Here is a 70,764-nt window from a genome sequence, read left to right as displayed (position 1 = left end):
TACCTTGCTTGTCCAAGACTTGGAGCAAAAGGACCAATAATGTCAGAGTGTACAATTTCCAAAGGTCTAGTTGTAACTCTGTCACTGTGCTTACTCACAGGAGCTTTTAGCGTTTTGCATTCTTTGCAAACTACACAATCTAAGTATTTGTTACAGGGTTTTATCTTTAGGTCAGCACACAGCTGTGGCATTTGTGCTATATACTTGAAATTAGCATGACCAAATCTCCTGTGCATCAGGTGTACACATTGGTCATGATATGGAGTGTTGCCAACTGCAGACTTGCAGCTTGGCTTCCTTGCATTTTGCACGATGTAGAAGGAGTCTTTTAATATACCAGTAGCACACAATTTTCCATTTTTACGTATCTCACAACCATTTTTCTTAAATGTTATGACATACCCTGTTGCAGCCAATTGTGCCACAGATAAAAGGTTTGATTGTAAATTTGGCACATACAACACACCTTTTACAGTTTCTCCCAAGCAGGATAAATACAAGTCACCTTGTCCCATAATTTTGGTCACAGACCCATCAGCCAAAGATACATTTTGTCTGTTTGTTTTAGACAGTGACACAAAAGAGCTTTTACAATTACATAAATGACAATTGGCCCCAGAATCTAACACCCATACATCAGAATTACCCTTCTCAGCAACCTGTGCAATTTGGGTTGTCTGAAGAGCCTTCTTCTGTGTTGCCCTTGTGTTCTTCTGCTCTGTCTTTCTACTCTTGGGTCTCAAGGCACAGTCTTTCTGCAAATGTCCAGCTGAACCACAAGTGAAGCATCGCTGGCTGGCTAGCGCTGTGGCCGCAGCCTCCTTTTCCTTCTTTTCCCTTGTTTTCTGGTATTGCAGCTTTCCAGAAGAGATGGGGGGGATCTTTCCTCTCTCTTCTCCCATTCAGTGAGTAAGCGCTGCGTAACATATGATGGGGTGAGGTCTGCTTTAGGCATAGCCTCTAGGGTACAAATCAGCGTGTCCCACGTTTCATTCAGTGAGGACAGGAGGATATAGGATTTTGTGAGAGGTGTAAATTCCATTCCTCTCTCCTGCAACTCAACAAACAGCTGCTGGATATAATGCAGGTGCTCAGGAAGGCTATCTCCTTCTGCAAGGTAGGCTTTGTACAGCTTTTTTGTCAGGGTAACTTTACTCCCTGCTGTTGCCTTTACATACAAGTCTCTCAAAGCGTCCCAAAGTTGCTTTGCAGACTGCATACCTCGCACGTGGACTAGCTGATTGTCCTCAACTCCTGAATGTCTCAGCCATTCAGCACTGGGATTTTGGGGGGTTTGCTCACCAATTGGCAGCCAAAAATTCTCTCTGCGAAGATACATCTCCATCTTCAGGGCCCAATTCAAATAGTTGGTCTCTGATAGGTGCTCCAGAGGCATCGCTGAGGGCTGGGAGGTAGCCATGGCTTCTTCCTTCTTTTGCAAGTCACCTCAGCTGGCTTCTTTGTCCTGTAGACTGGCAGTTGCTGGAAAATCTCCAGGTGGCTCCAAAGAAAATCTTCACAGGTCTTTACTACCTGCCTTTAAATTGTGCATGAGGTGTGGAGCTGATCTCTCTATTCTCTCTGGGTTTTACTGGGCTTACTGGGTTTAATGGGCTGCTTACTGGGCCCATAACCTTTTAGCAGATTGCTAGGAAAACATTTGGCCCAGGAGAGATCAGAAAAGTCACACACCAGGCATTTCTATAAAAATAATTTTATTTACAGAAAACAAACATATTTAAAGGCTGTTTGCTGAGAGGAGAGATTACTCTCAGCTGCATATTCTCTGCAGGCCTACACAGAAGGGAAACTGAAACTAAAACAAGTTCAGGCAAGTTCCTCCCTTAGTCAATGCAACCATTAACATGTGAAAAAGGGGACAATTAAATTCAACCTCTTAACCCAGCCAAAATGATTAGTTACCATAGTAACCTTAATCTGTAGTAGAGAACATATTAACAGTCTTCGTAGACCTGAATAGGTAGTTTCCTCTATTCCCATGTCTTCAAGCAGTCACTTGAGCCATGAAACCTCTTTGCATGCTTCTGCTGCTGACACATACTCCGCCTCTGTGGACGAATGTGCAACTGTGGCTTGCTTATGGCTTCCCCAGCTTACTGCTCCAACCCCATAGAAAAATACATACCCACTAGTGAATTTACTGTCAGTATGCCTTCTGCCCAATCTGCATCTGTAAACCCCACTAGTTTAGGATTGTCAGTGGCTGGTAGCTTTAGCTTTAGGTGTATAATGCCCTTTAGGTACCTTCCCACCCGCTTAACACGAGTCCAGTCTCTCTGTGTGAGTGTGCTAGTTTTTCTGCATAGAATGTTTACTGCAGCTTTGTAAGGACGGAATACCCAGTCACAATGGCTAATTGCGACTGGGTGCTCCAACCTTACACAGAGCTGAAAAAGAGAGTAAGGGGCAGAACAGAGCAGAAGGCAGGAGGCTTAAAAGAGAAGGCAGGAGGAAGTAGGCCCCATTTGTGGTTTTAACAGAGTTTGACACTGTCCCAATAAAGAACTATGCATATCTCTAGTGGCTTGTGCTGTGAGTTGCTGGATTTGGGGCATAAAGATCAAGAACCTCACAAGCTGCTATGTCTGGCCTAGTGGTAATGGCTAGATATAATAGCTTACCTATGGCACTTTTATAGCCATTGTTCTCAGGTAAAAGTTCACTAGGTTCCTGTTGCTTGTAGAAACCTGTTTCCATTGGCACTGGCATAGGATTGACATTTTGCAGTCCTAAGCTGTCCAACAGTTCTAGGATCTTTTGCTTCTGGCTTAGAAGAAAGCTTCCATCTTCTTCTTTTTCAGTCTGTACCCCCAAGTAGTAGCTGGCATTGCCCAGATGCTTGACTTCTACTTCTTTGTTCAGATTGGACATGATTTCATCAAAGTCTCTTTTGCTATTATGGCTAAACATCAAATCATCCACATAACAAAGAATGTACACCTCTCTGCCATTTCTGCACCTTGTGTAGAGACAGGGATCAGCTTTGTCTTGAACAAAACCTTGCTTAAGTAGTACTTGGTTCAACTTCTTATTCCACGTCTAGCTTTGTGTCTTTGTACTTCTCCATATTCATCTTTTTTGGCTTTGAAAACCCATCTGCATCCTATAGCTTTCTTGCAGTTAGGTAGCTTTGTCAAAGTCCATATTTTGTTCTTGTGTAGAGCCTCTAGCTCTTCTTGTGCTGCTCTCTTCCACTTGCTTGCTTCATCTGGTAGCATCTGCTGGACTTCGTTCCATGATGGAGGTTCCTTTGGTAATGATGACCTTGCAAGGTAGGTGAGTGTCTTGGCTGGAACTCCTTTGCTGGGTCCTGATGAGCATCTTAGAGCAGGTTCAGGAGTGGCGCTTGGTGGTTCAACCCCTTCTGCATCTTTGACCTCATCATCTGACTCTGGTGGAGTTTCTGCCTGGGCTTCTATCTCCTTCTGGGTTGGTGTGGTGGTTGTGTCTTCGAAAGTTGGGCTAAACATCTCAAGCTGGTAACCGCCGCTGTTGGTTTCTGCGCAGTCATCATCAGCATAACTATGGTAGCCTCTCTCTCATTCAGCGAAGTACACCACTCTGCATGTGCTTACTTTTTCTGTCTTCGTGTTCAGGATTCTGTATCCCTTGCTTCCTGGGCCATACCTGACCATGATGCCTTCTTCAACCCTGGGGTCTAGTTTGGATCTCTTCTCCTTTGGTATGTGTGCCTTGGATCTAAATACTTTCAGATGCTTTACGCTTGGTTTGCATTCATGCCGTAGCTCAAAAGGTGTTACCTTGTTGGCTTTGGTTGGCAGTCTAATCTGTAAGTGTGTAGCTGTTAAAACAGCATCTGCCCAGTATTTGTCAGGCAGATCTGCTTCTGAAAGCATACATCTTACCATGTCCATTAGTGAGCGATTTTTCCTTTCTGCAACTCCATTTTGTTCAGGTGTGTATGGCATGGTTAGTCTGTGTTCTATACCTAGTTGTGTTAGGTATGTTTGCATGGTTTGTGAAATAAATTCACCTCCACAGTTGCTTTGGAGGGCTTGAGGGGTTCTGTTGAACTTGTTGGTCACCATGGCTACATGCACTTTCAGCATGTCCGCTGTTTGGGATTTCTCCTTCATTAGGTAGGTCACACAGTAACTGGAAAAATTGTCTATAAAGCATAAAACAAATTTATTTCCGCCCGCTGATGCTTGAAGAGGTCCACACAAATCAGTGTGGATAAGTGAGTGGCTTGGTTGCCCACCTTTCCCTTTGTTTGGGTATGGCTGCTCTTGTTGCCTTTCCTTTGATGCATATCACACATCTTGATTGGCATTTATCATGGTTGCTTATTTCAAAGTCTCTTACCATGCTTTCAATTTTCATTCTAAAAATTGCGTTAAAATCACAGTGCACAAAACGTCTGTGCCAGGTGGTGGAGCTGTTGTCCTCCTTTTGCTGCTGACAGCAAGGCTGACATCTGGTGGCAGTTGTTCACAGTGCACCTGGTAGATGCCATCCTTTTGAAAACCTGTAAATTTTCTCCACTGGTGACTTTACATTGTCCATTAGCATTAAAAATCACATCAAAACCTTTGTTGTTCAATATTGAGACACTTAGGAAATTGACTTCTAAGTCTGGTACATAGAGAACATCTTCTGCTATGAGATCTTTGTATTCACTTCCACTGATGCATCTCAATGGCACCCTTCCTTTTCCTTGAATCAAAGTTGAATTGCCATCTGCTAGTGTTATGCTTCCTTCTGTGGTTTCATTTAGCTCAATAAAGTCACATTTATTCCCATGTAGATGCCTGCTGGCTCCCGAATCGATTACCCATTGTCTAGGACATTTATTGGTATCAGCTTTATAAACAGTGTATAAAGCCTTTTCACCTTTAAAAGACTTTTCCTTGGATTTATCCTTGAAAAAATCCTTCTTGTCCTTATTTCTGCAGAACCTTGCAATATCTCCTGGCTTTTCACATGAATCACACAGAATGGATCCTTTTTCTTTCCTTTTTTTTTCTGATGTGTCACTGATTGCTCTGGCTCACATTTACCCTTTGTTGCTAGGTAACTTATGTCTCTGCCAGGCTTTCTATTGTTATGCAGATTATTTTGCCTTCGGCATTCTGATCTGATCACTCCAAAAATTTGAGAAAGATTTTTCCCTTCTATATACAGACCAGCAACAAATGGAAAAAAATTATTTGGTAACATTCTCAGCACAAAAGACTTCTTAAGTTTTTCATTCATGAGATTCTGGACTGTGCTCAGCTGATCAAAGATTGCCTGTAGCCTGATCAGGTGGTCATTTACATTTCTATTGTCTTCCACATTGCATGCATGCAGTTCTTGTAACAAAGAGATCACTTTCTGATCATCAGCTTCTGAGTATAGAGTGCATAAATTCTCAATCTTTCCTTTGCAGTAGAAATATTTTTAATCTGTGCTAATCTGTGATCTGGAAGAGAGCTAGCAATAAGAATTTTAGCTCTCTTATCCTTTTTCTTCCACTGTCTTTTGGCTTCCTCCCCATCCTCTGGTTTAGGTTCCAGTAAATCCAAAGCATCTAAGCAATCTTCAAAATCTAGCTTCATCCTCAATCTGAATAGCCATGCTGAGTAATTATCTTCAGTCAATCTTGGTATGGGGGAAATTCCCTCCTCTTTCTCCATTGTTCAGAGAGAAGAAAAAAAACTTTTCTGAACTTTGCCTTTTAAATGTGCAAGTGGCTTTCTTTTTGGCTGTGAGGCCAAAGCTTTTTTCAAAAATCGGTTCTTGGTCAGTATACTGGACTCTGCTGGGCTGCACTGGTCTGTACTGGGCCCATAACCCTTGATGGAGTTTTAAAGGTTAATAAAAGAACTCCAAGCAGCTAACAGCAATCTTGCAGAGTAGAAGCATGAACCAAAAAAAGGAACTTGCACATTAAGCTTAATTGCATTCAGAAATAAATTCAGTCTTCACATAGTAGTTAGATGAAGAAAAATAGAGATAGCTTACTTTTATTCAGTAGATCTGGATACAGGTAGATTCTGTCCTGATTACCAGGAAACACACTGAGGCGAGGACTTGGTCTCTAATATTTATTAGTAGTACTTAACAAGAATCCTAACAAACTGAGAAAGCATGGGAAAACCCAGCCATATAAACCCCAAAGGTTAAGGCGGTCCCGATCTGTGTCTCTTTGAATGGCTGAACAGTTCCTCAGTGCTACGCATGCGCTTGACAGTCTGGGTGAGAGCCCCCTGCTCGCCATCCTTACTCATGACAGATTCATAGTACAAAGCATTTATTCATCACTGGTTCTTTGTAGACACTTTCTATAGAAATAGAAAGTCTGCGTGCAGGCAAGATGGGGGAGGGCTGCATTCCTACAGCACCTCCTGCTTGCATGTGTGCCAGCAAGGGTAATGGAGACTGTTAATCCCCCAGCCCAAGGAGGAGGAGGAAGTGGAAATCAGGTGACCCATGTGACATCCCACAAGCACAATAGAGATGCGTTTGCTAGAGAGACCCCTTTATGCTTATGAGATAATGCTGAGTTGACCCCTGATAATGCCAACAGGACAAGCATACTTCTCTTCCTCTTTTCCTCACCTTCTGCCCACCACATTTTGACAAGGTCCAGAAAGAAGGTGAAACCACAGACTTTACCACACAAGACAACCTCATGTCATGAGAGAGGAATGATGTCATATGCATCATGACTTCATCATGCAAATGCCACCAATTATGCAACATAATTGCCTCATGTGCATGATGACTTAATGACAGGTGCAATGCCACTGTGGCTTGTATGCGATTGTCATGAGTGCCGATGAGCTGAAGACATCAGCACATCGGCACACATGACAAAGACAAGGAAGCAGAAGGAAGGGACACAAAATAAGCATAGCACGCAAAGCCATCACGACACAAAGAGAAGGAAAAGAAGACAAAGACAAGGCGGATCACGAGGTACACCCAAGCTATTAGCAGGAGCGCCACGGAGATCGCCCAGCGGACAGCAATCATCGGCTGAAGGAGGAGACTGATGATGGGTGATCCTGGGGCACCCGCAGGGGCCCCGCAACCCTACACCTACCGGCACGAAAGGATGCAGGACAAAGGGCGGGTGACGTAACCTAAGGAGAGGGGGCGCTGACCGGCGCGGGGTATTTAAACCCCGCACCGACGCGCTCCCTTCACTCTCAGCTTTTTTCCACAACTGACACTACGTGATGAATAAAACAGAACCTGCTTCAACTGAACCAGTGTCTGTGCTTTACTCAGCGGTAGGCAGTGCATGACAGCGATGCTCCAGTGGTGTCTCAGAGCCCTGAATGAACTGGACTGCTGTTAACCGGCTGCTGACCCACCTAACAGTAGCAGGGTTCAGCCCATGCGGTTACCACTGTGACAAGAAGCAGCTGCTGATATGGATCTGCCACTTCTGAGGAACTGTCTTTGAGCTAAGAGAGGGCTGTCTTGGTGGCATTTTCATGGCTGTTGCCACTTCAGATGCAAAGAGTGGCCCCAGAGCTGTCTTGCTCACCATCTTCCGAGAAGCTGCTTGCGCAGCTTCTAAAATCAGCTCCTGCTAATGTAGTAACAAGACTCCCACTCACCAGAGTTAATGTGTTCTCTTGTTAGTGAAAAGAGGAATTAAGAAATTATCTACTGCAGCTCCATGGGGAAGGAAGGAAGGAAGGAAGGAAGGAAGGAAGGAAGGAAGGAAGGAAGGAAGGAAGGAAGGAAGGAAGGAAGGAAGGGACTGAGAGAGGGAGGGAGGGAGGAGAGGGAGGGAGGGAGACAGGGAAAGGGGGAGGGGAAGGGAAGGGAGCCATTCTTTCTAACTTTGGATCCATGTCAAATGTTTGGGACACATCAAATGCTTCTTTGCCTTTGAGGAGATGAGAAAGATCTCTCTCATAGAAACACATAACATCAAATACACGGCTCAGCTCCTTTGAAGCACAACAGTTAATGGGAGGAAATGATCAGAAGGAGGATGCAGAGTTCCCCCACAACACAGGCACGCTTCAGAGGCGCCACCTGCAGCTACTGCTGGTGAAACAGATTGCTGCTCTGCCTTGTGGGATCCATGGCTCCAGGACGAGCACCCTCTTGGCCCCTGACTGCAACAAGCAGGCACTTCATGGGCCACCAGGGAGAAAGAGGTAAAGTGGTGGTAGGAGGAGAGCCATGTAGGACTCTGGTATCCAAAAATCAGGAGGAGCCCGGTGGTGCCTTCTCCAACTAACAAGTATTACAAAAAGGCATCAGCTTTCAGGAGCTGCTGTGCATTTCATCCGATGCGTCGAGGGGCTAAATCATCAGTGCATCCGATGAAGTGAGCTGCAGCTCATGAAAATTTATGCCTTTTAATGAAATGTATTAGTCTGAAAAGGTACTACCAGATTCCTTCAGAGAGATGGGGACAATTCCTCCAGGGTGAAAAATGTACAGCTCTACATGCAAATCCAATTCTTGAAGTTCTTGAAAATTATATTAGGCTGGGACTTCAAGGGAGGACCTTTTCTAGCCCACATTCTTCTTGGGTTGGGAACTGCTTGCAAGGTATTTTGAGGCCCCAAGAAAATAGCCCCTTGGTAGGTAGGTAGGTAGGTGTTTCAATTTTGGCATTGTCCAACTCCGACTCTGGGCAGCTCACAATATAATGCCCTAAAAACCAAACACTATGGTATCCAGGCACAATATGTATACAAAACCAAAAATAACAGACACACCCAACGAGGGGCCCCATCCATCTCACCCCAAGGCCTGGGAAAACAACCAGGTCTTCAAAGCTTTTCGAAACACCAACAGGGTGGGGGCCACATGGGTTTCAGAAGGATCTCATTCCTCATTCCAAAGAGCAGGCACTTTGGAATGAGGAATGAGGTGTGCTTCCTGGATCCCAAATGATGACACTGATCAAAGGAACCTGGAGGATACCCACTTTGTTGGCACATACTGGCCAGGCAGAAACTATGGGAGATAGGTGGTCCCTTAAATAACCTGGCCATATGCCATGTAGGGTTATAGGTAATAACCAGCACCTTGAATCACACCTGGAAGCAGACTGGCAACCAGTGCAGCTCACGGAGCTGAGGTGTTACATGGGAATACCGAGACATGCCCATCACTGTCCCCACCACTGCATTCTGGACCAGCTGAAGCTTCCATGTGGTTCTCAAGGGCAGCCCCACATAAAGTGCATTGCAGTAGTTAAACCTTGAGTTGACTGAAGGGCCTTCCAATCCAGAAAAAGATGCAACTGGCACACAATTTGGAGCTGAGCAAAGGCCCCCTTATCCACAGCTGCCATCTGCTCTTAAAGGGGGAGTTGTGAGTCCAAGAGGACCCTCAGATTGTGTACTGTTCTTGAGTGGAGAAGTGCTACTACATCCAAGAGTATGGTTGGAAAGTCCTCAGATCCAAGGGGTCCTAAGATCCACAGCCACTCAGTCTCAGCAGGATTAAGTTGGTGTTGGTTCCCTCCCATCCAGACCCACACAAGCTCCAGAGACTGGACAGAATATCAACAGCCTCACTTGGACTTGGCCACCTTGGGGTCAAAAGATATAATTGTCTATCATCAGCATATTGGTGATACTGAACTCCAAACTGGTGGATGACCTCACTCAGCAGTTCTGTCTTAACAGGGAGAGGTTGAACCCTGCAGCACCCCAGATAAGAGAGGCCTAGGGAACTACCTCTCTCCCTGCAACACTGACGGGGAACCAGCCATGAAGGAAAGATGAGAACCACCATAAACAGTGCACCCAATTCTCAACTCCTGCAGCCAGCCCAGAAGGATACTGTGGTCAGCAGTATTGAAGGCTGCTGAGAGATCAAGAAGCTCTAGGATGGGTGCACCACCTCATCCCAGCTTAGCCATAGGTCATCAACAAATGCAACCAAGGTTGTCTCAGTACTGAATCCTGGTTGGAGTCATGATGGCAGTTACCTAAAATTATTGGGTCCAAGGCCAGGCTTTTGAGGTGGGGGTGCACCACTGCCTCCTTCAAGGCTGAAGGCACCACTGCTCTCCCAGTAACACCAACATGGCATGGACCCAACTACAGGTCACCTACATTGCCACCTTAACAACCCAAGTGGGACCTGGGTCCAATAAACAGGTTACCAAACTAACAGAACAGAGAACCCTGTCCACTTCCTCAAGGGTGAAATGGGCTGTGAGAATAACCTTGAGGAACAGGAGGAAGGGCCGCAGCCAAGAGAATGCTCAGATAAAAGAAATCTGAGTCCAAAGCAGAAACGTAATTTGAGAAAACACCTCAGACTCTCCCTACTTCTCTTTAAGATAAAGCCAGGAAGGGAGGAGGCACATTCAGACTTGCAAGATTGATGTCAACCCTTCAAGGTAGGCCAGATAAAGAAACCAAAATTATGAATGCTAATACTACTTTTATTGTAGGGTTACAGTAAAAGTGGGACACGGTGGCGCTGCAGGTTAAACTGCTGAGCTGTCGATCGGAAGGTCGGCGGTTCGAAACCGCGTGGCGGGGTGAGCTCCCGTTGCTAGTCCCAGCTCCTGCTCACCTAGCAGTTCGAAAACATGCAAATGTGAGTAGATCAATAGGTACCGCTTCGGCGGGAAGGTAACGGTGTTCCGTGTCGTCATGCTGGCCACATGACCACGGAGGAAGTGTCTCCGGACAACGCCGGCTCTAAGGCTTAGAAACGGAGATGAGCACCGCCCCCTAGAGTCGGACACGACTGGACTTTACGTCAAGGGAAACCTTTACCTTTACCTTACAGTCAAAGTAACAGTAACTGTAGGACAACCACATTCCCCACCCACCCAGTCCAAGGTACTTAACCCTAGCCCTACAGAAGGAACATCCCATTGACCTTGAGACAGTGCCAAAGGGGATAGCCAGCCTAGAGCAGGCCTTATAATCTCTGGGGACGAATTCAGTTGTTGAACCTAAGAGGCTTTGAGAGGAGGTGCTCCGGCCTCCGCTTTGCTCCCTGATTCTTGAATGGCCAACTCCAAGGGGAGCCCGTCCTTGCCAGGTTCAGGAGAGAAGCCCACCCACTCCAGAGCCAGCAACAGCCCTGGACAGCAGCCCCGAGTTTCAGTTAGCATTACCAGCCACCACCTGGTTGAGTCTCGCCCTGGTTTCTCCTCCAGGGCTTGGCTCCCGAATCGCTTGTCAGGGTTACTGGGGGCAGGGGGGGGCAGGTCGCTGAGAAGGGGCTGCCTTGAAAATTCAGATGCCGCTGGCCCCATTTTGCTGGCCAGCATTCCTCAGCAACTGCTCCGAGCTGGCTTGGCCAAAGGATTTGAAAGCACCATTGCACCACCTAGTGCTCAACCACATCAGTTTCCACTTGGGATGTGGGCAGAAGTGTAAGCAACCGGAGGAGGGGATGGTGGCACAAAGGTCAATTAAAGCCATTGCACTGACCGATCCTCTGCTCGGCTTCTTTTTCCTGCTTGAAAGACACTCTGGGGCACAGAGAGCACAGGCTCCTCTTGACTATAGGTGCATCCCCAGAGGGAGTCCTGTTTCTGATGGGCATACCGCTTGACTTCTTGGCCACCCCTGCCTCATCTCACCCCGTACCTGGGAAAGCCCAGGGGACTTTCAGCCCCAACCAGCTCAGCCCAAAGAAGCTATTTGCTCTGCTCCTCTGGCCCGGCTCTGGTGGCACTAGTTGATGTGTGATATCGTTGTCATTATGGGCAGGTGGCCCACAACTGTGAGATCCCAGGCTTCGCTTCAGCATCTGTGCTCTCCCCAAGTGTTTCTGGATGCTGCTGGCCCCAAGGTCAGGACCGGACCCTTTGGTCATTCGCTGCAGGACTGCTGTTCCCCTGGTTGGCGGCAGAGCCTGCCTGGCCTCCGCTGCTCCCTCCCACTCCATGCCACACCACATGGGTTACTGACCCCCCGTGCTAAGAATGCTGGGAGTTGAAGTCCACACAGCTCAAAGTTGCCCAGGTTGGAAACACAGAGCCAGGCTCATTTGGAACAGGCAGTTGGCCTTCCTTCAGCAGAGCACTATTCCCAGGGGACAGGCATGGGGGAGGGGGTGCGCCAGGCAGGCGCATCAGGAGTGGCCCCTGCATCCCCCCTTAGTGAGGCAACATGACAACAGAGGGCAGGACCACAGAGATGGGGGCTCTGCATATGCACTAGCAGCCCCTCTGGCTGGCTCACAGCCCAGAGATGAGAGGAAGAACCTTCCCTCTTCTTCAGCCCTCGAGTTTGCAGAACTCATCTGAAAGCCGTTCTGTTTTTCACCTTTCTTTTTATCTGAAACCTTGGCAAGAAGTAAGATTTCCTGTGATTTGGATGTTTCCTACTGAATGCAGGCTCTGGAGAATGGAGTCCTGGTTGTGTGGTTTGTGGGTGTGATGCTGCGGCTGTCTTCACAGAATGTGGTTATCCACAACAGTTCAAAAGTTGTGGCTGCATTTGCACACCCTGCTAAGCTTGTCAAGGGTCGCCTTAGGTACTTCTTTGGGGCTTAGCATAATGGGACTCATGACTGGTGTGCAGACCAGAAAATAGAAAATAGCTTAATTCAGTATCCAGATCAAGTGGAGCACATGAATGCAGTGCAGTGCGCATGCGCATGGTTGTGCCTTGGAGTTAGCCTTGATTCCAGGTGATTACATGAATTAGTCCCTGCAGTTTTTTGGGCAAGATTTCAGAAGCAGCTTGCCCTGGCCTTCTTCCTGAGAGGGGGACTGGCCTAAAGTCACCAGCTGGCTTCATGCCTCAGGCAGGGCGGGAGCTCAGTTCTCCCTGCGCCTGGTCCAGCACCTTCACCAGGAGACCAGGCTGGCTGGCTGGCAGCTGCTTGACAATCTGGGCTCTTCCCAGAAAAGTAAAGGGACACTAAGTTTGCATACTTCCTTTTCTAACATTGTTAACTGCTTTTCAGCTATTAGGAACCTTTGGATTGACACATTTTGGATTGACAAGTTTACAGCACCAGGTGAGTTTCCTTGAAGTTTCCTTCAATCCTTAGCGAAAGAATTCTCAACTACAAGTTTAAGGACTTAATATTTTTTTTCTGGAACAAACAGCAAAAGGGTGATTAAAACTTTGATTTTAGAAAATTACAGACTAAGGGTCCAGATAAACTTGAAATAGGATTTTGGAATTAATTTTAAAGAATCCTTCCCATGGGAAGATCCTTTTGATTTTGATTTTTTTTAAAAGGTAAGATTTTAAAAATTGGGCACTAGAGGAAACTAGAGGGAACTAAAGATTACAATTAAATAGGAACACTTAAACTCGATTTACAATGACAGAATGAAGCAAAATATTGGACATACTGAAGCAATGGACATATTGAAGGATATTTGTGAACAATAGGCCCAGAAGTTAATTTTAAGAGTGTCTGCCTCTATAGATAGACTGTGTTTAAAAGATGTTATGGAAAAGGAACAAGTTTTACCTGACAAGACTGAGACTGACCTGAAAGTGGATTTGAAAATGACAGGCTATAAGAATGACATGGAAAAAGATGTAACACTGGACATATGAAAGAAACTGACTGATGTCTTAATAATTAAAAGGGATGTACAAATAAACCAAGAGAGTGACCTGGATAATTTTCCTATATTGGATTTACAAAAGAGGCTTGTTAAAATTTTGAAGAATCCCTTAAGAAGGGACAAATTAAAAATGAAATCAAGTTCTACGACATTGTTTGAAGGGACTAAAGATCAAGACTGTTAAAAGTAAAAGGAAGGAATATAAGGTAGGTTTATTTGATCATGGTAAAAATAGTTTGTTGTCATCTCTGGTAACACTTAATGGACTTTTGCTGATCAGGGCTGAACAAGGAGGCTTTAAGAATCTGTTTGTAGATCAGAGACTGGATATGGGAGGAAGAAATCATTAGTTGTATTTTAAGAGGAGGTGGTAAGTTACTAAAATTGTTTATACTTGTTGTGATGAAGGTGGGAAGTCACTTCTTTATATATTTCTTTTTCTTTACTATATTATTTTTTCTTTCTTTTTTCTTTTTCTATTTTTTCTTTTTTATTTTCTGCACATTCTATTTTTTCTTTTTATTCTCTTCTTTTTTTAGTTTGTATTAGTTTTTATTGTTGCAATTGTAATTTTTAATAAAATTACTACAAAAAAGAAAAAAGTTAAGGAGGGGCAGACTAGTTTATATTTGGATGGGAGACCACCAGGAAAATCCAAGGCTACAGCCTAGACTGGGAAACATCTCAGTCTAGAGTTGTTGAGATGTTTTGAAAAACATCTCAGGAGGAGGCAGGACCCAGCCATTTGTATCCTGTAGCCAAGAAAATGGCATGAATGCACCTGTAAAGTCACTAGAAGCCAAGCTTGACTTCAAGGGGAATTCGTTTTATACATGCTGCCTTGAGTATTATGCCATAGAAAGACAGGGCATATATCTTCTAAATAAAGGTATATTTTTTGTAATTCCTTTTAAGGTCTGTTCTGACTTAAGAACATGGCATCCTATGCAGAAATGCAGAGTTGATTACAATAAAGAAACACAATGAATTTATTGTAAAAATATTTATGTATAACAAAGCTAAAATCCACACGCCATAAAATTTCTGGTATTACCTTTTGCAATCAGAGATTCATTTTAAAAAGTAGCTCCTTACAACATGTGCTGAAAGTACTTTCAAATAAGCAGCAGAGCAACAAAAGAATGACTGAGACAGGAGGAAATATTAAGAAACTTGACTGAATTTGAAAAAAAAGATTGTAACACACAATACTGAATACTGTATATGTTAGGCACAATTTATAATTTATTAGTAAAATATAATTCAGAACCTGAACAAGTCAAAGACTGTATGATTAAATGGATGCAGAAACTGAATATAGTTTTATAAATGAAATAGTGGGAATTGCAATGGAAAAAGAACATTAAATTTGCCTTGAACTACCCTGTGTTACCTTTACTTGGAGAAAATTGGTATAAGATGCTTTACCACTGATACATCTCTCCATTTTTGATTGCTAAAATGAGTAAACCCTTTTCCAAAAAATGCTGGACAGGTAATGAACAGATTGGATTTTTTTTCACATATGGTGGCAATGTTGTAAAGCTCAACAATACTGGAAAATAATCCATCACAGAATGAACAATTTTTGAAAATCATAATCCCATTTCATCCCAAGATACTTCATTACATTTCACTAAACTATACATTCCTTCAAAATATATTGAATTGGCACTATTAACGGCTGCAAATATTTTATACTTTTTATTCTAAAAGTTCTTCAGTCCTCAATCTGGCAAACCAAACTGTGGGAGTAAGCCTTGAAGTCATATTTAAATACTTCATATTTAAAAAGTAAATTTGAGGTAGAATTCAATTCTATTTGGAAACCATTTTTAGACTACAATTTTATACATACAGTTGTCCCACAAAGTTTGGGTTTCAGAGTTTATATTTTAACTTCCCATAATCTATATAAAACAGTACGGTCTTAATATATTGTTTATCACCCATAGACTCTCCTTCTTTCTCCTCTTTTTAATGACCAGTTGTGTTAACCAAGTACCTTTAAAGTTTAATAGAGGCCCATTTTGATTAGAAAATGGAGATGAAATATCTTAACAGTTTTACAAGCTTCTAATGCTGTATTAGAAGAAGGTATTAGTCCTATGATATTTTAGAAGTATTGACTATCCAATCTTACTTTACTGTTTATATTTGGTTTTCTGTATTATCTAGTTTTGTATTCTTTTAAACTTGTACTTATATATGTATTTTCCTTCTATTTCTTTAAAACGTGTCACAATATGTAGTTTGCAAAAAAAAGAAAAAAGAAAAAGAACACCTGCTGGAAAAAATGGGGGCGGGTGGGTTTGTCATCAAAAGATGGGCCGCAGCGGAACCATCCACCTTGGCTGAAACGGGGGCTCCCGCTGACCTGGTGCTTCTCCAGAAAGGCCTGTGGACGGGCTTGGCGGGGGGAGGGATAGTGGAGGACTGTATCACGATTCAGGAGGACCATCTGTGACAAATTAGAACCACAGGCACAAATTAACTAGGTGAGTATCAGCTGGGACAAAAAGCAGGCCCTTCGTTTGGGGGAAGTAAAATCAGGGGCTTTAGGATGGGATGCGGAGAGGCAAATGGCAGCAGTACGTGCAGAGGGGACCGGTGTCTTTGTGAATCACCGCCTGAACATGAACCAGCAGTGCGATTCAGCTACTAAAAAAAGGCAGATGCAACCCCGGGCTGCGTCAACAGCGTCAAGATTAGGGGAAGCCACAGCTCCTCTATTCTGCAGGGCTCTGATTGCGTCAAGAGGAACCAAGACGACCAGCGGCCCAGGAGGAGAAGCGGGGCAGGGTGTTGTGGGATGTTAGGCAGCCTGCGGAGGATGCGAGAGCTGCCTTCAGGTGCCTGAAGGGGCGTCACATAGAAGGTGGGACAGGCCTGTTCACGTGTGCCCCAAATGACAGAGAAAAGACCCAGTTTAAAGTACAAGGGAGAAGATTTCAGCTGGAAGCGTGTGAGAGAAGAAGTCCTAACAGTGAGAGCTGGGAGGGTCCCTCCCGGGGGGTGGTGGAGTCTTCTTCACTAGGGGCGGGGGCGGGGGGGAGGATACAGCACCAGATTCCTGCATGAGGCAGGGTTGGACTAGGTGACCTCTGAGGCCCCCTCCAACCTTCCCATTCTAGGTCCCAGAGACGGGATTTTTCTCCTTCTGTGTCTGTGTGCAAAAAAAATTAAGCCTTTGTTTCTAAACATTAAGCTCCGTTTTAAGGACTCCCCAAACCTGTTCATGGTTCCAGTCTCAAAATAACTGGCACGTGTGCACATGTGTGAGGATTGAGCTATTCTGCGTTCCTCTATTTTCCATTTCCTCCACTAGCTGAATTTCTTTGCAAGCATCCATAATTAAAAGAGCGATACTCTCCCTCCTCAGAGTTTCAGACAGTCACTGCATTCCTAATTCCCACCATCAGTACTCAAAATCCTGGAGATACTGTTGGGGGTTCCCTATTACCTCCCCTGAGCCTGGATTCTCTGATGGGTTGTGGGATTCGATGCACATTAAAAAAGAGAGATGTGATTTTGACTGTGTTACTGCTGATGCCTTTTCCCTTGCGAAGCCCCTATGAGCAACACTATTATTTCTCCCCAGTTTTTCAGCCATTTTTATGATTTGCTAACCACTTTAGTTGATTTCTTCTGCCCATCCCTGATTTTGCAGGCTTGTAATTGCTTTTAAAAAGAGAGATATTGACCAAAATTGGATATATTGTGTTTCAGGGAATCTTGTAATCTATTTTAGGAAAATTACAGTGCTAAAAAGCAGCAGCAGAAAAATACAAACGGTACACTCAGGGGGGAAAAATGTACAAAAGTAAGGAATCCTACATTGCACACAGCACACAGCTGTAAAATTACTAGGACAGACCCTAAGTACCCACCCCCGGCCCTCCAGAAGTATCTGAAGCAACTTGGTCAATGATCTTTGGCTCAAAAAGAAGTAAAGATCCGTTGCAGCTGCAGCGTCTTGCTTTGGCCTCCTCCATGTGATCAGAGCCCCGCAGGTCCTCCAGGCTCATTCCCCAGGAAGGAGCGGGTCATGCTCAGACAGTTGGTGCCTTACCTGGCGCCTTCTGTTTCCCAGCTCCTGGGCACCTCCTCCCAGCCTTGCCACCCATTCTGGCATCTCCAACCGGAGCCCTGCCTGGACATCCCTATTTCCCCATGGTGCCTGTTGGGAAGTGGAGGTGGCATAAAACTGGGCCATCTTGGTCTTCCTGCAGCACACACAAGGAAAGAAGAGCACCCGTGAAGGAGATGGGGCCTGAAGCGGGGTGGGGGCAGGGGGGAACATAGCTTCACCCTCAGCCTGGACAGGCAGCCTTTTTTCTAGGCTGCAGTAGCACCGTCTGGCTTGAATTGCTCTAGGACAGCCTTTCCTGTGGATGGGTTTCATTGCAGCTCCCATCATCCCCAGCCAGGATGGCCAGGGATGATGAGATTGAAGGCACCAAGTAGGGAGAGCCTAAGCTTGGCAAATGCTGCAAAGGAGGAAAAGGTTCCCAGGAAACCTGAAGCAATCTGCTGCCCGCCCCCGCCCCCGACCCCCACCACATTGTGGTTTAGCTGGCCCAGCAGCAGGACTCCTTGGGCCTGGACAGGTGAAGCTCTTGGCGGCCAAGGATAGAAGATGGTCTGGCATTACCGTGGCCATTTGGGGTGGGGTGGGTCGGAATAGTATGCCTACACAGCTACTAGAAACACGAGTCTGCCAAAGCAACAGCCCAACCTCCCCCGAGAGGAGCTGCGCGGGAACGTTACTCAGATGGGCACAAACGCCCGGCCGCCACCCAGAACTCCAGGAAGAGGAGCGGACCGCCCACACGTCCTCCAGCGAGATGGATACCCACGCGACTTTACTGAAAAGTGCCCGAGCGCTCAGCACCACCAGGGCAAGCTATGGAAAGGGTGACACTGCCACACATCAGAGACATCGCAGAAACCACCAACAGACTGCTGCAACCACGCGGCATCACCGTGGCACACAGACCAACTCAAGCCCTCTTAAGTACACCAGGCGGCCCCGGAGCCCGAGGGACAGACAGGAGCTGAGGAGCTGAGATATGGTTAGGCAAACCTATGAGCCAAGGGCTGAGGGTGAAATGGTGCCAGAAACAAGAGGCAACAGTGTCTGTCTGTCTGTCTGTGAGAATCTCAGTGTTCCCACCCTAAATGGGTTTTACAAGCCTTTGAAAATTTGGCTGTCCTTCCTGAGCTACGTGGCTGCGTCCCTGGCCGTGTTCTTGTAATGGAGTGGGTGATTTTGTCTGGCATGCAGGCCCTTTTCTCTTTTGTTTTTATTTATTTGGGAGTCTCAGGTGGCCTTCTAAATAACACCGTAGCAATAATGTAAAATTGTGAGAGTACAATCAGCGATGCCTACCGTGTCCCAGCTCAGGGCTTCGCAGAGGGCTCAACTCTGGGCAGGTGCCCCCCCCCCCCCATGCCACGCTCCCAGGCCTGGCCAGGCCCAGAGCCTCCCTTCACTTCCCTCTGGCTGCAACAAACCCAAATCCAAACAGTCCAGCAAAAGATGTTTTATTTCTAGGTCTTCCCTTTCCAGTTAACAATCTCTGTAAAGGAAAACGGTGTTCACTTGCTGTTCACTAAACCAAGCAGTAACTAATGAAATACAAGGCACTTCTACATTCTTGACAATCTCATAAATGTAAATTCCAGAAAAAATACATGTAATTTCCTTCTCTGTTTTACAGTAGAACAAATGCTATTTGTTTTCAAACATTTCAGTAGAAGGTATTCTCATTTGCAGTAGCATCTACACAAAAAGGTTTGGCATTGGAATATTCCTTTTCTTCCCTGATATAAAAATCGCTAAGCTTAACGCTTGTGCAACAGCAGATTTCAATCTGGCCATTTCTGTACGCATTGTTTGCAGCCATTGCAAGGCTGAAGCTTTTCTAAAACAGGCAATCGTTTTAAATGCTTAAAAGGAGAGGAAAAGCCATGTGGTTTTGAATAGAATCTGCACCTTACTTCTGGAGATGTTCTTGAATACTTCACTCACTCCAGGCAACATAAATATAAATACAAACACACACGGATAAAAAAATAGAAGAAATAATCTCTCTTCAAAACGACCAAAATTTACTGGATGCACCACAGGCAAAGATTAACTCATGTTAAACAGACACTCCCTTCTCCCATGAAAAAGGTCCTAGGTGGGCTGGCTGTCAAAGAATCCTCCATCTGCCCCTTTGCAGCTGTTTTCCGTGAGGAAAATAATGGTTTCCCTCTTCACACCAGCATCCAAATGGTTGCATTCGGAATTGGAAGCTGAACTCACCATCTGCCGGAGGGTCAAGAAAGCCAAGAGGGCAGCTGTGGCTCTGCCCTCACGACTGCCCACTCAACTTTTTGGACACCTCCCTGCAGGTGCCCCCAAAGCTGAGCCTAGCAGCTCCGTGCCCGAAGGGGTGTTTCTTAACTTTCACCCTCAAAACTTCTAAATGCATTTGAGTTTCTACAAGCAGCAGCTGGTGAACAGGCTTCCCTTTCCACCATGGATGGAGCCAGGGGGCTTTCTAGTCCCAAGCCTGGCAGAGGTGAAAGTTTGAGAAAGCAGCAAATGGAGAGGGAGGCTGCAAACTGATGGAGTTTGCTGAGAAAGCAGCATTCCGAGGAGTGCATCCAGGATCAATCCTGCTCCTCTGCAGCTGGGGGGGGAGCTTGTTAGCCATGGCTCACCCGCTCGCCCCAGTTGCCCCCAGAGCACACCTGCAAGGGCCAGAAGCAGCCAGGAAGCCAAGATCCCCGCTTGGCGTTCCCATTTTCAGATTTCATGGAGCAGCCCTGGGGCAGTCCCTTTCCTGGAGATTCCTCCCTGAAGCCCGTTCTCATCTTGCAGGGGGGTTATTTCCTGACCTCCTTTTCAGGTACGCACGTTAGCGAGCTTTTACAGACAGAAAGCCCGCTGGCCGCTTTTCCCCTACGTCCCTCTCTAGCGGCAGAATTAAGATGCTGGTTTGCGCGTTGTGAGGGAAAGCAAGGGTGGGGCTTCCCACACAAGAGACTTCCAGGGAGCGTCTCCCCCCACCGGATGTGGCCGCGACGGTCCTTTGCCAGCTTAAGGGTCCAAGGACCCCTTCGGGCCGACGGGGGCTCTGTTTACAGCAGGAAGCAGCAGCCGGGCCGTGGCAGTTCTGGAGCACAAGCTCCAGAAGGCAACACCGCATCTCAAAGGGATGGATTGGTTGGCAACCTCTCGGGGCCCAGGGCTGTCCAGGCACCTGCTCACCCAAATGCCCTGAACTCAACTTGAGAATCGCTACTGCCATTCCTGCAGAAAGTCCCCGCTGTCCGAATGCGGATACCGGCTGTCCTTCCTGCGAACATTTACACCGTACGAGGAGTGCGTTCGCTGCACTTAATGGAAATGGGTGCGTTTGTGCTATGCGGCAGCTGGACCCAGCCCAGGCCCAGGCGCTTCAGATGTCGAGTGACAAAGGAGCGCCTCCATACGGAAGAGACAGAAGAGAACAACACCCTGCAGCTGCTAGAAATCGGGTGGAAGGAGGTACTTGCACCCCGCAGGCAAGCTTCACATCTACGTGCAAAGGGCCTGGCACCACAGGGGCTCCAGCGGAGGCAATTTCGGAAGACATGAGGATTCAGCCCGGAGTGGTCTGGGGATTCGGGGGGGAGGGGGCAATGGGCAGCCATGCGTACGGAGTTCGGGGACCCCACTCTCAGTGCTGGCCGGCCTCCCGTATCCGGCACGCAACTGCAGTGATAAGTGCTGCCCCCTTGCCGCTGCCATCCTCAGACTGGAGGAAGGTCACCGCGCACTTGGGCGAAAGCTGTTTCACTGTTTCGTGCATCACCGTAGAGAAGCTGCAGAGAGAGGAACATGAGACGGTCAGCGGACCTCCTCCTTTCCTTCCTCATCCTGTTCCCCCTGCCTTTGGGCACTGAGCTTTGTCTGGCATTTGAGCTTCCATTTTTCGTCCTCAACCTTGCAACACAAATGCCAATGATCCTCAGTTTAACAGTTTATAGAAATATTTCTGGGTCTGCCTTGGAGATTTATTCCCAAATATCTGAGGAAACGGCAATTAAATAAGTGTACCCCTCGTAATGGCAAACCTTCTGCCATCATGCTACAGGATGGTGCCTGAGGCATAATGTCAGGCTCCACTGTGCAGGAAGATGCTTGCAAAAATGTAAAGGGTGCCTCCATGCAAATGGGGGAAAGCTCTGGGCCAGTCTGTGCAGCGGAAAGCCACATGGATCTATTCTACCCTCCCCCACTCTTTCTACCTCCAATCTCATGCAGGAGCTGCTTTAAGCCAGAGTTTCTCAACCTTGGCAACTTTAAGAAGCGTGGACTTCAACTCCCAGAATTCCCCAGCCAGCATTCTGGGCCCTGAAGTCCACATACAGTATGCTGGCTGGGGAATTCTGGGAGGGAGGTGGTCCACAAATCTTAAAGATGCCAAGGTTGAGAAACTCTGCTTTAGGCCATCAAACCCCACCTCCCCGCCCCAAGGGAAAGAAGCCCAAGCAATGGAACCTACTGAGGATGGAGTTTGTAGAGGGTCCCATCCACGCCGACAGTGACCTCAAGGAAGCCCAATCCCCGGTTCTCCCGGATCTTGTCCACCACTGCTGCCACTCCTGCCCCACACAGCTGAGCAGCGCGTCGCGCAATCACAGTGCACACCTCCTTCACAATGATGCTGTCATCGCACGTGCTCTCCAGGCCAAGGTGCTGGAGGATGGAGCGGACCTGCAGCAGTGCCAGGCGATCACTGGGGGCACAAAAAGGGGCACACAGGCTTAGGAACCGTGTGAGGAGAAGGTGGGGAAGGTCTTGTCCATTCTGCTGGAATGGACCTGGCCTGATATAGTAAGGAAGATGACCTTGATGGCGATATGCAGGAATTGTTACCTAGGTAAAAGGGGCTGAAACATTCTTTAAGTCCAGAAAAGCAAGATAACATTTGGAGGAGGCTCAGACAGACACCTCCCTACTTCACAGGAGTAGAAGGGGGAGGAGGGCTGGCACAATCAGACTTGCAAGATTCTGTTTTTATACCCCATCTCAATAAAAGTAGTCTCAGCTGTCTGGTGGAGTTGATTCCAGCAGGCTCTGACCTACCTGGTGGGGTCAGGGTCCTCCCATCATTATTCTGGGAGGGTGCGGTCCAAGGACACAAAACAGCTACTGAGTTTAGAAGAACCCTCTCTTGCCCTGGCTTCAATTAGGGTCGCAACGCAAACAAGTTCTGAGCTTCTGTCCAACATGGAGCTCAATGGAAATTCCAAGGGGGGGCTAAGCCAAGAGGAATCTAAGTTACTTCACATTTTCCCATTCATTTCTGGTGGTTCTGAAAGTTCTGAAAATCAGAAGCCAATAATATTTTATTGCCAATTCACCTGCCCCTTTTTTCAAAAAAATCCTCCTCTGAGTTTCTGCCTGATTAATGACTTCTTCTTTCTCCAGAAACTAAACTGATTAATGCTCCTGGGGAGGGGGAGGGAGAGGGGGAGGGAGGAGAGAGGGAGAGGGAGGAGAGAGGGGGGAGGGGGAGGGAGGAGAGAGAGGGAGAGGGGGAGGGGGAGGGAGGAGAGAGAGAGGGAGAGGGGGAGGGAGGAGAGAGGGAGAGGGGGAGGGGGAGGGGGAGGGAGGAGAGAGAGGGAGAGGGAGAGGGGGAGGGAGGAGAGAGAGGGAGAGGGGGAGGGAGGAGAGAGAGGGAGAGGGGGAGGGGGAGGGAGAGGGAGGAGAGAGGGGGGAGGGGGAGGGGAGGGAGAGGGAGGGAGGGAGGGAGAGAGAGAGAGAGAGGAAGAGTCAGTTATGTACCTGTAATCATCTTTCTGCATGTTTGTTTTGCCCAAAGAATATAAAGCTAGAGAGAAAGAAAATCACACTGTCTTTTTCCATCTCACACTGGAAGAAGAAAACAGCAAGAAGAATTGTGTGTGTCCATCGTGTGACTCAAATGCTACATAACACACAGAGAAGGGAAAGAAACTACACTCGGCTAGGGCTCTGCTACAATCCCACTGCAACGTTAGGACCAGAATGCAGCTGCTATCATGGAAATGCTGCACCAACCTTCTCCAGCCCAGCTGGATCAGATGTTATTGAATTTGTAGTCCTGGAGAGAACCTTGTGGTGGGAAAGGCTGCAGAAGGGGAAGTAAACCTGGCCATTAGGAGGCGGGAGTCATACTTGAGGAGGAAGCTGAACAATCCTTTTGCCCATCCCGTCCCATAATAAACAAGAGTAAGCAAGTCTTGGCACTCAGGAGAGTCCAAGCAAGGTCCAAGAAGGGACGAGGCCGGCCATTTCCACCTCCCTCTTCTCCTGCTTAGGGTCAATGTAGATTCTTGGCCCCAGAGATGGGGAGTCTCTGCTGTCCTCCTCCTTCTCCCTACCAGCAAGTCCTGTTCAGATCTGACCTGACCTCACCTCTCAATCTGAGACAGGAACTTAGTCTTAAAGATCCCCTTCGTCTTCAGCGGTTCAGAGATTCTCCCACGGAAGAGCAGTCCTCGCTTGGTGAAATCAATCAGGATATTGCGGACAATTTCGCCCAGGTACATCCCGCTGATCATCTTCTCAAATCTGAAATGTTGGGAGGGAGGATAAGGTTGTGAGCAAGGACCACTAAAAACTAACCCAGAGGAGGGTTCATACAACATGCTAAACTTGGGTTGATGAAACCTCAACAACACATAATGCCCAAATAAACCACATTATAGCCTAGCATAAGACCCAGTTTCTACAACATGCTTCAACAAGGGCTGGGTCCCCCCATACGTGGAACCAGACAATCTAATCCCATTTCAGCATAATCTAGGTGTGTTGTGGGAATCCTGCAGGACATGTCCAGGTAGATCAGGGGTTGTGGATCCCCTCACTCATACACACCTACGTCTTTGTGCCTGCTAAGCCTGAAGGCGCATGAAAGTGTCCCCCCAGGTTCACCCACCGTTGCTTCCCCGGGTTGAGGGAGTTCTCGTCCACAGCAGCATCAAACTCCGTCCAGAAATCATCCAAGCAGCCATTGTCGCCAAAGGCGCCCCACTCCATATTGACGCACATCCTGCCCTTGTCCCCAGCCACCACCTCCACATTTCTCAGCTCCTCCATGTAGCAGGCATTGGTGCCAGTTCCTGGAAATGCAACAGGGGGAAGATCTTAGAGACCCAAGAAACACCCTCTGCTTTTTGGAGAGGGAGAAGACAGAAAAGGTGACATGGACCACAGGACCAAGCATGCAAATGTGAGAGCGAGGCGGATATAAAACTTCGTTGCCAACCACCACCACCGCCACCGAAACCTCTACTCCTACAAATGAAAACTGCAGGCACACAGCAGCTCGGCAAGAAGCCAGGCCCCTTTGCCCTCAGAAGCTAGGCCAGATCAGGAAACAGACACCACAAGAAACGCAAGACCTCTAGTTTACTGGTATAGGATCTAATAACAACATCTTGAAAGCCTGGCCCACCTAGAGCGCAATGCCCGACCACATTTCCCCTTCACTCCCTCTTATGCCAAATGAGATACTCTTGAGTTTCTTTCCACACTTCCCTGTTTTCCTGGGCTAAGCTCATGCTAATGGTTGCCACATATTTTCTCCAAGGTCATCTCTGTACTCCACTGCATATGGCCACTAAGTAGTACTGGACTGATCCAGAAGGATGGACTCCTTACGGTATTTTCTATTTTATAAAATATAATTCCATTTTAAAACATGGACCTATTTTTGTTTCTTTAGATTGCCAAGGTTTCCTTTGTTGTATGAAGTTTACTATTCCACTCACACAACACATCCCAACAACATGGTTTAAGAGAGTCTACTGGTCCTTGGAGGAAGGAAGAAATTAGGGTGTTTTGGATAGAAGACACCTGTCACAGCATCTTCAGCCTAGCCTTCCGTCAGGCAAATGTACCACAAAGTTCAGAGTTCTTAGAGAGTTGGGTTTTATTGTTTTGTTTACTAATTTAATTATCAATAAGTTGCTAAACAAGATGACTATGAAGCCTACAGACCTCTGAACTCAGGAGCCAGAGCACCACCTCCAATAGCGACAGAGGGCCTTGGGACTCTACTCAGCTTCTCACCCTCCAGCCCTCTTCACCCAAACATTAGGACCAAACATATCTGCAGCTGCTTGGCTTCATTCATGAAGAGGGTGGCCACAGATGATGTTCTTGGCATGGAAGAGGACTCTTTTTCAAGGGCAGAATTCCCTAAACCACTTAAAATGCTGCTTTGAGAAGCAAGGTTTGGATCTTACCAACAATGAGCCCCACTTCACAAAGAGGGTCTTCATACCCACAAGTCATCATGGTGCCCACCGTATCATTCACCAAGGCTACCACATCCAGTTCAAACTCCTAAGAAAAAGAAAGAAAAAAAGACTTGATCTCCAACATTTGCTGCGAGGGAACAGGAAACCACCCCAATGTAAAAAGAAATTAGAGATCAGAATTAGCCCGCCTCAGTCCAACTTAAGAAAAATCCAAAACTTTTGGCTTTGTATCAAGTCAAGATGGATCAATTTTTTAATTAGTGACGCCTATCTCAGAGATATACCTCTCTTCTGTGGATGGCCTCCTTCAGCAGGCCCACAACATCTTCTCCTTCACAACCAGAAGCACTAAACCCCTTGGTCCACTGCAGGAGAATGCCCTGAGAGAGAGAGAGATGAAAACTAAGGACAAGAGGCAGGGAACTGGGGACCCAGGAATCAGCTCCCATCTCGGAGTCATCCAGTAACACTCTTCACCTGTGTGGGCTCATTTTAAGCAACTAGCTCAAATCTATCCAGTTTATTTTTAAAAACACGAATGCTCTAGACACCTACAAATTTAAGAAACAAACAAACAAAGCAAAGTTACTTGTTTCTAGATATTTTCAACCAATACTGCCAGAAGACAGAGCACGTGGCTTCCAAACTGCTAATTAAACGTGTGGGTGGAGTGTAAGGCTCTGCACTGGCCCCTTCCCACCACGATCAGCAAAATGACCCAGAATTCAATATGAAAGATAGCTGCTGCTTCTTTTGCTGCAGATGCGGCTTCTATGAATGCCTAGCCACAAGATTTCCAGCTCAGGATGTCAGAAACAAAGAGGGCCAGGAGAATCCTTTCTCTGTCGTAAAACAGTTTTAAAGGCAAACTTTCAGCAGCAATGCATTGGTGCTACCTGCAAAAAAAGGGGGGGGGAGGGGGAAAAAAGAAAAAAAAGGCTTTTGTCCTCAAAGGACCAGCCATTAGGAACAGAACCAGCCATCTCTGAGGAGCAGTAGAGGACCAAGCTAGGGACAACTGTCCCACAGACTTCACTGGTTGACCCAGCATAGCCCCTGCACCTCTCAAAGGATGGTCTTTCAGCTCATCCACACATGCCTTCACCCCCTTGGAAATTTACCCTCTTCTAACCCTAACCCTGAGGGGAGACGTGATAGCCATCTTCCAATACATGAAGGGTTGCCACAGGGAAGAGGGTGTCAATTTATTCTCCATAGCACCTGAGGGTAGGACAAGAATTCACCCTCTTGGAAATTCAAATGAACAAGATTTATTACTAGAAGCCAGCATGGGTTTGTTAAGAACAGGTCATGCCAAATAATCTTATTGTACTCTTTGATAAAGTGATTAAATTAGTGGACTAAGGAAATGCCATGGATTTAGATTTCAGCAAGGCATTTGATAAAGTAGACCCCAGCTTACTTCTTGATAGAATAACGTGGGATAGACAGCACCACCACCAGGTGGATTTGCAGTTGGCTGACCAACCACACTCAGTGTGTGGTCCTTAATGGAACTACATCTGTGGGGAAGGAAGTATGCAGTAGGGTACCTCAAGGTCCTGTCTTGGGCCCAGGGCTTTCCAACATCTCCATAAATGGCCTAGATGAGGGGACGGAAGGGGCACTCATCAAATCTGCGGATGACCCAAAGCTGCGGGGAATTGCTCACACTTCAGAAGATAGACCCAAGATTCAGAAGGATCTTGCCAGACTTGAGCACTGGGCCCTATCCAACAAGATGTAGTTCAATGGTGAGAAATGTAAGGTCCTGCACTTAGGCGGGAAAAACCAGATGCGCAAGTACAAGATAGGCAGTACCTGGCTCAACAGTAGTGCTTATGAGAGGGATCTGGGTGTCCTGGTGGACCACCGTCTAAGAATGAGCCAGCAGTGTGCTGCAGCTGCCAAAAAACTCAACGCAGTCCTGGGCTGCATCAACAGAAGGATAGTATCAAGATCACTGGAAGTGACAGTACCGCTCTATACCACACTGGTGAGGCTACACTTGGAATAGAGCATCCAGTTCTGGTCACCACAATACGAAAAAGATGCCGAGGCCCTAGAAAGAGTGCAGAGAAGAGCAGCAAAGATGATAAGGAGTCTGGAGGCTAAATCCTATGAAGAACAGCTAAAGAAACTAGGTATGTTTAGCTGAACGAAGAGAAGACCGAGGGGAGACATGATGGCAGTCTTCCCATACTTGAAGGGCTGCCACAGGGAAGAGGGCATCTACTTATTCTCCATGGCACCTGAGGGTAGGACAAGGAGCAATGGGTGGAAGCTCGTCAGAGGGAGATCCAACCTGGAAACAAGGAGGAATTTCCTGACAGTGAGAGCTATCAAGCAGTGGAACAGCTGGCCTCCCGGAGTTGTGGGTGCTCCATCGCTGGAGGTTTTCAAGAAAAGTTTGGACAACCACTTGTCTGAGATGGTATGAGGAGGACTCCTGCCTTGGGCAGGCGGTTGGACTAGAAGACCTCCAAGGTCCCTTCCAACCCTATGATTCTACGATTCATCCTGTGTGTCTCAGCACTGGGTTACTTAAGTTTTTGGAAACACGTAGTACACAAGGTAAATGAAAAATGTTCATTCTGAAAACCAGCACTCAGGGCCATATCTCCCTCCCTGCTCCCAACAGCCACTTTTTGACCTGTTATCCAATCACCCTCAGGAATCCAAGGTTTGCCTCACACTAATCAATGGCTAGTTGACCAAGCCATCTTGGCTGGGTTCAGATATTGTACTGAAATACAAACCAAACAGCAATCCCCCAGATGGCTCCTTCCCTGCTGGTTTTTAGGAAAGCTATGAAAAAAAATGGTTATTCCAGCAGACCTCGGGGGCGGGGACATTGTGGTCTTATTATTCCCCCTGGCAGTGGGGGAATGGTCAGTCCACTTCACTGATTAACATTCCCGGTGCTTTACTTGCCAGCTGCAATGTTGTGGATGCATTTTGCTTTAGCTGCATGACTGCTTTCTAACCCCACTCAGACGCCTTGGGCTGCCCAGCATAGTTCGCAGTTGGAGCAGCCTCTAAGCCCAGCAACAGAAGACGCCCAGTTTGGAAGCAGCAGGGAGGAGGCTTACCTCATCAAGGCTCTTTTGCTGACAAGGGAAGGAGAAGGTAAATCCCAGAGGAAGCGAAGCCCCCTTCATCCCCATGTATTCCAAGAAGTCCGAAATGCAGTGGACAATGTGATCAAAGAGCTGCAAGAAGAAACAAGGGGTGGAGCTGCTAACCTTAGTTAAAGCCAAGCTGCAGCTGGGATGGCGGTCCAGCATGCCCCATCCCATGTGGTGGAGGAGGACGACCACGCCTGAACAGAGGGGACAGAAGGACCTCTGGAAGGACCCCAACAGCTCCCATCTTGACATCTGAAACCACAGAGCCCACCTCCAAACCCAGCTCCCTCCAGCCCAGCATGCTCCGGGCATTCAAGGCTACAGATCCGATCATTCCCAGGCACCACTGCCCGTGCAGGCTGGGTCAATAGGAGCCTGGGAAGGACCCCATTAGGGATGGTGCCTGCACTGCCTGCTGTGTCAACGGAGCCTCCGGGCCATTCTGGCTGGAAGGAATGCTGGAATGCTTCCCTTCCTCAAGGAAGCACCATGAGTGCTTCCAGAGCCAGCCCCACAGAAAGACCCTCAGTGGCCCAGAGAGAGCCCTGGAAGTGGCCTGGATTAAACAATAAGGTGGCTTGATGTGGGGGGGTGGAGGAGCTGAACTCTATTCACAGTAAAATGCCACACGTGTCACTGCAGCTTCCCTTCCTTCGGGATGGAGATTCAGTGAAAAGGCAACCCAGGGGCCTCTCCATCCCTAGATTGCAGGAGATGAGGTTCCCGTTGTCCTGAGTTAGAACAGCTGCTATACTGAAAGGTAGGATATCTGCTGCTCCTCTCCTAAAATCTTTCCACCCCTGAGTAAGCAAATGGTGGTGAAAAAGGTTTGGCAACTTTAAGGTGTGTGGACTTCAACTTCCAGAATTCCCCCACCAGCCAGTGTTCTAGAGTAAAGCTTGCAAAGGAATGTGTCCCTGTCCAATACTTCTTCACAAGGGAAGGCAGGCAGCATTTTCCAGAAGAAAGCCACCATGGCAGGGGTAAAATAGCAGTGCAAGTCTTCTTCTCAAAACCATCAAAGTGCCTGACGTACAATTAAGCAACTCTATCGTGACTTCTATGACACCCCCCACGGCTGCCCCTGGCGGTGGGGCTCCTACCCCTCCGGTCTGCAAGCTGCCCCAGAGGCCTCTAAGCCACAACGCCAGGGGACCCTCCACCTGCAAGGAAGGCCTCTCCGCCCACTGAAGCCCCTCCCACTTTTCCAAGGGCCACTTACCTCCTCCCCTGTCCCTTGCATGATATCCTCTGTAATGGAGTAGATCTTGTTGTGCATCTCCACGCTGCGCCGCATCCCATTCCGTATGCGCACCAGAAGCACGCGGAAGTTGGTGCCCCCGAGGTCCAAGGCCAGGAAGTCTCCTTTTTCTAGAACCAAAGTCCAGCTGCCTTTACAACCACCGCTGCTCCACTCAGGAGAACTCCTATGCCTCCTTCTACAGAGCCCCAGAAGCTCTCACAAAGCTGGAGGAGGTCCCAATGGGATCTCCTTGGGCCTCCTCCTCCACAGTGATGCCTTCCAGATGCGTTGGCGGCAGCAGCGCCTTGCAGAACGCCGGAGGATGGCACCTGGTGATGTTGCTGGGAATGACGCATTTGGAAGGCACCAGGCTGGGGGAGATTTCAAAGAAAGAGCATTGGCCTGCCCTCCCACAAGGGTCTCCCTGAGCAGGTTGCTCCAGGCTGGGGGATCGTGAGCAAAACCATTAGGTGGCAAGTGAGGAAGCCCCCTCCCTCCCATGCAAAGGCCAGAGGGCAACCGAGGGCTAAGCACAAACACCCCAGAGGCAGGCTTCAACAGAGGTCAATGGAGGGGACTGCCCCAGGTGGTCCTTTGAGGGGATAAACAAATCCATTCCAAAGAAACAATCCACAAGAAAATCCCCAGCAAGAGCAGAAGAGCAGACATCCAGGAAGCCACGTTCAGAGAAAGGGAACGGCTTCGGCGCCTCCCAGAGGCACTCTGGGGCTGCCTTCTCACTTGTTCATCAGGGTAACCAACAATCCAGTAGCTGGGCACATGCACCAGGCTAAGCCTGGTTTGGGCGAGGGCCTTTGTGGTTTACTAGGTGGGCGCCTGGGCATGCAGGTGACATCAGTGCACCTTTGCCTCACTGTGGAAGTTATGTGTATTCTGTAACTTGCACCAGGTTGCCCAATCGTGGCTGTACCACCCACCAGCTCCAACCCAGCCATACCCTCTGGGGCTTCCTTACCTGTCCCATCAGGAGTGGCACACACATAGGTGGGCAACATCTTCACGGTGGCCTTGGCATGCGTCTTTTGGGCCAGGCCCAACTTCATCTCTTGCCGCATCCTCCTCTTCACCTCCAGCAGCTGCTGGGGGCTGAGCTGCAGAGGGCTGAGGATCTCCTGGCGGACCTTACTCTGGGCGGCCAGCCGCTTCACCACCGCAGTCACCATGGCGGCTCCCTTGCCGCTCCCATCTTCTGACCGAACGAATCGGATTTCGCAGTCCGGCAGGAGGCGACGCACCACCTTGTGAAGGCGGCGGGCAAAACTGAGCAGGGCAAAGATGGAGAATAGGGCTGTTATAGACAGAGTCCCCTGCAGAAATCTGTCTTTGCTACCAGCTGAATCAAGGGAGGAGGTTTTGATACCGTTAAGACAGCAGGTGCTCAGAGATACAGGGCCCCATTTCAGTCTTGCACACCCATTTAAAGGTAGATAGCCACCTCTTTGGAGAAGCACCCTTGGAGGCCCCTTTCATTCCACCTTCTGCAGCAGGTGAACAGGACCAGACACCTGAAGGGCTAAGCCCAGCCTACAGACTCAAGGCAAGTCGCCAAAGGAGGACCTAGAAATTCAGACATCTGACTTCTGGTCACCATTCTTCTTCCAGCAGCATCTTGGAAGGCAGCAGGATCAGGGTGATGCTGCTGACTCTTAACTGTGGACTGAGGCCTCTGAACCTTCTTCTCTTTAACAGTAAAAACAGCAAATCCTGTGGTCCCTAAGTTTACCTAAGATTGTGAGATATGGATGTGACATCCACACAAACTGTGCGTATTTGTGTGTGTATTTCTGCAGGTTAGCATACGGGTTACCCCCACATGGCCGGACTCCATAATGCTTGATGGGACAGCAGTTGGGCCCTGTCTCTTGGGGCCCCAACGAGATTTCCATGGGTGATCCTTTCCCTGCGGAGAAGCCCGTGTACCAGAAGCCCCTGGTACGCTGCGTGCACACAGGGTCTCTGAACTCAGTAGCTGAACTGAAGATCAACAGTGCCTACAGCGTGTCAGGGCAGAACCCGGGCCCTTCCCCAAGGCAGAGAATTTCCCAAGGGACCAGGGCATCATGCCATTAGCAGCAAAAGAAACCCTACTTCACCCCACTGGCAACTCTCACATTTCCAACACCGGCCAAAGACTTTCAGAAGGACCACAAACCAACAACTTCCTTGTTTGACAACACTTTTCCACCGCAAGAGTTGCCCCAAACAGCAGGATCACAGCAGGGAGGAAGCCCTACTAGAGATCCAGATAGTAAGCAGCAACAAGGGCCCACAACAGCACGTCAACGCTTTTAACATCAATGTCTCCGTCAACTGAACCTATTGGCAACTGACCTGCATTTACTCCTACCTTTTAAACCTAAGGCTGGTCTCATATGTGGTGCCCAGGGCTGTCAGTGATTCCCTTTTGGGCAGAGGGAGGGAGGGGGCTTGCTAGAAAGCAAAATGCCCACCTCCAACAGCATCCTCTTCCGTGTTTACGGAGGCTTCTGGACCTCAGAGAGACTCATGGGCACTGCCAGCAAACAAGGATGTTGACCAGCCACTACCCACTGCCTTCGCCCACCCGGAGCCTCTCCTGCTGGGCCTCCGAGCCCCACTTACTGAGGGTGATTTTTGTAGACGGTGCCATCTACCCCAATGGTGGTGCGCAGCCGGTCGACCCCCCTGTTCTCCTTCATGCGCCGAAGCACAGCGGCCAGAGTAGCCCCACAGAGGCTTGCCGAGCGGGTGGAGACAATCTCGCAGACTCGCTGGGTGGCCACACAGTCCTCGTCAGAGGGCTCCAGGCCCAGCCGTGCCAAGATCTCACGGGCTTTGGAGAGGCCTTCCTTCTCCCTGCAGGTTCGGAGGACAAGCGGGGCTGAGTCCCTGCCAGCCACAAGCAGCAGTTCCCCGGCGCTTTGATCACCTCTGCTCTCGCGGCTGGCTGAGGGCTATGCCCAACCCTCTCCAGAGTTGCCAATCCTGCAGCCCAGCCCCCTGAGGTCTCCCCTCCCTCGTGTCATTTCCAGCATCACTCGGCTGCCATGAAAAGACTGGAGAGCCGTTTGCCCGGGATGATCAGAGGATTCCTGCCCCGGGCAGGGGGTTGGACTAGAAGACCACCAAGGTTCCTTCCAGCCCTAGGATTCTTTGCAAAGGGTCGTTAGTCTTCACATCCTTTTCACAGCAAGCATGTCCTCAGCACAGGTTCCTATCAGTTTATTCACTTGTCTGGGTGAGGGTCTCTTTTCCACCTTTCCTTTAGGAGTTCCAGGGGCTTACACAGCACTCCTTCCTCCTTGTTTTCTCTACAACAACCATGTAAGGTAGGTTGCCCTGAGGGAGAGCAATTAGCTTAATCACCAGGGAGCTCCAGAGGAACCTGGGCCCTAGTCCATCACCTTAACTACTACTACACGTTGCCTCTCTGCATGCCTGCTTGTGTGTGAATGGGCTGAGGTCCAAACTTCTACCTCGTGCTGAACACACACAGTAGAATCGGCAGGCAGAATAAATCACGTTGTTGGTTTTGCAGTGGGCTTAACATTCTGCAGGAAGAAGATCAACGCAATACGAGAGAAGCAGACTAGCTTTCTTCGTACAAGAATTTCTTTGTTTAAATGGAGAGGTGGCTCATTCTGTTCTGGGTCCAGAGCCAGGAAGCATAACTGAGCCATGTCTCAGTATCATTTTATATGGAGCCCTTTCACACCTTCTTTGGGTCAAGGGACGTTTGTGCAAACCAGCCCCAGCTCCTCATGTGATGGATTCCTGAAAGGTCAAGATGCTCCCAGCCCTGACCCACAACTCACTTTTCGATGGCTGACACATATTTGGTCTCAAAGTACCCTTTCCTCATCAAGTCAGTAGTGACCCTCCCATTGAAGAGAAACTTCTCCCTGGCCATCTTCACCAGGATGAGCCTGACCAGCTCGCCCATATACAAGCCACTGATCATCTTCTCAAACCTGCAACATGGGGGAGAATAAGCAATATCAGTATCAAAAATGTCAAGAGATCTCAGATTATGGGTTACTCAACAAAACGTATTATTTCAGACTCAGTGGATTCCATTGCATTTAAAAGGAAAAGTAATGAGTAAATCATCATCTTATTGAAAATGCAATGAGAATTATCTTTCATAAAAACAAATCTTCCTGCACTATCCTAAAGCAGTTATGTTCTGGGAAGAAGCGGTCACATATCTGAATTTGATCTCCCATATTCCTTTGAACTCCTTTTCACACGGAATTCACATGGATGGCTGGAGGATGGAAATGGACCCTCCATGTCTGTCCTACTGCAAGGAGACTAGTCCTTAAGCCTTGGGAAGACCCATTTAGACCTGAAAAACCCCACTAGACCTGATCTTCCTTGCATCTTAGAGGAGCTGCTGACTCAGTGGAGCCCTGCATCTCTGAAAGCTCACTGGCATTGAGCAAGACCAAACGCCTCTTCCTGCCTCTGGGCAAAGGCCCGGCAGCCTTAAGTGAGACCTGCTGGGCAGCCACCTCAAGAGCCAAGGTGTCTGGAGGCCCCTCTGCTCTGCAGGAAGGGCAACATGAGACCCCTATAAGGGGAGACATTCCACTTACAGCTGCTTGCCAGGATTCAGTGACCCCCTGTCAACCTCTTGGTCAAACTCTGTTCTGGTATCTTTGAGGGATCCGTCATCTCCAAAGGCTCCCCACTCCATGTTGATGCACATGCGGCCCTCGTCGCCCTCCACAGTATCTATATGGCGCATCTCTTCCATGTAGCAAGCGTTTGACCCAGTACCTGAGAAGACGGGGTGGAAGAGGCCAAAAAGACTTCAGTAGCTGCCCAGATTGATTCTGTGCCTTTGGCCAGAACGATGGGAAGCAAAGAAAATATCACCACCCTTAATAAAGCAGATGCCTGTGAGCTGAAAAGATGAAGTCCAGTGGGAAGGGAGCAATCAGATGATCTGCCCAGGGCTAGAAACAGGCCAAAATCTGTTTCTGCTTTTCAATTTGCACAGACTTGGATTGCCTTTCGAAAGCCTCCAGAACAGAGGGGGAGGGGGATCTTCCTTGGCCTTCTTATTTCCAGAGAGACTCCCTTACCAACAATAAGCCCAACTTCACAGTTGTGGTCATAGCCACAGGTCATCATTGTCCCAACGGTGTCATTCACCACAGCCACAGCATCAATGTCAAAGTCCTGTAATACAGGAATTGGGAAGGGAAGCGCTGAGTAAGAGTCCCAGTGGGTTCAACACGATGTACACAATGCATATGACACCTGGACCTCCCCCTCCCAGGCCTTGGCTCCAAAGACAAGTGGAAGCAGCACAAGGTGGAGCAATCCGGTGGCTCCCGGTTTGGCTTGTGCCGGGACTTTACGGAAAACCAGCAACGTTTTGGAGAACAAGGAATCCTTGGCGTCAGCAATGTGTGCTGCCGCTGGAAGGACCCTGTTTTTCCCCCTCCGCCAGCCGTACTTCAGTGCCTGCACCACAGCTGGTCTGCCTTCCCTTCCCAAAGCGGAGGAATTTCCCTGCTCGGAGCGAAGGGCCAGGTGCTGCTGCTGCTCTGACGAAAACTCACCGCTTTCACGCCATTTCCAACTGCGTGCAGCCCACGCTGTGCCCACTTGCAGACTTCAAGCCACCTCCAGCATGTGGGTGCAAACCAGCGTTATAGCCAGAATACTCATTTTACAGATCACTTCCTTCTTTTCCAGGGTTTGACAGAGCTGGTTATGGGGTACTATGCTATTTTTTAAAGTTCTCCCCCGGTCCCACCTGCTTTGCATCATGGCCTCAATCGTTTCTTTCTCTCTTTCATACACACACACAAACACAACTGTAGGCATCCGGCAGAAAATAAAAAGCAAGTGCAGCTTCAGTAGGGCAAAGTCCTTTAGAACGGCTTAAAACTCTTCCTGCACCATCCACACAGCTTCTGCGCTCCCTGGCCTGGTGCCTTCCATCCCACCTTGCGTTCCTCAGAGGGACCGACCAGACCAATATTCCAGATGTGCATGGACTTGCACTTTGGCTTGAACTTGCCAAAGTGTCTGATTCCTCAATCCAAAGTTTCACAGAAACCCTGATCGGAGCATCTACCATCATTTCCTTCTCCAAGGAATGGACTCCGTGTTGCCAGATGGGAGGGGGTGTGGAGTGTGAAGTGGTTCATTATGGCTATGGAGGACATCAAGGACACGGAGTTGAGATATGCCAGGAATACCATCTGGATGGGGGGGGGGGTGACATGGCTTCATGGGAAAGGGGACTAACTAAGGGAATGTAGTTTTAAGTTAGGTTTGAGCAGGAAATCTTTATTCGCAGCTTGCCTTCTGTACTGTTCATTATGCTTCATTAAAACAGTTAAAGGAATTCCAGCCTCCTGACTGTGATTGTGTGAATGCTCAAATCATCAGGTGCTGACGCAAAGGCACAAAGGGCTCAGACAGCTGGATGTGTTGGAGTGAATGCACTGTTTCCCCATGGTGGGTACAGAAACGTTTTGTCTGGCTGTTATCGCTTCACGAACAGGTCTTGCAAACTTTTCCAAGCAATTTTAAAGAAAACATGCAACCCCACTGATCAGCTATAGGAGGAGGATCCACCGGCACCAGTGACCCTGTGATATACCCTCAGCACTTGGGGAAATCTAGCGCTTCCCTAGAACCTCAAACCAGGGGAAGATCACACTTTAGTTACCCCTCGGTTCTTTATAGCATTCCGTAACAGCGAAACCACATCCTTCCCTTCCACGCCGCTGCACTTGAATCCTTTGGTCCATGTATCCAGAATGCTCTGATTGAGAGAAAGGTAAAGCAATAAGGAATTAAATCTTAACAAGACTGTCTTACAAGGGTTCTGCTCTCCAAGTCCTCGAACAGCCTGCCCTGACCAAGGTACCGCCCCACCCCCCAAGAAGTGTGCACTTCAATTCCAGGAACTCCTCAGCCAGTACAAGCACTACTGAGAAATCCTCACTGAGGATTCTGGGAGTCTACATATCTCGAGTGGGAGGCTGTTCTGGAATATCCTCCCTGCTGGGATCTATGATCCACCGATTTGCGTATTGTCACAGCCCTATCCTATCAGTACCTATTAGATGCAACTGTTTGTCCAGGCTGAACATGCCCATCTGGTCAGAATAGTGTGAAAAAGTCTGCTTGGAGTCCCCACTATGTGAGGGCTAGGGGATGGGGGCAGGAAGCCTCCTGATGGGAGGAGATGGGTGGGGACAAATTGAATAATTAAATAAAAATAAATAAAAGCAGGGCTCCTCTGTTGTGCCCCCTGTACTGGAACCCCCTCCCTCCAAGCATTTTATAAGGCTGTTAAAATGGCACAATTCCACCATACTTTCAATCATGACTGAGTGTTTCTGGTGGGCATCCATTAAGCCTTTCTTTTTGTTTTTATTCTGCATGTTTATTCTGTTGAATACCACCCAGGCTCTGCAGATTGGAGCAGGGTAAAAAAAAAACATGGAAAAAAATTGTTCCCACATTTAAGTGCCAAAGACCCCATATCTGGCTGCAGGACTCACCATCTTGAGGCTCCTCCCTCCGTCCCTCCTCCTGTGCCCCTTTCTGCTACAGCCCAAGCCGAATAAAGCACAGAAAAGCAGCCTAGAGTCTCAAAGGGGCCAAGTCCCAGCAGTGGCTTCCCTCCCCTGCCCTTCCTCTCTCAGGTGGGCTACAAGCGCCATCTCCGGATGCCCTGCGTGCCTTTGGGGAGGGGGCTGTTTCCATCGCTCCTCTATTACGCTATTTCAGCCTTGCGCTCAGCCTGCGGGGCCACAATGCCCCGAGAGAGCGGCCATCCGATCAGCCTGGCGCTGTTGCGCAGCTCCATCAGACCACGGGCACAACCGTCACGCAGCGGTGGCAGACAAGGCTGATCAGGAGCACCGGGGAGGGGCCAGGCCGCATCGGTCCCCAACTGCCCACAAGGCCCGCTCGGACCCGCTTCTGGCCACAGACTTTGCCTCTGAGGTGAGAGGCGCTGAAGCGTTACAGACTTTGCCCACCTGGCAGCTGCCTCTGGAGGTTGCCGGCTTAAGGGGGAAAGCACAACTTTAGCGCTAGCCCAGCTGCGGATGACCGAAGCCTCCCTCGTTCCCAGGCTGGGCACGAGGGGAAGCGAACCTCACGAGGACCGGGCACAAAAAGACGCTGCCAGAGAATCTCTGTGCCAGAGCTGGATGCGTGTGGGGAAGACCTAGCCCGCCCCCCAGGAGCACAAGTCTCCTTTACCTCGTCCAGTTTGGTCTGGTGGCAGGGAAAGGAGAAGGTGAAGCCCAGTGGCAGCTTCCTGTCCTTTATCTGCAGCTGCTCCATGAAGTTGGCCAAACATTCAGCAATGTAGTCAAAGAGCTGAAGAGGCAGAAATGCACATTTAGGAAGGTTGCAGACCAGGATGGGAATTTGCACTTTCCTGCCATGTCCATAGGTGACCCTCCGATGCTTCTGTTCTTTTCAGGTCATCTTTCTATATTTACATACGAAATCTACCAAAAGCAGGATCAGTTCCCAGAATAACCATGGAATCATTCTCTCAATGGCAGACAGCATACATTTTGGAATAGAAAATCCAAAATCCAACTTTTTCAAAACAGCTTGGTTGTTCCATATCTTGTGGTATAAGAATTCAATACAAGCCAATCAATGTCTCAAAAAAAAATGATCACAAGTAATAGGAAATTTTAAAACCTCCCTGTAATTTTCTAGGAGTCAGAGAACTGCAGAAATGATTGAAACAAGATAGCATCCCAGAGTATGTGATGTTAAGTGAAGGAAGCCCAAGGTGGAAGGCTTTCCTATGCTGGATGCAGGGAACACGGGGGGGGGGGGTAGCGGTGGGGCTAAAGGTGGCCAGGCCACATGATGTACCAAGGGCACCACTTGGACTGTCTCAGATTCTCCAAATGGTTTGGGTTTGTCCAGATGTGCCAAAGCCTTTATTCTAATCTATGTAGAGCTAAGGTATCCCAACTACATAAAAATCTAAACACAAAAGACATTTGCGTACTACACCTCCAACACCAGAGACTTGAACTGCATCCTCAAAGGATCTACAGCCGTAGTGGGCCACCTGAAAACCCTAAGCCACGCTGACACAATGCGTTTTGCCCCTTAAAACTCTCCCTTGGTTTTAAGGCCAACCTCTGGATTCACCCTAGCCTTGCCACCACAAGCGCAACCAAAGGAAACACACCAGCCTCCTTTTCCATTAGGCAATTAAAGTGTACATTTGCAAACAGGCTTTCTCAGGTCTTGGTTTAGAAATCATTCCACTGGATATTGCTGGGTTTTCAGTTTTGATCTGTACTGCTCTGTAAGCATCACTGCATTGTTTTAATTTTCTGTGTCTTCAATACTCTGTAAAGAGCTATGACATAAAAGTAAAACAAACAAACAAACAAAGAGCAACTGGCTGCATGTTTCAGGGTAATACTGTACTTTGTGCATATGAGTGTCAGGGCCCTTTTGAGATGGGGGAACTCACAGATACTCAAAGAACACAAGAATCATCTTTTGCCAAGTTGCAGCACCACGGTGGCCAGAGAAACAACAAGCTAGAGACATACTTTGGGAGCGCTGCAAGTTACCATAACGAGCATATTAATTAGCCTTCCAGGGAATCCAGAGGTTCTCTGCCACAGAAGTAAAGCAGGTTATTCCCCAAGGAAGAAGGTGGGGTAGCCAAAACCAGAGAGTCAAAGAAAAGCTGCAGAACTCACCTGTGTTCCACTGCCTCTCATCAGTTCTTCTGGGATATCATAGATCTGATTCTCCATCTCAACTTTCTTGCTGCCGTTATTTGCAACTCTGACTCTTAGCACCCGGAAATTTGTGCCACCTAGATCCAACGCTAAGAAGTCACCTTCCTCTGTAGGAATCCGGGGTGGGGAAAGAACAAGAGAGAGAGAGAGAGATGGAGCCCATTTCATTCATGCATGCATGCAGGATACAAATACTAAACAAAAGAGCTCTGAGCTCTTCAAACACTGAAGAGCTCAGTGTTGGTTGGTTGACCATCCCTGAGGATGGTCAACCAACCAATCTTCATGCCAACTAGACCACCTCAGCCTGCAGCTCACCACAGTGAAGAGGAGACCTTGGCTAGATGAATATCCAGGAGGCTCAGCTTTTTCCAGGTTGCAGAATACATAGCCTGAGCTACGAGCACGTGTGTGCACTGTCAACAGAGAATTCAGAGCCTGCGTGGCTTCTTTCTCTGGTGCAAGGTCTTGCACAGGAGAGATGCCTAATGCATCACTCTTGGTACTTCTACCATGCTTAATTACCACAGCCCAACATCCCTTCAACAGCCTGCATTATTAGCAGCTCACTGGTATCAGAGCGACCCGGGTCAAACAACATACCCCAGACAGTCATCCTGGGTGTCAACGTTCCAGCTGTGGAAAGAAGCCAACTTAGCAGGAAGCAACTGATGAGGAATCAAGAAAGCAAGCTCCCCCTGGGCTGACTCCCTTGAACCTCTCTTGCTGCCTTGGTAAGAGCCAGTCCCAGAGACAGCCCTAAAGCCAGAGGGGGCTGGTGGGAAATTCCCCAGCAGAATATCTGGTATCTAAGGCAGACAATTTGTGATTTAGGCAAAAACACAGCTCTGTGCTTCTTAAAGAGGCTGATCAGCACCTGGAAAGAGCTGTCTTGGCCCACGGTTCAACCAATCAGGGTGCCTACTGGTAACTCTCTGGCCCTTCTGGGCTCCATTTACTGACAGCAGCATCAGGGGCTGAATCCAGGAGGCATTCCTGGCCCACCACCAGGCCTTTTCCCTGGAAGACAGGAAGCCAGTGCTAGGTCCACCCAGGGAGATCTCAATCAGAAGCTCAGAAATATTCCTCTCTGCCTCTGGACACTCTCTTCTCATACACAAACACTCTAGTGGTCCCTGAAGAGAGGACTTGGGAAGTTCCCCCCCAAAACACAATTCTGTGTCTTCACCAAAAGCTGCTGCAGCTGATAGACATCAAAAGGAGCTGCCAAGGGATCCAAGACCAGGGGAAGAAACCTGATAGAAAGTCCATTTTCACATCCCAAGGTCAGGGGGATGTGGCCTAAAAGAACAAGTGGTTGTTTTAAAGACACGTGGCATCTATTTGGAGGTTCTTCTTGAGCCTTAAGTTAGACTCAGTCTTGCCTACAGTCTTCAAAACGATTGTTCAGAGAAACAGCACCAGAGCTTAAGAATGTAGTTTGGCCCCTTCTGTGTTATAGACCACTCTAATGTGGCATTTATCAGCTATAGTGCGCTTTACTTATCTTGAGCAGATAAAAAACAATGCAGATAATTCCTTTCCTGACCCAAAGATCTCAGTGGTGGGGGACTGACTGTGGAAGGTTCTAGTGTTTCCTGGTGGGGCTGGTTTTTTTTTTTGCTAGGAATTGAGAAGAGAGCTGCCACTTAGTGCTGTGAACTTGGGAGATCCATGGCCTAACTCAGCATAAGGCAGATCCCAATGCAAATTTTACCGACACATACACGGCTCTGCATGAGTTCACAAAACTTGGCCTCTCTAAGCCAGGAAACAACAAGTAGGATGAACTGAGTTTACAGGAACTATCCTGCTAAAATGAGAACTGGAAGATTGAGACTCCAACTATGGTAACAACTTCCTGCATGTTGAGTTATCTGTTTGCTGGTAACAGCTGAATGCGCTAGACTTCTTCCAAGAAGTCTTGACTGGCCTCTCCTGATAGTTATGGAATGACATTTAAATTTCAGCAGAAGTTTAACCCAACTGAAGCAAAGGGGATTTCATCCTAGCGCAGAAGAAATCAAAACCTGTGTTGCTTTCCCACAACACTTCTAGAATGTGTGACTATCTTGTAATGCTTGGTATGACAGAAGGTGAATATTATCAATATATGGAGACCATTTTGTATCCACAACTATATTTAATTTTAACTAAATACAGGTGTTGAATCTATCAGATTTAATGTTTGCCCATCCCTGTACTTTCTGGCATGCGGTCAAGAATGGCCCTCAGTCCAGAAAAAATAATAAATCTCATCAATGTGCAGATAAGGGTACTCCCCCCACCCCATATTGTTAAAGGTGGTTTGAAAAAGGATACCTTGTAAGCAAGCAGGTTGTTCCTTATTTCTAACACTCATACAACATGTTGTAATGGGCAAAACAAAAATACATGCACAATAAACCATACATAAGTCAAGTCTCCCAAATGGCTTTCAACTTGATGAAAACTACTCCTGAAACAGATACCACCATACGCTACAGAATTTAGAAAAAACTATCTCCATCTTTGGAGGCCCTTTCGTACAGGAAAGATCCAAAGGCTTAAGAAAGGTTCCTTAGAAAGAGTCAAATCCTTGTTAGGCACTTAACATGCACCAGACATGCATTTGATATAAGGAAGGGTTGAGCTTCTGCAATCGAAAGAGCTCTGGAGCCTGGAGCTGACTCAAACCTTCCCTTTTTATTTTTGGGGATGGCACTTACCTGTTCCATCAGGAATGGACCTCACAAAGGTTGGCAGCATCTTCACAGAAGCTGTAGGGTTGGTGTCTGCCCTCAGGCCCTTCTCCATGTCCTTCCGGAACCGATCTGAAATGTCATGGAGCATCTCATCCGAAAGCCGCATGTGATAAAGGTACCTGTCAATCTGGCAACGGGAGAAAAATGAATGAGTCCGCTTTCAAAAGCAGCGGGAACCACAAGAGCTAACATGGACATCAACCCAAAGCCGACAGCATCTTGGAATCCAAACCACAGACCTCGCTGTGTGAAGGAGAAGGGGTGAGCTGAAATGCTTGATCCTGTATGGACCAATGAGGAGCCCACTGCACCAGTGTGGGAGAACAGATCAAGGAATTTTAAGACATGCAAATACTGGCGGCAAGGTGGTGGCTCACATGTGGCCTGTTGTCAGGAAGGAGTATTTACCAAAAGCAAAAAACGGCGGGCCTCTCTTTGCTCTCTTACAGGGACCTGAGAATTGGGTACTTCAGAGACACGAGAGGTACAGAAAGGTATGACAAACCGTATTGCTGTACGTTAGATTCAGCTACAGTTCCTCTTCTACCTCATGCCTTTCATTTCCTTAGTCTCCTATTGCTTAGCCCTCCTTTCTGTGCTTTGCATAATCTTGCTTACCCCGCAAAAGAGTAAGTGGGTGGATCTGCATGTATGAACCCCGATTAAAAAGTGAAGATGCCCAGTCAAGCAGGACGTGGTGCATCACAGAAATGGCATGCCACAGCCTTCGCCCATGAGGTTACTTTGACTCCTCAGGCTAGCCCTCAGATTTTGGGGCGGTCAAGTCCAGACTGGGTCCAACCCTGCCCAACTTCCAAGCTCAAGTGACGTCAGCCAGCTGATGCTGCCCATTTAAAACTGCCAGCTGTTCCCAAGCCAGGGTTAGGGATTACATGACGGCACCCTTATGGCCAAGGAGAGATTGCTGGCCCCCAACACTGCAGCAGATGGGGAGAACTGAGGGGCAAAGCAACGTTCCTGTCTTCCAATTAGCTGAACCCTTTAAAAAGCTGATTGTTGTGGCACCAGACCACTAGTTGAACAAGATCTGACTAAAGGTCAGTAAAAAGCTCAGGTGTTGAACGGAGGCTACCAGAAGAATATTATTATATTCTTGTATTATTTTGTATCTCATATTGTATTGTATTATTATATTGTGTGTTAGGACAACGAGAAGACCCATGATCTGCTTGCTGTGTGCAGATTTTGGCATATCCAGACAAGACGAGGAAAATTCTGGCTCAAAAACCCAGGAGAGCCGTGACTGGCTGGCAGGCAGCAGCCACTGCCCCGCCAGGATGGGCCAGTGCAGGGGAGGCGCTTCGGTGCTTTTCCTCCTGATGCTGACCACTTGCTGCCTGTTCCTCTGCCTGGGGAACCCACAGCGCACCCACTCCAACTCCCATCAACCTCACCAATGCTCAGGAGGGGTGGGAGATGGCCTCTCACGGCTGGGGAACCACACGTTCCCCCCCCACCCCCACGTGCATCAGGGAATGTCCGGAAAGAACACCAACCAGTGATCACTGCCTATTTCACACAGAGCCAGAACAGCTTACAAAGCAAAACACACAGAAATTACAAAACTTGGCAACTTCAACAACAACAAACTCGAGAGGAAATTGAGATAAAGAGATATTGACTTGCCCACAGCTGCGGCAGAAGTGAAATATTACTTCAGAGCACCAATCAGTCCTTGACGCCTGGACCAGCATTCTCTGCAGGTGGAGAACTGGCAGCACATCCGCCCTGCCCGGCCTGGTCCCACTGGCTGGGGAGGAGGCGCCAGGAGAGGAGTCCAGCACACAGGAGGACTGCCTTACCAGGCCACAGTTGACTTCACGGCAATCACCCAAAGGGCGGTTTCTCAAAGGCGGGGTGGGGCGGGGCACCCAGGCCAGGCAGCCGCAGGCACAGGGGGCCCTTCCTCTTGGCCATGGCGTGCCGCAGCCCAGATCGTCTCACCAAAACCCTCGGTCACAGAGCAGAGGGGCAGCCAGTGAGCACCATCTGGGAACGGCTCATTTAATTACCCAGGCCTTGCCAAATGAAAGTGCAACTGAACGGAAGGCAGATTTCCAAGGGGGGCCGGCAGGGCACGCTTGGCTCAACAACCGCCCGTCTCCTCGCTGCCACTGCCCTCCTCGTCTGTTGGTGGAGAAACTGCTTTGGCTTGCCAGGATTTGCCTTCGGTTCCAGAATTAAGTTTATCAACCACTTGGCAAATGTTTCTTAAATGTTATGCCATTCCATGGTGCAGAACCAGGATTTCGAAGAGGCCGAAACGAAACAGAACAGAACAGTGGCGCCAAATTATGCTCCTTGGAGTCTTGGGGCAAGAGGCCGGAAGAGGAGCCAGGTCAAAAGTTGGCAACAGAGAAATACAGAAATGCATTTTATTTCCCAGTTATAAAAGCAATGCCTGAAAAGGGCTGCATCTGAAAGTCTCTGGGGCAAAGTACAATGCACACCAATACACATGGCCACCACTCCTCTCTGGCAAGAGCGACTTTGATGAACAGGACACCTGTCCCACCCCGCTACCAGCAACCGGTGCACACAGGCACGCCCGGAGTCTGCCGGCTCGTGCAAACAGAGGCAGAGCTGAGGAACCGTGGAGGACGTGCAAGGAGCCCGCGAAGAAAGCGACGGCGCAGGGGGTCCAGCCCCACCTGCTCTGCAAGGAAAGGGGGCAGCCTTGAGCGGGGAGCAAGGGCAGCCCAGTTTTGCCCAGAGTAGGGTGCCCAAGGCCAGCTGTGCCAGTGCTAACAGTGGCAAGAAAATCCAGGGCTGCCTTTTGGGAAATGGGGTCTTCCGTCCATCCAGCTCAGAGAATCCAGCTCTGACTGGCAGCCACCTCCAGAGACTCTGCAGTCGCCCGGCCAGCTCTGCGGCGGGAACAGGGCAGCGGGCAGCCAAAGAGCCAGACTGCTGGGCGCTCCAGGCCACAGCCAAGGATCCCTCAGGCAGGGACACCAACTTCTCCAAAACTTCTGGGCTCCCTCTGATTAGCTTCCAGTTGCCACCAGGGTAGAATTAAAACACAAACATTAAAACAGGGTAGAATTAAAACACTAAAATAATTTAAGGGGGGGGGGGAGGTTGCAGAAAGCCAAGGGAGGATCTGCTTTCATAATCAGCTAAAAACAGGAAGTTGGCAATCTTTTGAAGTCATAGATATTCCCAAGGGGGAAAAAAACTTTTTTTTTAGTTCTTTGATTTTTCCAGCTATTGATTTAATTTAGTGCTGGACAGAGAAATTCTCAGGGATACTTTTTTTTTTACCAGTTATCTTTCACTTGGATGAAATCTAACTTGATTTTGACATTTATTTTGAAGGGAACTGTGGTGTTTTCACTTGGTTGCAAGCTGGCCAAAGGGGAGGGGGGTTTTGTTGCACTTATCCTCCCTCCAGGGATCTGTAGCCTCCTTGACTTCCACACTTCCATTAACCCCCATGAGACATTTTCAAGAGGAAGTCCCTCCCTCAAGGCTTTATTTTGCCTCTGCTTTTGTCAAATTGCTGGACAAGGATTCTTCTACAGAAACTGGGTGAAGCCATTCCAATTTCCCTGTTTCAAAGAATTCCAGAGAGCCATTTCTGGCAGTTCTAATTTAAACTTAATGATTTAACTTACAGCCTTTTTTCCATAACCATGTTGCCTGATGGAGATTCTAGGAACTTAAATGTTTGCAACAATTTTGTAAAGCTTCAGTTAGCCAAATAAAGTGATTGTCTTTATGGATTTACATTATGCCTTAAGTCACGATTTTAGTTCTCCGGTCCCTGTTTCCAGCACGTTTGAAACCTGCAATCCCTTTGCTTCCTCCCACATTGCAGCATGATTGCATCCTCCTCGCTTCCAATATCTGCAGTCAAGCAGGAAGCTCTGAGACTTTAAGTTGTTTCCTTTCACAAGAGAAAACAAGACGGAACCTTATTTGCTTTCACGACGATGTGGCCACCGGCCTGCGAAGAGGAGCAGGGTGTGTCTGACCCTGGAAACCCTCCACCCCTTGCGACCAGCCCAGCAAGAATGGGGAATCCACGTCTCTTTCAGAAAGGAGTGAGGCCTGCCAGACAGTGTGATCTTTTCCCATCTGGAAACGCAACAGCTTGTCGTAAGCAGCATTCCTGTTCATGCCGTCATTTGCTGGCACTGAAGGTTCAGGAAACCAAGCTCTCATAAAATGCACAGAACACACAAGGGACAACCAATATTCTGTTCTTGCCCCAGAACTGTACAGCTATTTAAAGTATTTCTAGGCCAAAGTTCGAGGGGAAAAAACCCTCCCCATCACCACATACAGGAGTTAGTCTTGACCCCTGGCAACTGCCTGGGAAGTCCCTACAGTTTTCTTGGCAGCATTTTCTGAGGTGGTTTCTCTTGCCACCTCCTTCCTGGGACTGAGAGAGAGGGACTGGCCCAAGGTCACCTTGTTGGCTTTGTGCCTGGGGCAGGACTAGAACTCAGTTTCCCGGCGTCTGGTCCAGCTCCTTCAACCACCACACCGAACGGGTCTAGAGGTCTACATAAAAGTAACAAAACATTAATAACACCCCCATTAAAGCCACGATGGTTATAATACTCCCATTAAAGCCAGGTTGGTTCAAAACATTAAGTTCCTACCACCAACTGGGCGCATTCGCAGGAAAATTTAGGAAAGAACTTTAGGACTTCCCTAAAAGCTGCAGAATTAGTCAGTTTGCCCCACTCTCTGGAATTATCTCCAAAATCCCACTCAAAAGAAAAGTCAACTTGAAGACCAGTGGAAATGTTCCTCCCAAACAAAATGTTTGTCCCTTGTCTGCAGCCAGCAGGGCCACAACTAGGGTCTGTCACACGGGGCAAACATGGATTCCACGCCCATTTTGGCACCCTCCCCCCCCAGTGTGGCACCTGGGGCACATGCCCCCCCCCACCAGTTCTGGCCCTGGCAGCCAGGGAACCTGGAAGTCAATGAGAAAGATCAGCTCCACGGGCTTCCATCAGCCAAAAGAAACTACAGCTGGGGAGCTCATGGACATTTGCATGGACTCCCCTCTCTCACACATGTGCCCACTGTAACCCTGTGGCAGTGTCCTGGCTAAGCAAGAACCATGCCAAGACGAGGAGAAAGTCTCTAGTGTTTTATTACTGCTACATTAGACAGAAAATCCTACCAAACTGAAGAAGCGTGGGAAAAACCCAGACAGGTGAACCCCAAAGTCAAGGTGGGTCTGATCTGTGTCTCTTTGAATGGCTGCTCCACTCCTCAGTACTGCGCATGCGTTTTCCCCCCTGGATAGGGGCCCCCTCCTGCTCACCATCAGTGCTCATGACAGGCAGAGCCCAATCTTTCCACCCAGAAGCTCCAAATCAAACCCTACATTTCCAGACAGCCTTAACCAACACCAAGCGCATCAGAGTCAGCAACCATGACCTGAGTGGCCTGGAATACATTCTGCTAAGCCATGAAGTATCTGAGTGGTTTTTGACATGGTGGGATGTGTGAACGAGGCTCACAAGGACTTGTTCAACAAACTAAAGTTGAGAAAAACCTGGCTTAGTGTCATGCACCACCAAGCCACCAACACTTCCTTGATTGCTTTCTTTCAACCTTCCTCTCTTGAAAAGGAGATTCATTCCCAGCACTGCTCAGATCTCATTAGATCAATGCTCAGCTAGAGGTCAAGTGTCCTTCACGCACACAACAGCAGAAATGCAGCCATTTATCAAGTTAGGGCATGCCAGTAACCACAACGTGCTAAGGCAGAGCAAAAAATATATGAAAACTGAATTATGGTTTATGGAAGTCCCAAAGTCCTTCATGCCATGTCACATCTTCCCAAAGTTGAGCTCCATCTGGTGTTACCCTGCTTGTATTAGCAAAGAATGTTAAAGTCTGAAGCGATACATCAAGGAAAATGAGCCATTTAGAGCCTCCTTTCATCAAATCTGATATCTTCCGAAGCCAGATTTACAAGAATAACCAACGGATAAAGATTTTCTCCCACTTCAACTATAGATTGCACAATCCAATGTACTGGAGCTGGCAGTTACAATTCACATGTTTTACTGACTCAACCTTGGGGGAAATGCTATGGCCATGCGGGCCGTGCTTTTTTCAAAGGGCAGCGTGCCCCTGGCCCTCCGCCAATGCTCTCAGACCCACTCAGGGGCAGCAGTCTCAGGTCCTGCTTCCCCATCATACAAAGGCTCCACAAAATGCATGTTGTCCTTCCCTGCCCAGGCATCTCAACGAACGAGTCAGGCAACTCTGCCACAAATCAAGCAGGGCACTGCCAGCACAGAAAGTAGGCGGCCTCCTCCCACAAGCTTTCCCACCCTCCTTCATTTTGGACCGAGACCAGCACTTCAGCATAGGCCGTGCAGATTCAGAGGGGGAAAGGGGCACACAGGGGGCACCTGCCAGGAACAGCTTAAGCCAAAGGCATCTCTCCCTGGCAAAGAGCAGCCACGAGAGGCAAGGGAAAGATGCAACTTCTTTAATAGGCTACTGATGGGTACTCTGCCCACGCCCCAAATCACCCCTTTGCCTTCAGATCTGGATCCCTGCGCAGCCCCCTGGCATCAGCTGCCCTTGAAGTCACAGCCCCACCTTAACTTCAAACCACCTCTGCAAGAGATCGGTTCAGGCACCTGGCGAAGGTGACCTGTTCTTCCCTTGCAGGGAGCTGCGGGGGGGGGGGGGGCGGGAGGCAGGGGAAGGAGACGGAAGTAGCAAGAGGGAGTGCCCCACCCGCCCCTTGAGTCATCCCGGCTTCTCAGGCAGATTAACCGGAGAATGCTAAAAAAAAAAAAAGTGGCTTTGCCCTGTTTAAAAATACAAATTACCCAAGTAAAGTTGCCAGTTGTAGGAGCGCTACATTTTAAGGCAGGAAAAAGGGTCCATCGACGTTTTGACCTTCCCCCCCTTGCAGGAGCGTGAGAAACTCCTGCTGATCATCTCACTGCTGCTGCCAAGGACCTGCCAGAAAGATCGCTTTCGAGGGCCCAGCTTCTCACAGCCGGCCTCCCAGAGTGACCCTCCCGAGGCCATCTCATCCGCAAGGGACTCAGCCACCCCCCGCACCTCCGTCCCCCATGGCTTGTTTTGGGGGGGGGGGGCAGGCACGGAAATATCGATGTCCCTTGACCGATGCCTGAATAACAGTCCCCTTGATACAAGCCTGGGAGCGATGAGGTCCTAGCCCAAAGCATCTGGAAGTGGCCAGGGTGTAAAGCACGTGCTGGCAAGAGAGACGAAATACTGGCAATGCCACCACTGCTCTCTCCTTGCACACACTCCCATCCCCACTGGAGCACTCCGGGGCCTCTTCCAGGACTCCACTCTGCAAGTACAAGCAGGAAGCCACCCGGCGGAGCACCGCCCGGCTCACTAGGCGGGCCAGGACTCCCTGGCATCCATCGGGATCTGCCTTCCACCACAGCAGAGCTGGCTCCTTTCATTCCAGAGAGTGATCACTGCCACAACCAAAACACCTGCCCTCTGCAGAGAACTGGCGTGAAAAGTAAGGCTTGGTTTTCTTTTTAACCCTTCCCTGATTCTTCCTCCCGTGGGGAACTTGCAAGGCCCTTCTACTTCCCCTGCATTTTCATAATGAGCTCGCCAAGCAGATCTGTTTGCCAGGGAATCTTTCTGCGCTACTGAGCTAGTTAAACACCTTCCAGCCATCCCCGGTTGGAGAAAGCTAGTCCCGCATGACATCTGCAGCCCCCGCCAAGCCTCACCCTGCCACCACAGCCTCTGGTCTGCCTCACCTCCAAAAGGTGTCATCCCAATTACCCACATGCGGCGCATAACAGGTGCATGATAAGCAAAGCGGCTGCCTGATTCCTCTGGCCTTGTTGCCCTCTCCACTTAGGTGGGGGGAAAACCTCCACCCATCACAGTGCTGCAACATCCTCTGGGCCGCCTCTGCTCCCACACCCTCTTCTGTCACCAGCCCAGCCCAATGAAGCCCGGGAAAAAGCACCACGAGAGGAGCCGAGGAGCTGCTCGCAGCGGGTCACTTAGGATTTCTTGCACCTCCCTGCCACTTTCTATGCAGCCCTCAGCCTGGCTGCCGAGTCCCCAGATAACCTTTGAATCCTGGAAACATTTCACACCAAGAAAGGAGGAGGGCCTTGCAAGATACTTGTTGGAGGAGGAACAGGAAAGGTGTTAAGAGGCTGCAACTGGTGCCTCCCTGATTGCTCCCGTTCCTGGCCCGCTGACCTCCTTCCAAGGAAATGGGGACCGAGGCCAGGAGATACTGCCCACCCCGAGGCCGCCCTGGGAGGGAGTCCAATCGGGGGAGAAATACGGAGATGAGAGCAAGGCGAGATTGTGGAAAACTGCGGCTGCCACAGAATGAATGCCCTGTGCTTTACGGCAAGCGGGGGTATGGCACAGATTTGCCCAGTGGTGCCCAGCATTTATTTATTTAAAACATTTGTATAGCTGCCCAGCTCCAAACTCTGGGTGGCTTATAACCCAAGAATAAAGCAATATATAAAACAACAAAACCAAAAACAGAAAAAGCCACAACCTATCTCCCTGATGCAACCCACAACAAGCTCCTCCCACTCTGGCCTGGGGGAAGAGCCAGCTCCTGCTTTCCTGAAGATTGGGGGCGGGGCTGTTGGATCTCAAAGGAGAGGGAGGCGGGGTCAAATGCAGGACCGCCCCCATGCACCTGACGCCCCCACGGATCTCTGGTAAGCGAACTGCCACCCAAGGTCAAGACAAACTTCATCCTATTTCCATTCCATGAAATGAGCTCCTCTTTGAAGAACAGCTGATCGTGCGTGGCTTTAGCGTGGGAACCGCTGAATTGCAGAACAAGGAATTGCCTTTGCCCGGGAGCCAGGCAGGTGGGCTGCAAAAATCTTCACCAGTTACAGGATCTCTGCAGCCAAAAGGAACCACTAATTTGGAGGCAGTCCACGTGGTTTGCCACAAGAAAACGCCTCTCCTAGCAACAGGCTGGGACTGCCTGACCTTGCTCTGTTATCAGTCATTTTTTTAACCCAAGGACAAAAACTGAGATCTGGCATAAAACGGATGGACAAGGAAGCCGCCTTTGTTGCTGAACTCCTGGCCGAGCCGAGCCCCAAACCGCCACCAGAAGCAGCTTCGTGGGGCTCTGCTGGACGGCAAGAAGAGCAGGAAAGCAAAATCTGTTCCTAAAGGGGAGAGACAAGATGAAACAGAAAACTCTCCTGCTGACCCTTTAAGGAGGAGTGATGGAACAGGAAAGGCAGATGGGTTATTAGCTTTGATCTCTCCTGCTCCCAAACCCAAAATAACAAAGCCACTGAATCTGTTGGATTCCCAGCAGGAATATCTGCAGGATGTGGTCAGAACAGTCAAGATGGCAGCCACAATGGTGCGATAAAAGTTCTGCCTGGTTTTTATTTTGAAAACCTCATTCTAGCATGGCCCAGCACACTTGCCTTGCTGCTAAGGGATCAACGGAACAGCAGCTCAGCCAGGAAGCCGCAGCAGCAAACCTGCGCTGTGACCCTGGTGCCCCCAAGCCCCTTGTGGCCCCCAGCATCTTCCAGATCCCCAACGCACCTCTTCGGGCTCACCACCCTCCAAAGGGACTTGGGTGCCTCTCTGCAACCCGGCCGCTGCTGCGGGAAAAGCCGCGGGCTGAAGGCAGGCTGAGCCCCCTCGAGGACCTCTGCGCTCAGGGCTCGCAGGCATCACACTCCAGGGGATCAAACTGACCGTGAGGGACTTGCGGGCGTGCGCCGGTGTGCGCTCAGGAGAAGCTCTCAACTAACGTCTCCCAGCCCCGGCCAGCAAAACCGACCACCGGGAAGTCCTCCGCTGTAAGGGACCTGGGATGGTCCTGCCTACTCCGAGCGACTTCCCCGGGAAAGCTGCTCAGCGCATCTCAGGCAAGGGGAAAATACGCCCCCCCCCCGCCCGCGGCGTCCGGCCCTCCCCGCCACCCACGTTTGGGACCAGAGCTCGCCTTCGCTGGGGCGCAAGGACTCTGATCGTCGGATCTCCCAGCACCGGCTCTAAACCGAGGGCGGTAAGTCCCGGCTGCGGAGCTGTAAAGCGGCTCCGTTTCGTCAGGGAGGGAAGTTTGTTCCCCGCCTCTTCAGGATGAGTAACAAGCGAGCAACCCAAGGCGGAAACCGCAGCTCGGCCGGGCGCCAAGCATCAGCACCGCGCGCTCTGGGGCCCCCTCCCCACGCCGGCCGCGGGGCCCGGGAGATGCCCGGGGAGCGCCGGGCAAGGCCTGCCCCGTCCGGCCAGAAGCGACCCGGACCGACTTCCGAAGGAGAAGCAGCGGCGCGCGGGAGATGCTGCCGTTCCGCGCGCGAGCCCGGGGAGCGGAACCCGCTTTCCAACCCGCTCGGCCTCGGAGAAAGTTACGCGCGGGAGCAGGAGGCAGCCGAGGAGCCCGCGCGAGGCTGCCCCGAGGCGGCGGCTCGGCCTTTTGTCCGCCCCCGCCCCGACAGGCCCGCCCGGCGCGCCCTGCACGGAGCTGGGAGCAGAAGGGCCGCTCCTCCGGCCGGACCTCAGAAGCGCAGCCCCGCGGGAAAGCGCTTCGCCGCCGCCGCCAGCCGCCTTCCCCCGGCAGCGAGGCGTCTCGCTCGGCATCCCGAGGCGAACGAGCCGCCCAGCGCGCCCCTTCCCGCTCTCCCCCGCCCCCGGCGACCCCGCGCCTCCCGGGGGTGAGCCGGGGCGCGTCGCAGGGCGGGAGAGCCTCTCCGCGAGGCTGGAGCCGAGCGGGACAGCCCCCTCCCGCCGCCGCCTGCGGGGAGAGGCGCACTCGCGCCCGGCCTGCCCCCACGTGCTGCCCGCTCGCCCGTCCGGCCGCGCCCGCCTCACCCGCTGCGCCTGGTTGTGGTGGAGCTCGGTGAACAGGTACGCCAGCCAGTGCACGGCGATCATGGCGCGCTGCTGCGGGAGGCCCGGGAGCCGCGCTCAGCCCGATGCGAAAGACCCGCGCTCGGACGAAGCCGGCCGAACAAAGTGACTCCGCAGCCGCGCCGGCGAGGGCAGCCGCGCCGGCTTCCGCGTGACGCGCCCGCGCGCCGTCTCCCATTGGCCGCGGGCGGCGGGTGTGTGCCGGGGAGGCGGAGGGAGCGGCCGATCCGGACGCGGCCGGCCCGCCCTCGCCCTGCAGCTTGCCGGGCGGCGTGGTTCTGGGCACGTGCCGAGGCCGCCGCCCCGCCCCGCCCCGCCGGCCGCGCGCGAGGAAGCCCGAGGCGTGGCCCGGGGCGGCTCCCTCTGCGGGCGGAGCGCCGGGCGAGCGTGTCGAGCCGCACGGCGCTCCCGGCCGCGGGGGGGGGGGGCGGCTGCTGCTGCCTCTGCGCGCGTGCCGAGCGCCCTCCCTCCTCTCGCCGGAGCGTCGGCTGCCGGGCCGGCCGTGGCCCCGAGCGGGTACTGCTCTGCCCGCGAGGGCTGCGCGCGGCCTGGGCAGCCCCGGAAGAGCCTGTCGTGCCACCCACCGCCGGGCGCCCTCGGGGAGGGTCGCTCGGCGGGCGGCAGGAGGAGCTGCCTTTCCCGGAGACCGGCGGGCGCGCGGAGCGGGCCGCCCAGCGCCCTCGGAAGCCTCTCCGCTGCGGGGAGGTGCGCTGCCTTCCGCCGCGGGAGCGCAGGACAGCCGAGGGGCGAAGCGAGCCTTCGGGGCCCGGCCGAGAGGCGCGATCGCGATCGCGGCGGCGGGGCGTTCCGCCGCTTGCTGCGAGGGGCCGGAAGAGCCGGGCTGCCCTGCGGGGCCCCGCTGCGTTCGACGGGGAGGCTGAGCGCGGGCGCCCCGAGCCCCGCCGCTGCCGCCGGCTCCCCGCCGGGTCTCCGCGTGCTTGTGCCGCTGCACGTGGGGCGCCCCTCCCCACCCGAGCCAAGCCGGCGGGGGCTGGCGGCGGATCCACTCCACGCGGAGTGAAACGCCTCTCTGGCGACTCGGGTCGCCCGTCCTGGCGGGGCCTCCGGTCCGCGTGGCTTCCCGACGAAGCTGGAGAAGAGGCAGCCACCGGCCGGGCAGACGCGAGGCTTCCGGGAACGCTGATTTCGCGAATGAGTCACGCGGAGCGCTCCTATCCCAGCCTGTCTGCTGAAGCCAGACCTCAGTTCCTGTGACCTACCTGGGAGAAACGAAGTCATCAGCTGCAGCACCCCGTAGGAGAATTCGCTCCTCTTCCACGAACCAACACAGCTGAATTAATTTAATTAAGGAACCTACTCTAAAAGTATAGTATTGGAAGTTGATACTGTGACTAAAATTGCAAACTTCCATAATATTTCCATTTGCTAGAGGTTACAGTATCAAGTGGTAAACCGATAATTATACTAATTTTAAGAATAATATGTGTTCATTAACTTTTAAAACTTACTAAAAAGATGACTGCCTCTAAAAGCTGTCTGTGGCAATACAACTTTCTGTGCCAATATTTGGTAATTAAAATCATAATCTCAGTTAATAACCACAGTGCCGTTATTCACACATCACCGTAACCCCATTATAGCTTAGCAGGCAGATGTGGGAACTCGGGAAAAAGCTTTGTGTCGTATCTGTAAATTCACTTTCAAATATTGCTAACATCTTGAACAAGGGTTTTATTGCCTGATTTATGCTCAAGAACTGAGCAGTTCTCTATATTTTGAGATTTGCAAAAATATATGCTGGTGTAAAGTAGTATTTTAACCAACGCTTCAGAAGACAGGCTCAAGACTGAAAAGAATCTTGACAGACTTGAACATGGGCCCTATCCAGTAAAGTGCTGCTAAATAGTGAGAAACGGAGGGTTCTGTGCTTAGGAAAATTCAGATGTACGAGTACCAGATAGAGGTTCGGCTCAGGCAGCTGTACTGGAGGGAAGGATCTGGGTGTCTTGGTGGACCACAGATTTGGCATGAGCCAGCAGTGTCCTGCAGCTGCCAGAAAAGCCAGGGCAATCTGGGGCTGCCTCAACAGAGGTGTAACGTCGAGACCACCGGAAGTGATTGTTCTGCGCTGCGCTGTACTTTGGACCGTGCCTGGAACTCTGGGTCCAGTTCTGGCCCCCCAGTACAAGCAGGATGCTGAGGAGCTGGAAAGCGGGCTGAGAATCCTACGACGAACGGTCACAGGAACTGGGCGTTTTCTTGGCCAAAGGGAAAGACGGCCGAGGGGGGACGTGGCAGCCGCCTTCTGATATGCAAAGGGCTGTTGCGGGGGGGGGGGTTGCTCCCCGTGGTTCCCGAGGGCAGGACCAGAGCCAGCGGGTGGGAGCTTTGCGGAGGGAGATCCGGACCTAACCCGAAATAAGGTTTCTTGCCTGCAAGAGCTGCTCAGCAGGGGAGCGCCCTGCCCCTGAAGTCAGGGGGCGCCATCACTGGAGGTTTTCAAGTGAAGGTTGGCAGCCGTTTGCCTGGGATGGTCGGGGGATTCCTGCCCTGGGCAGGGGCTGGACTAGAAGACCTCCAAGGTCCCTTCCAGCCCCAGGATTCTAGGATTTTGAACAAGTAACAGTAGTGCGTTTTATGTCAGCTACTCAGAATGACAAAGGTCAGAGATCGGTTCTGCTGGAAGCGTATAGAGGGATAACGTGGATGGGCTCTTCGCCCATTACTAGAAATGCAACCTACATGACGAAAAGACCAATGTCACCTTTTGCCGTTTTAAGTGGTTTTTGTGCAATACAGTTTGTTCTACCAGGGAGGGGAGAGAAAGCAAGCAAAGAAGTCAGGAAAAGATTACAAGCAAAAACGTGCTCAAACGTGGGCACAACAGAACAGCGACTCTTTGCAAAGTGGTCCCTCTCATTTCATCAGAATGGCCTTTGTAATATAAAACCCGTTCACTCAGGCCCATCCATGAAACAACTGAACTATTTGCTCAGGGGCAGGAATTTGGACGTCCTCCCATTCCTGAGTTGCATGAAGATGGAGAAGAACAATTGTTTTGCCTAATCAGAACAGCAAATGAGGATGTCGAAGGCAGACAAGGGAGCAAAGTTACAGCAGGAGAAGCTGGGTGCCAGCAGCTGCCATAATTAAGGTGATATCCTGGTTCACGCCACACAGTCACCCAGAAGGTGGTTTGTTGTTGATTCGCTCAGTTGCTTCCGACTCTTCGTGACTTCATGGACCAGCCCATGCCAGAGCTTCCTGTCAGTCGCCAACACCCCCAGCTCCCCCAGGGACGAGTCCATCACCTCTAGAATATCATCCATCCACCTTGCCCTTGGCCGGCCCCTCTTCCTTTTGCCCTCCACTCTCCCCAGCATCAGCATCTTCTCCAGGGTGTCCTGTCTCCTCATTATGTGGCCAAAGTATTTCAGTTTTGCCTTTAATATCATTCCCTCAGGTGAGCAGTCTGGCTTTATTTCCTGGAGGATGGACTGGTTGGATCTTCTTGCAGTCCAAGGCACTCTCAGGATTTTCCTCCAACACCACAGTTCCAAAGCATCGATCTTCCTTCGCTCAGCCTTCCTTATGGTCCAGCTCTCGCAGCCATATGTTACTACGGGGAACACCGTTGCTTTAACTATGCGGACCTTTGTTGTCAGTGTGATGTCTCTGCTCTTAACTATTTTATCGAGATTTGTCATTGCTCTTCTCCCAAAGATTAAGTGTCTTCTGATTTCCTGACTGCAGTCAGCATCTGCAGTAATCTTTGCACCTAGGAATACAAAGTCTTTCACTGCTTCTACATTGTCTCCCTCTATTTGCCAGTTATCAATCAAGCTGGTTGCCATAATCTTGGTTTTTTTGAGGTTTAGCTGCAAACCAGCTTTTGCACTTTCTTCTTTCACCTTCATCATAAGGCTCCTCAGTTCCTCTTCGCTTTCAGCCATCAAAGTGGTATCATCTGCATATCTGAGATTGTTAATGTTTCTTCCAGAGATTTTAACTCCAGCCTTGGATTCCTCAAGGCCAGCTTGTCACATGATGTGATCTGCATACAAGTTGAATAGGTAGGGTGAGAGTATACAGCCCTGCCGTACTCCTTTCCCAATCTTAAACCAGTCCATGGTTCTGTGGTCTGTTCTTACTGTTGCTACTTGGTCGTTATACAGATTCTTCAGGAGGCAGACAAGATGACTTGGTATCCCCATACCACTAAGAACTTGCCACAATTTGTTATGGTCCACACAGTCAAAGGCTTTAGAATAGTCAATAAAACAGAAATAGATGTTTTTCTGAAACTCCCTGGCTTTTTCCATTATCCAGCGGATATTGGCAATTTGGTCTCTAGTTCCTCTGCCTTTTCTAAACCCAGCTTGTACATCTGGCAATTCTCGCTCCATGAACTGCTGAAGTCTACCTTGCAGGATCTTGAGCATTACCTTACTGGCGTGTGAAATGAGTGCCACTGTTCGATAGTTTGAACATTCTTTAGTGTTTTCCTTTTTTGGTATGGGGATATAAGTTGATTTTTTCCAATCTGATGGCCATTCTTGTGTTTTCCAAATTTGCTGGCATATAGCATGCATTACCTTGACAGCATCATCTTGCAAGATTTTGAACAGTTCAGCTGGGATGCCGTCATCTCCTGCTGCCTTGTTATTAGCAATGCTTCTTAAGGCCCATTCAACCTCACTCTTCAGGATGTCTGGCTCTAGCTCACTGACCACACCGTCAAAGCTATCCCCGATATTGTTATCCTTCCTATACAGGTCTTCTGTATATTCTTGCCACCTTTTCTTGATCTCTTCTTCTTCTGTTAGGTCCTTGCCATCTTTGTTTTTGATCATGCCCATTTTTGCCTGGAATTTACCTCCAATGTTTCTAATTTTCTGGAAGAGGTCTCTTGTCCTTCCTATTCTATTGTCTTCTTCCACTTCCGCGCATTGCTTGTTTAAAAATAATTCCTTATCTCTTCTGGCTAACCTCTGGAATTTTGCATTTAATTGGGCATATCTCCCCCTATCACTGTTGCCTTTTGCTTTCCTTCTTTCTTGGGCTACTTCTAGTGTCTCAGCAGACAGCCATTTTGCCTTCTTGGTTTTCTCTTTCTTTGGGATGTATTTTGTTGCCGTCTCCTGAACAATGTTGCGAACTTCTCTCCAGAGTTCTTCCGGGACCCTGTCTACTAAGTCCAGTCCCTTAAATCTATTCTTCACCTCCACTGCATATTCCTTAGGAATATTAGTGAGCTCATATCTAGCTGATCTGTGGGTCTTCCCTAATCTCTTTAGTCTGATCCTAAATTGTGCAAGAAGAAGTTCGTGATCTGAACTACAGTCAGCTCCAGGCCTTGTTTTTACCGACTGTACAGATGTCCGCCACCTTTGGCTGCAAAGGATGTAATCAATCTGATTTCGGTGTTGTCCATCTGGTGAAGTCCATGTATAAAGCCGTCTCTTAGGTTGTTGGAAGAGAGTGTTTGTTATGCAGAGTGAGTTGTCTTGGCAAAATTCTATCAGCCTATGTCCTGCTTTGTTTTGTTCTCCCAGGCCATGCTTACCTGTAATTCGAGGTGTCATTTGACTGCCCACCTTAGCATTCCAGTCTCCCGTGATGAAAATAACATCTCTTTTAGGCGTGTTGTCCAGTAGGTGCTGCAGATCCTCATAGAACTGCTCTACTTCAGCTTCTTCAGCATTTGTGGTTGGGGCGTATATTTGGATCACTGTGATGTTAGATGGCTTGCCCTGGATTCAAATTGAGATCATTCTGCCTTTTTTTGGATTGTATCCAAGCACTGCTTTAGCCACTTTACTATTAATTATGAAGGCTACTCCATTTCTTCTGTGGTCCTCTTGTCCACAGTAGTAGATCTGGTGGTTGTTTGATGTGAAGTGGCCCACTCCAGTCCATTTCAGTTCACTGACACCCAAAATGTCTATCTTTAATCTTGACATCTCACCAATAACCACATCCAATTTGCCCTGGCTCATAGATCTTACAGTCCAGGTTCCAATGGTGTGTTGATCCTTAGAACATTGGATTCGCCGTTCACCACCAGCACCATCGGCCGCTAGCCGTACTTTCGGCTTTGAGCTAGCTGCGTCATCACGTCTGGGGCTAGTTGAGCTCATCCTCTGTTCCTCCCCAGTAGCATTTTGACCATCTTCCGACCTGGGGCTCTCATCTTCCGATGGTATACTGACATATCTCTGGTTGTACTGATCCATTTAGTTTTCATGGCAAGAATACTGGGGTGGGTTGCCATTACCTTCCCCAGGGATCGCATTTAGTCTGACCTCTCTGTCATGACCTTCCAGTCTTGGGTGGCCCTTCACGGTTTAGCTCATGGCATCATTGAGGTGCTCAAGCTCCAGCACCACGACAAGGTAACGATCCTTTGCTGAAGCATAAGGTGGTACCTCTCAAATATTGTGTAACTAGCCCCCCCCCCAAATGATAAAGGAATTCAGGTTACCCCCCCACCCCAGGAATCAAATAAAGTAACTCCTTGGGGGTTAAGGCTGGGCAGGAAATATGCATAGCAGTTTTCATAATGTTAATCTATATACCACAGGGGTTCCCAAACACTGCAGCAGAGCAAGGGCCCCCTTTGTGCAGGGAAAATGCAAAGCAAAGTTCAAAGGGAGCTTTGACAGCTCTCCCACTTTTTGCAAACTTGGTCAGATATGAAAGAAATTGCACTCCCTCCCTTGCCTGGAATTGCTCTGGGGGCCTCCACCCACAGTGTGAGAGATCTGCCATACTGTAAAGTGTGATGTTCAGTTTGGCGTACTGTGGGGTAAGCGATATTCCTGGGTTACCAGGATATGGATAATACCTGCTTTGTGACATTGTGTACCTGCTTTGTGACATTGTGTATCCTCCCTTTTCAGAAACCACAGGACCTCGGCCCAGTTGAAACAGAGCTTCACCTTGGTTTCAGTGAATGCCATCATTCCAGTAGAACAGGCGATGGGAAGGACGCGGTGCCGGAGTGTCTTACAATCCCACACAACAACTTTATGTGAACAATCATTTCACAAGAAAACCACAATTTTCTTTTTGCAGTCTGGAATTTAATTGGCAACTAAGGCCCACTTGGTTAAAAGTTCCACCCCCACCAGTGCTCCACATAAATGCCCAGAGTTAATTTTCTAGCCTAAAACCCTTTTTAGGTGTGGAAAATAGTTTTATAAGAAAAACTCCTTATATATCTGAGCTCCCTAGTAAATGGGACAGTGAAGGAAGTAAAATCCCCCAGCAAGGATAAGGGCTTGCTGCAAATTCCACATGGCTACTAGCAGGAACCTAACAGCTCAGTGGTTTGTGTGCCCTTCCAAAGAAAATCCTCAGCATCTCCTTGGCACAAGCAGCAACTCTAGATCAGGCTGAGGGAGGGGAGCCCAGCTCCTGCGCTCTTGGCTTTCCGTGTCTGTGCCAGAAGCACAGCGCCTGCAAACGAAGAGCTTCCAGTGTAACTGATGTGCTAAATTGTAGCTTCTTGCACCAACCACTATTGCCAGGACTCATGCCACATCAAATGCACCAGTTCAGACATAACCAGAGGCTGGCGACCCGCACATCTGACCTCCCTAAGTCATCCTGGAAACTCTGGAACCAGGGGCCTTCTCCAAAATGGAGACCCCCATTTTGACAGGGGACCTCTAGCAAACTCCTCCCTGGCTGTTTAACCTCAAAGGAAGGAGGCTGGTGTTTGCTGCAGATTCAGCCCAACATACCCACAATCAAAAACATTAGGTAGGACTACCAAAATTTTACTTTTATTTATTTATTTATTGAATGTATCACTGCCCATCTCCCTGGAAAGGGACACTGGGCGGTTTACAATAAAACATAGATTAAAAACCCCATAAAACTACAGAATAAATGTAATAATAAATATAAATATGATAAAAACCCGATGGCTAAAGTTGAAAAAGGGACCAACAGAAGAGAAAATGCCTAGATATCGATGACACAAGCATGAGTTCGCAACAAACTCAGAGAAGCAATGACCGACAAAGAATTGTGGCAGGATGATGTTTGTTGAGTCACAGAGTTGGAAGTGACTGAACTTCCACCAGTTTAAAACTTGGCCTCGTCTCCAGGTATTTCAGGTATTATCTGTGTTATATCTTGTTCAATAATCTCTGCTTAATTGTCGATTTGTAATATTTTGTTACTGTCAATTTTAATGCTTGATTTGGCAGCCAATCAGGTAAAAATATTTAAATAGGTAGAATGCAAATCATTTGCAACTTGTGACAAGCAGACACTAGAAAGCAGACAACCATACTTAAGGTGAGTTTGGCCAAAATCAGGGAAAAGCCGTTTAATGAGAAGAGCCCGAAGAGACATAGGCCGCAGCCCAGCAGAGGCAGCTTCATCACGTGCCCTTCGGTGTTCGGAAAAAGTGCTGCCGCCTGCAATGCTTAGAAAAGGCTAGGTTTGTATTTTGCACGCTTAGCAGAATGCATAGCCACATCCCGAGATGACAGATACTGTTGGTGCAGACCTTGCTTTTGACTCGCCATTACACCTAGAAAGACAGCACCTCAGGGCAAAAGAGTCTAGCTCAAGCAACAGTTGTAATAGAAATTATTCAACCCCCCTTGCAAACCAGGTTGATTGTCCAAATGTACAGACTTTCAGCTGTTTGCAAAGAACAAATCGAACAAAAGCAATTGAAACAGCTCAACACAACGATTGCTTCAAGCGGTCTCCCCAAAGTCAACTGAAAATGCAACTTATCATGACTTCTCCAGTCTCAAAATTATTCAACCCCTTCATGGCAAGCATCTTCAGTACTTAATAGAGCACCCTTCTGCTATGATGACCTGCTGCAAACGAGATGCATAGCCAGACACCAGCTTCTGGCAGCATTCCTGAGGAATTGTAACCCATTCCTCATGAGTAATGGCCTCCAGTTCAGTAATATTCTTGGGTTTGCGTGCTATAACTGCCTTCTTCAAATCCCACCAGAGATTTTCTATGGGGTTCAAGTCAGGTGACTGTGATGGCCACTGCAGAATCTTCCAGGACTTCTTCTGCATCCAAGCCTTAGTGGAATTTGAGGTATGCCTGGGACCATTGTCCTGCTGGAAGGTCCAGTGACGCCCAAGCTTCAGCTTCCTTACAGACGGCAGGACGTTTTCTCCTAGGATTTCCTGATACTTCAGCAAATCCATCTTGCCGTCCACACGCTGCAGGTTTCCAGTGCCAGAGGATGCGAAGCAGCCTCAGAGCATCACCGAGCCACCACCATGCTTACCTGTAGACAGAGTGTTCTTTTCAGCGTATGCTTCGTTCTTCTTCCTCCGGACACGCCGCTGATCCATCGGGCCGAAAAGTTCCAGTTTTGTTTCCTCTCTCCACAGAACAGAATCCCCAAACTTCTGTGGCTTATTTATATGATTTTGAGCATATTGAAGCCGACTTTTCTTGTGCTTTTGGGTCAGTAGTGGTGCACGTCTTGGAGTTCTGGCATGGGAACCTTCTGTGTTTCGTACACGCCTTACAGTTCCCACTGAAACCTCAGTGCCTGTTGCCACCAAGTCTTGCTGCAGGTCTTTTGCAGTCACTCGAGGGTTTCTCTCCACCTGCCTTCTCAGAAATCTGGCTGCAGCCACTGACAGCTTCCTTTTTCTGCCCCGTCCAGGCAGCGTCACCACTGTTCCTTCAACTGTGAACTTGCGAACTGTGCTTCCTGTGTCTCTAGGAACATTCAGGGCCTTCACTATCCTTTTGTATCCTGTTCCCTGTTTGTGAAGGGCGATGATCTCTCCTCTTACCTTTCTGGACCATTCTTTGACTTAGTCGTACTGTGTTTCTAACATGCAGTCAAACAGGACGGTCAACAAACCCCTGGCCACTTCAGCTATTTCATGCGTTCCGGCTCAAGCACCCCTGGTGCAACTAATGAGCCCTTGATTAGTTGCATCAGGTGTGCTTGAGATGACACCTGTTTTGCATACTGTGTGTGTGCTGTTGTGACGGATTCCATTCAGGGGGTTGAATAATTTTGAGACTGGAGAAGTCATGATAAGTTGCATTTTCAGTTGACTTTGGGGAGACCACTTGAAGCATTTGTTGTGTTGAGCTATTTCAATTGCTTTTGATTTGTTCATTGCAAACAGCTGAAAGTCTGTACATTTGGACAATCAACCTGATTTGCAATGGGGGCTGAATAATTCCAGTTACAACTGTATTCCTGGCTGTGCTAGTTTTCTGCCTGCATGGAGGGGTTGAGTAAAGGGACATTAAAAATGGACTTTCCTCCCAGCTGCAGTCCAAAATGGTAGCATGTTTCCCATTACCCCCAGGATCCCCTCTCCTTGTTGGATTATGCGTGAATCTGGCTGGAGGCACCTACTGGGTTTTCAGCATGTGGGAGGGGGGATGCCAACCTTGGGCTGGAGGTGGAGAAGCCGGAGGGGGCTGAGACGGGGAGGGGGGGCAGCAGCCGCAGTCCTTATATCGACCCAGTGAGGTCAGGTGGGCCACACCAACCAGCCAGCCACCACAAGCACAGCTCCTTTCCTCCTCCAGCTGGTCTCGCCCGACTCTTGTTTAATCACAGTGATGGGAGGACGTGCTCGCTCTCCTCTTCCTTCTTCAGAGGATGGGATATTTTGGGCACAGAGGGCTTGGCCCAAAGGGGAAAGAGGAAAGGGGAAAGAGCTGCGCAACTACCTTCTTCGCAGGAAGAGAAAGCGTTTGGCAACCACTGCTCAGGAGAATTGCACACTTCCTTCCGGAGGGGAGAAGAAGGAAGAAGGGACAAACGTGCTACAGAGAAAGTGCCAGAGATGGAAACTGAATTTTAAACCAGGTGCCATTTAACTCATTTCCCATCCGGGGCCCTCCAGGACATGTGGAATGACTATTCCTATAATTCAGAGCCATATGCCTGAGAATTATGGGAGTCCACAGGCCTGGACGGCGTTCCGTGTAGTCATGCCGGCCACATGGCCACGGAAGTGTCTACGGACAAACGCCGGCTCTTCGGCTTTGAAACGGAGATGAGCACCACCCCCTAGAGTCGGACACGACTGGACTTAATGTCAAGGGAAACCTTTACCTTTACCTACAGGCCTGGAAGGTGGCAGGACGTCCACCTATTGTCCACCTGGTTGACAACGAGATGCACACACAGGTCAGAGGACAATTTTATGCCACCCAAAACCTGGTGGAAGAATTGGTAACATGAATGACACATGACTGGGTTGCAGGAACGGTGATTTTTTTTCATAATTTTGAATTACAAATTAACAGACCTGCTATTGTTAATGCCTACCTTTCTAACCTGCATAACTGATGGGAATTGTAGTCTCTGTGTGTGTGTATAATTTATTCCCCACCCATCTCACTCAGAGAGCGACTCTGGGTTCTAGCCCAACATGCTTAGAAGGCTGGGTAAGGCAGAGGAAGGCAATGATCAGGAGCCCCTATCAGTATTTTGCTTAAATCCACTTCCTGCAACAATGCTGGTCCTGTTCCTGCTTTTGTCCAAGGAAGGCTCAGCTCCAATGAAAACATTCCCCTTTAAAATATATATTTATTTAATTAACCTATCCACCTTCTGATACAAAAACACATTTTGTATATACATCCACACAAGGTGTCCTGGGGCTGTATTTTGTGAGTATGTTTTTGAAAAAAGTGGCGCAATATTCCTGCCACGACAGCCAACAAAGGTGTGGGTGAGGTCCTGTTTAATATCCCATCTGTTGTATAATGCAGAGGAGTGTTTTTCCACACCCCAGAACATCCGTGATTGCAACACTGCTTCCCCCTACCGCTGCATATCGCAAAGCTGAAATTCCATTGCGTAACCTGTCTCTGTGTAACGGAAACGTTTCTTCAAGCAAAGGCGGAAGTGCCAGATTGTGCAGTGCAGGGAGAGAACGTTTGGGCTGACCCCGAGCAATAGAGCAAAACTGAAACCTGCCTGAAATCAGACTAAATCTGAGAACCGACCAGGAGCTCCAAACACTCCTCCCCAGAAGTCCAACATCCCCCCTCCATCTATCTGTGGTTGCCCCTCAGCCCACTCCTCTGGAGAACTGGGCCTCACACACACTCCATACTGCGAGGGCTGAAGGGTGTTGGAAAGCGGGATCCCGGCTCTGCGCCTGAAATCTCACTGCCCTTTGCTTGCAGCCTTCGTCCATCCGGTTTAGTCAGCAGAATCCCCAGTCACTATTTTCAACACCATTTAGATATTTTCAGCTACCTCCCAGGCAACTTAGAAAAATAGGGTTGCATTGCAAATTCTAGGTGGTTAAAGCAAAATTATTCCTTTTGCTGAACTCTGCATTTCTCTTAGAGGGTTTTCCAAAAAGCTGAAGATGCACCAGAAATCTCTGAGGTAAAAAATGGACATCAATTGAACAAGATGTGTTGCCTATCCTGTACTTTTCAGAATTATAAGCACTACGACAAGGAGCTAGGAGTTGTTTGGTTAGATCAATAGCACTGACCTTCATGGCCAACTATTTATTTCTTTTTTTAAAATGAAAATCGTAGCAGGAAATTATCCAAAACAGATATGGATACCCAACTTGGATGAGAAATAAGGGACCAGGTAGAACCACCAGCCTTAGAATTGGCAATGAAGGTATCAAAGTGGTGGAGAACTTCTGCCTTTTAGGCTCAGCCATCAACAGCAAAGGACCAAGCAGTCAAGAAATGCACCGCAGACTCGTACTTGGTAAAGCAGCCATGAAGGCCTTGGAAAAGATATTCAAATGCCATGCTATGTCTATACCTACGAAGATCAGACTTGTGCAAGCCATGGTATTCCCTGTGACACTCCATGAAAGCAAAAGGTGGACCTTGAGGAAGCAGGAAAAAGAAATATTGACATTCTGGAGTTGGAGAAGACTCCTGAGGATACTGTGGACGGCCAAGAAAACAAACCGCTGGCTCATCAGACAAATCAACCCAGAGTAATGGCCAGGCTCAAATTATCCTACTTTGGACCCATTACATGAAGACTGAGCTCTCTGGAGAAGGCTCTGATGCTGGGAAAGATGGAAGGAAAGAGAAGAGGACAACCAGCAGCAAGGGGGAGGGACTCAGTTATGGTGGCAATGGGGGCACCGTTGGAAGACCTGAAGGACCAGGCCAGGGACAGATTGTCATGGCTGCTAAGAGTTGGCACTGACTTGATGGCACATAATCAATCAATCAATCAATCAATCAATCATAGTAAGTGAGATGTTAAAGCTGAAGCCTAACTGATTGTGAAAAACCTATGTAAGATCTGTTCTCTTCTTAACACCCAAAATGTAAAAACTTGCCTGATTAAAGATTTCCCACTCCTTGGCCGCCTCCTTGGCATCCATCCTGCCCAATTTCTTGGAAGCAACTGACGGTGATCTGGAGGCTGCACAGGAAGAAGTGAACAAAGGGCGGCTCCAGGAGGGTGGCAGAGGGTGGATGAAGTCACCGGCTGGGCAGGGCTGAGAGCAGAGGACAGACAGACAGCACTGCAGGTGCTGAATCTCAGCTCTGGGCCAAGAGAGTACAGCACTGTTTTGCTGAGAAAGGACTGTGCCACAACACCACAATGGTGGCTCTTCCTCTCAGGCAGTTGCTGCCTTGCTCACACACTGGCCTGTGGGAAACAAGCACTGTTCACTAAAGCACCTGCAGGACAACAATGACCCAGGAACCGAAGGACTTTGGGACTTTTTAAAAAAAGGAAGCTGATTTTCAATGTTTGTGTTATTATTGCCGATTCTATGGTGGACTGTAGTATTTCAGTTGTTTAGTGAAAGAGCAGCATGTCATCATCTAAATGCCAAGGAAGGGTGGTTGTTGCTAACTTCAGGCCATCTGCCAAGGAGTGCGCTTGTGGTAAACCTTGGAACTGCCCAGGTTCCTTCATCATCGGCTTTTCCTTTTTTTATGCTGAAGACAAATATAGCGAAAATGTGCTTCTTCTCACCTTTTTGCTGTCTGGAGGCAGCCCTGGTTTTAAATGTGAATCCAGGAGAAAGAACAACCGCCCAAACGTCTGTGCTGCCTGAGATGCTTTAGGTCAACAAGACTCACAGAGAGTAAACACAGTCCTGCCCAACCGGAACAAGGTTCTGCCTTTTGCAGCATCCTGTTTCCACTCTGGCCAGTTCTGGGGAGCTTATGGGCAGCTGAGCAGGTGGCAGATGCCTATTCTTGTTTGTTCCCAGCATATGATCATATGGTATTCAGAGGTAGACTGCCTCTGGGCATGGAGGATCTATTTGGCATAGTTTTGCACAGACTTTTCAGTTACACAGGCTGCACATCTATCTGTGTGCACCCACACCCCACAATACCCGCTCCACCTTCATCAGTCTCTTACCAAGTACACCAACTTTAGCATCTACTTTATGTATTATGTATTTCACAGGGAGGAAATTTTTTTGAGAAATCGTCGGGCAGATTTTGGCACAGAATTAGTTTGCCCATCAAGGCAAGCTGGGAACAAGCTGCATTCATGTGATGTGTGAACTGTGACCCAAACGCAGTTGATCAAACCCATTCCCTCTCTGGCTCGGGGTCAGGCACCCAGAAGGGCCCCAATTCCTCCCCTGTGGAAGGAAATCCAAGAGCAGTGCTGGGAATGGCTCCTGAAGCTTCACTGGGCGGTCTGATTCTCTGAGATGATCCCGCAAATAACGCCTACTTTGCCTGCGTCGCGTGCGCACACACACACGCAGTGTCCCTGGGCAGCTTCCAGCAGGGAGAGGCGGCCGCATCAGGTCCAGGGCAGAATCAGGCCCTCTAACAGCTGAGCCAGCTGGTTGCTGCCAGCCCGCCAGACCAAGATTACGAGGATCAGATGTTTCTGGGACAATGGGGACTAGAAGCTGGCTTTAACCTGTTTGCCATGGGTCCGGAGGGATCATTTTAATGCTCTTCAGTTAAAGGAAGAAATGCAGGAACGTTTTCCATGCACACTGCATATTTCTTCCAACTTTTAAAACAGCGCTCAGTGCCCACTGGTCCTCGCCCAGGCACTTTGCCATGCCTCAGTCTGCCGTCTGGCTTGCCCTGAACACAGAGCCAGGGCGGGTGGGGGGTGGTTCTGGTCCCGTGCCTGTGCTCCGTACCCACAAAGCAGATAATCAGCTCTGGACCTCGTGAGACAGGAGCACCTTGCCATGTGCAGAGCTCTCTCTTGCAACTGGCTTGCCCGGCAGCAGAACCAAACTCGGATGCCTTTTTGCCGGTCGTTAACCAAATAAACATGATTTCCGCTTGGACATGCAATGGGGTGGGAAGGGAAGCAACAGCTGAGGAAAAAGCAGTGAAGCTGCTGCTGCCGCTTCTTCTTCTTCTGGGTGGGTGGAGGGAAACCCCATCGCTGGCTGGCTGAATCAGTGCTCCGGCGGTGCCCCATCCGGTCCCTTCCGCTTGCTTCCTTCCCCGAGGAGGTACGTGACCTGAAGCACACACATCAGCAAGTTCCTCCTTGGGCTCGATGGAATGAGCGGGGGAAAGGAAAGGGGTTTAAAGCAGAGCCACGCTGCTCCACCCTTAATTCCACCACAGTGAGATTAGATTGCAGGGCAGAAGCTGCGCATAAAGTAAGGCTCTATCCTGACACGACCTCCTGTAAAGCAGGCCAAATAAGCTTTGTGGCTTGCGACAAGAAAATCAGCCGCATCCCAGCTTCTCCAAGGACCACCTTTTGCACTCCAGACCTTGCAGACTTAGGACGGCTGCTGGAGCGCCTTGAATCATCTCCCGCCCCAACACTGTTTATATCAAGCGAGAAGGACTGGCAGAAAGAGCCACTGCTGCAAGGTTAGAAAAGACCGTGCCGCTTGTTGCTGCTGGAAATAACAGTAGCAGCAACATGGAAAAGGAAAGGAAAGGAAAAGGAAAATCCAGCAGAGGACTGGATTGCTCACACGGAAGAGGAAAGACAGAATTGCTGCTGGAGACCTTTTAAAAGCACGCATGAAAATCATTTATTTTGGGATCTAAACATTCCTCCAGCTTTCTATATCAGCAGCAGGCAAAATCCTCATCACCGCTATTTTTAATATTGTGACTATTTCTACCACAGGAACTCTCCTCTTCCTCCCAGAACTGTTTGTCTCTGTGTTTCAACCCATTTCAAGAGTAGCCAAAGGGTAGCGCAGAGAGAAAAAAGTCCACGTAGAGGACAATGGATCCCAGAGCAGAACCAAGGGAATCAGTGGGAGCGGCCACAAAAGGGCTGGTCACCCAGTGCCCACGATCCCCAGCGACCGAAGTGCCAGGCGAGTGCCAGAAGGGGAGGCGGGTGAGGATGGGACCCGGTCCCCTTTCTTCCCTGGGCCTGAAGGGGAACCTGGAAGGACCCTCGTCAGTTTCACCACAGCTCCCAAATCCGTTAAGTGTCACAAGGGGAGGCTGGCAGGAGAGACCACAGCACTCAGAAGCATCCCTTGACTGGGCTTTAATCTGTTTCTATGGGTTTTCCAAACTGTTTTTGTGGTTTTATTGCTGTGTGCTGCCCAGAGTTGTGTTCTACAATGGGCTGCCATAAAATCTTTCAAATAAGTAAATAAAATGACCTATGTGAAATGGGGTTGGAGCACGCAATGCGGCCTCTCTGCATTTGCGTGGGACTTCCTGCATACAAGCAGCTCCCGCCTCGCTCCCTCGCGCAAGCTGAAATTCCACGCAGCGCCTGAGGTGTCCCTCACAAAGCAGAAGCCCTCAGGCTTTGCATGGGAAGGGTCCTTCCGAAGGAGGTAGGCAGCCCTGTGCCAAAGTCAGTGCCCACGACAGCACATGCTAGCCACTGGGCACGGAGGCAATGCCTTCGACACAGTGAAGTCCTGCAGACGGACCACGGAGCAGCACTTGCCCCGGCAGAAATCGGAGAACACCGCTTCTGAGCTAGAACAGAAAAAGACAGGGCAAGGCTGCCTCATTGTGGACCGGGGCAAGGGCAGAACAGCAGCACACATCCATGTCCTCCAGAAACAGCGGGGGGGGGGGGGCTTCTCCACATCAGGGGAAGAGGAGAGATGGGTAAGTCCAGAATGAATCTGCTGGGACTTGTTCTTGGGAAATCCACACCTGGCCAGCTACTGGCACTCAGTGAGGAGGCACGAATGGCTCACTTATGTTGTGCTGGACAGCCCTGACCAACAGGTGTCTGCAGGAATCAGTCTTGGGTGTTATGCAACATTTTATTAATGACCCAGATAATGGACCACTTACCAGATTTGCA

General features: G+C 49.3%; 1 protein-coding gene across 3 annotated transcripts; it reads right to left on the bottom strand.

Annotated features, from left to right (window-relative positions):
* Nucleotides 1-21,189: 21,189 nt before the first annotated feature.
* On the bottom strand, nt 21,190-53,694 carry LOC134502603 (hexokinase-2-like). Of its 3 annotated transcripts, XM_063311014.1 has the most exons (18): nt 53,535-53,692; nt 42,657-42,819; nt 39,907-40,055; nt 38,420-38,539; nt 36,870-36,965; nt 35,266-35,362; nt 34,774-34,957; nt 33,991-34,146; nt 32,798-33,031; nt 31,152-31,456; nt 30,155-30,303; nt 28,897-29,016; nt 26,089-26,184; nt 25,790-25,889; nt 24,478-24,661; nt 23,955-24,110; nt 22,057-22,290; nt 21,190-21,373 (listed from the first exon to the last, which is right to left on the bottom strand). In XM_063311014.1, exons 1-18 carry the CDS (start codon nt 53,595-53,597, stop codon nt 21,229-21,231), a joined length of 2,751 nt encoding a protein of 916 aa, XP_063167084.1. In that variant the 5' UTR covers nt 53,598-53,692; the 3' UTR covers nt 21,190-21,228. The 3 variants fall into 3 exon arrangements, with proteins under 3 accessions (XP_063167084.1, XP_063167086.1, XP_063167085.1); XM_063311015.1 differs by lacking the exons at nt 21,190-21,373; nt 22,057-22,290; nt 24,478-24,661 and having other exon boundaries at nt 23,969-24,110; nt 53,535-53,694; XM_063311016.1 differs by lacking the exons at nt 34,774-34,957; nt 36,870-36,965; nt 38,420-38,539; ... (1 more) ...; nt 42,657-42,819; nt 53,535-53,692 and having other exon boundaries at nt 21,202-21,373; nt 35,266-35,363.
* Between the last annotated feature and the right edge of the window lie 17,070 nt (nt 53,695-70,764).

The sequence above is a fragment of the Candoia aspera genome, chromosome 9 (genome assembly GCF_035149785.1).
Source record: "Candoia aspera isolate rCanAsp1 chromosome 9, rCanAsp1.hap2, whole genome shotgun sequence".
NCBI lineage: Eukaryota > Metazoa > Chordata > Lepidosauria > Squamata > Boidae > Candoia > Candoia aspera.
The sequence above is the reverse complement of the archived record's forward strand: the minus strand, read 5'-3'. Positions and strand labels throughout refer to the sequence as shown.

Excerpts from the sequence above, each read along its gene's own strand:
- LOC134502603 (XM_063311014.1), bottom strand. The coding sequence starts at position 53,597 with ATGATCGCCGTGCACTGGCTGGCGTACCTGTTCACCGAGCTCCACCAC. Across the intron at positions 34,958-35,265 it reads TGAAGTTGGGCTTATTGTTG|GTACTGGGTCAAACGCTTGC; the intron begins GTAAGGGAGTCT and ends CCGTCTTCTCAG. Across the intron at positions 24,111-24,477 it reads CTCAACCCGGGGAAGCAACG|ATTTGAGAAGATGATCAGCG; the intron begins GTGGGTGAACCT and ends CCAACATTTCAG.